This window comes from Micropterus salmoides, unplaced genomic scaffold (assembly GCF_014851395.1).
Source record: "Micropterus salmoides isolate LMB-PRFRI ecotype aquatic unplaced genomic scaffold, ASM1485139v1 Ms_hic_scaffold_15, whole genome shotgun sequence".
Lineage (NCBI taxonomy): Eukaryota > Metazoa > Chordata > Actinopteri > Centrarchiformes > Centrarchidae > Micropterus > Micropterus salmoides.
Genome location: NW_024040596.1, coordinates 316355 through 388143, shown reverse-complemented (window position 1 = coordinate 388143; position 71789 = coordinate 316355). Strand labels below are relative to the sequence as shown.

The following is a 71789-nucleotide window of genomic DNA, read 5'->3' as shown; positions in this document are numbered from 1 at the left end:
CTGTGTGTGTTATACTGTGTGTGTTATACTGTGTGTTATACTGTGTGTGTTATGTTGTGTGTTATAGTGTGTGTTATACTGTGTGTTATAGTGTGTGTGTTATAGTGTGTGTGTGTTATACTGTGTGTTATACTGTGTGTTATACTGTGTGTTATAGTGTGTGTTATAGTGTGTGTTATACTGTGTGTTATAGTGTGTGTTTTGCGGTGTGTGTTTTGCGGTGTGTGTTTTGCTGTGTGTTCTGCGGTGTGTATATTGCAGTGTGTATATTGCGGTGTGTGTTTTGCGAGATACCGCAGTAAAGTGAATTGCAGTAATCTACACGTGTGGTGATAAAAGCATGAACAGCCATCTCAAGAGTTTTAGGATAAAGAAAAGGTTTGACTTTCAGACGCAGTTGATAAAAACTAGAGCTTATTACGGAGGAGATTCTTTTATCAGAATTTAAAGACTCATCCAGTAGAACGCCCAGGTTCCGTACACTTGAAGATCTAAAAGCCGATAGTCTGCCTAGGTCGAAGGTGGCAGCCTGGGGATTAACAGTGGACCCGAAAACAATGATTTGGTCCAGCCAAAATTTTACTTCATCTAGACAACCTAATAATGATGAAAGGGCAGAGGGATCATTTCTCTTGAGTGGAACGTACATTTGAGTGTCGTCTGCATAACAGTGAAAAGATACCCCATGTCTTCTTAGAATGGTGCCCAGTGGTAACATGTATAGGGAGAAAAGAGAAGGCGCTAAGATAGATCCTAACTTTACTCTGAAATTACGACCCGGGAGATAAGACTGGAACCACTGGAGGACGATACCTTTTAGCCCCACATCGTGTGTGTTCTGCGGTGTGTGTTTTGCAGTGTGTGTTCTGCAGTGTGTATATTGCGGTGTGTGTTCTGCGGTGTGTGTTCTGCGGTGTGTGTTTTGCAGTGTGTATATTGAGGTGTGTGTTCTGCAGTGTGTGTTTTGCAGTGTGTGTTCTGCAGTGTGTATATTGCAGTGTGTGTTCTGCGATGTGTGTTTTGCAGTGTGTATATTGCAGTGTGTGTTCTGTGGTGTGTGTTTTGCAGTGTGTATATTGCAGTGTGTGTTTAGCAGTGTGTGTTCTGCGGTGTGTGTTTTGTAGCGTGTGTTCTGCAGTGTGTATATTACAGTGTGTATATTGCAGTGTGTGTTCTGCGGTGTGTGTTTTGCGGTGTGTATATTGCAGTGTGTATATTGCAGTGTGTGTTCTGCGGTGTGTGTTCTGGGGTGTGTGTTCTGCAGTGTGTGTTCTGCGGCGTGTGTTTTTCGGTGTGTGTTCTGCAGTGTGTGTTTTGTGGTGTGTTTTTTGTGGCGTGTATATTGCAGTGTGTATATTGCTGTGTGTTCTGCGGTGTGTGTTTTGCGGTGTGTATATTGCGGTGTGTGTTCTGCGGTGTGTGTTCTGTGGTGTGTGTTCTGCGGTGTGTGTTCTGCAGTGTGTGTTTTGCAGTGTGTATATTGCAGTGTGTGTTCTGCAGTGTGTGTTCTGTGGTGTGTGTTCTGCGGTGTGTGTTCTGCAGTGTGTTCTGCAGTGTGTATATTGCGGTGTGTTCTGTGTTGTGTGTTCTGCGGTGTGTGTTCTGCGGTGTGTGTTTTGCAGTGTGTGTTCTGCAGTGTGTATATTGCGGTGTGTGTTCTGTGGTGTGTGTTCTGCAGTGTGTGTTCTGTGGTGTGTGTTCTGCGGTGTGTGTTCTGCAGTGTGTGTTTTGCAGTGTGTATATTGCGGTGTGTGTTCTGTGGTGTGTGTTCTGCAGTGTGTGTTCTGTGGTGTGTGTTCTGCGGTGTGTGTTCTGCAGTGTGTGTTTTGCAGTGTGTATATTGCAGTGTGTGTTCTGCGGTGTGTGTTCTGCGGTGTGTATATTGCGGCGTGTGTTTTGCAGTCTGTGTTCTGCGGTGTGTGTTCTGCAGAGTGTATATTGCGGTGTGTGTTCTGCAGTGTGTGTTTTGTGGTGTGTATATTGCGGTGTGTGTTCTGCGGTGTGTGTTCTGCAGTGTGTATATTGCGGTGTGTGTTCTGTGGTGTGTGTTCTGCAGTGTGTGTTCTGTGGTGTGTTCTGCAGTGTGTGTTTTGCAGTGTGTATATTGCAGTGTGTGTTCTGCGGTGTGTGTTCTGCGGTGTGTGTTTTGCAGTGTGTATATTGCAGTGTGTGTTCTGCGGTGTGTGTTTTGCAGTGTGTATATTGCAGTGTGTGTTCTGCGGTGTGTTTTGCAGTGTGTATATTGCAGTGTGTGTTTTGCAGTGTGTTTCTGCGGGGGGTGTTTTGTAGCGTGTGTTCTGCAGTGTGTATATTACAGTGTGTATATTGCAGTGTGTGTCTGCGGTGTGTGTTTTGCGGTGTGTATATTGCAGTGTGTATATTGCAGTGTGTGTTCTGCGGTGTGTGTTCTGGGGTGTGTGTTCTGCAGTGTGTGTTCTGCGGCGTGTGTTTTTCGGTGTGTGTTCTGCAGTGTGTGTTTTGTGGTGTGTTTTTTGTGGCGTGTATATTGCAGTGTGTATATTGCTGTGTGTTCTGCGGTGTGTGTTCTGCAGTGTGTGTTCTGCGGCGTGTGTTTTCGGTGTGTGTTCTGCAGTGTGTGTTTTGTGGTGTGTTTTTGTGGCGTGTATATTGCAGTGTGTATATTGCTGTGTGTTCTGCGGTGTGTGTTTTGCGGTGTGTATATTGCGGTGTGTGTTCTGCGGTGTGTGTTCTGCAGTGTGTGTTCTGTGGTGTGTGTTCTGCGGTGTGTGTTCTGCAGTGTGTGTTTTGCAGTGTGTATATTGCAGTGTGTGTTCTGCAGTGTGTGTTCTGTGTGTGTGTTCTGCGGTGTGTGTTCTGCGGTGTGTGTTCTGCAGTGTGTATATTGCGGTGTGTTCTGTGTTGTGTGTTCTGCGGTGTGTGTTCTGCGGTGTGTGTTTTGCAGTGTGTGTTCTGCAGTGTGTATATTGCGGTGTGTGTTCTGTGGTGTGTGTTCTGTGGTGTGTGTTCTGCAGTGTGTGTTCTGTGGTGTGTGTTCTGCGGTGTGTGTTCTGCAGTGTGTGTTTTGCAGTGTGTATATTGCAGTGTGTGTTCTGCAGTGTGTGTTCTGCGGTGTGTGTTCTGCGGTGTGTATATTGCGGCGTGTGTTTTGCAGTCTGTGTTCTGCGGTGTGTGTTCTGCAGAGTGTATATTGCGGTGTGTGTTCTGCAGTGTGTGTTTTGTGGTGTGTATATTGCGGTGTGTGTTCTGCGGTGTGTGTTCTGCAGTGTGTATATTGCGGTGTGTGTTCTGTGGTGTGTGTTCTGCAGTGTGTGTTCTGTGGTGTGTGTTCTGCGGTGTGTGTTCTGCAGTGTGTGTTTTGCAGTGTGTATATTGCAGTGTGTGTTCTGCGGTGTGTGTTCTGCGGTGTGTGTTTTGCAGTGTGTATATTGCAGTGTGTGTTCTGCGGTGTATGTTTTGCAGTGTGTGTTTTGTAGCGTGTGTTCTGCGGTGTGTGTTTTGCAGTGTGTATATTGCAGTGTGTGTTTTGCAGTGTGTGTTCTGCGGTGTGTGTTTTGTAGCGTGTGTTCTGCAGTGTGTATATTACAGTGTGTATATTGCAGTGTGTGTTCTGCGGTGTGTGTTTTGCGGTGTGTATATTGCAGTGTGTATATTGCAGTGTGTGTTCTGCGGTGTGTGTTCTGGGGTGTGTGTTCTGCAGTGTGTGTTCTGCGGCGTGTGTTTTTCGGTGTGTTCTGCAGTGTGTGTTTTGTGGTGTGTGTTCTGCGGTGTGTGTTTTGCGGTGTGTATATTGCGGTGTGTGTGTTCTGCGGTGTGTGTTCTGCGGTGTGTATATTGCGGTGTGTGTCTGCAGCGTGTATATTGCGGTGTGTGTTCTGCGGTGTGTGTTCTGTGGTGTGTATATTGCGGTGTGTGTGTTCTGCGGTGTGTGTTTTGCAGTGTGTATAATGCAATGTGTGTTCAGCGGTGTATGTTTTGCAGTGTGTATATTGCAGTGTGTGTTTTGCGGTGTGTGTTTTGCAGTGTGTATATTGCAGTGTGTGTTCTGCGGCGTGTGTTTTGCAGTGTGTATATTGCGGTGTGTGTGTTGCGGTGTGTGTTCTGCAGTGTGTGTTTTGCAGTGTGTATATTGCAGTGTGTGTTCTGCGGTGTGTGTTTTGCGGTGTGTGTTTTGCGGTGTGTATATTGCAGTGTGTGTTCTGCGGTGTGTGTTCTGCGGTGTGTGTTTTGCGGTGTGTATATTGCAGTGTGTGTTCTGCGGTGTGTGTTTTGCAGTGTGTGTATTGCGGTGTGTGTTCTGCGGTGTGTGTTCTGCAGTGTGTGTTTTGCAATGTGTATATTGCAGTGTATGTTCTGCAGTGTGTGTTCTGCGGTGTGTGTTTTGCAGTGTGTATATTGCGGTGTATGTTCTGCGGTGTGTGTTTTGCAGTGTGTATATTGCGGTGTGTGTTCTGCAGCGTGTATATTGCAGTGTGTATATTGCGGTGTGTTTTCTGCGGTGTGTGTTTTGCGGTGTGTGTTCTGCGGTGTGTGTTCTGCAGTGTGTGTTTTGCAGTGTGTATATTGCAGTGTGTGTTCTGCGGTGTGTGTTCTGCGGTGTGTGTTTTGCAGTGTGTATATTGCAGTGTGTGTTCTGCGGTGTGTGTTTTGCAGTGTGTATATTGCAGTGTGTGTTCTGCGGTGTGTGTTCTGCAGTGTGTATATTGCGGTGTGTGTTTTGCAGTGTGTGTTCTGCAGTGTGTATGTTGCAGTGTGTGTTCTGCAGTGTGTATATTGCGGTGTGTGTTCTGTGGTGTGTGTTCTGCAGTGTGTGTTCTGCGGTGTGTGTTCTGCGGTGTGTGTTCTGCAGTGTGTGTTTTGCAGTGTGTATATTGCAGTGTTTGTTCTGCGGTGTGTGTTCTGCGGTGTGTGTTTTGCAGTGTGTATATTGCGGTGTGTGTTCTGCGGTGTGTGTTCTGCAGTGTGTGTTTTGCAATGTGTATATTGCAGTGTATGTTCTGCAGTGTGTGTTCTGCGGTGTGTGTTTTGCAGTGTGTATATTGCGGTGTATGTTCTGCGGTGTGTGTTTTGCAGTGTGTATATTGCGGTGTGTGTTCTGCAGCGTGTATATTGCAGTGTGTATATTGCGGTGTGTTTTCTGCGGTGTGTGTTTGCGGTGTGTGTTCTGCGGTGTGTGTTCTGCAGTGTGTGTTTTGCAGTGTGTATATTGCAGTGTGTGTTCTGCGGTGTGTGTTCTGCGGTGTGTGTTTTGCAGTGTGTATATTGCAGTGTGTGTTCTGCGGTGTGTGTTTTGCAGTGTGTATATTGCAGTGTGTGTTCTGCGGTGTGTGTTCTGCAGTGTGTATATTGCGGTGTGTGTTTTGCAGTGTGTGTTCTGCAGTGTGTATGTTGCAGTGTGTGTTCTGCAGTGTGTATATTGCGGTGTGTGTTCTGTGGTGTGTGTTCTGCAGTGTGTGTTCTGCGGTGTGTGTTCTGCGGTGTGTGTTCTGCAGTGTGTGTTTTGCAGTGTGTATATTGCAGTGTGTGTTCTGCGGTGTGTGTTCTGCGGTGTGTGTTTTGCAGTGTGTATATTGCAGTGTGTGTTCTGCGGTGTGTGTTTTGCAGTGTGTGTTTTGTAGCGTGTGTTCTGCGGTGTGTGTTTTGCAGTGTGTATATTGCAGTGTGTGTTTTGCAGTGTGTGTTCTGCGGTGTGTGTTTTGCGGTGTGTATATTGCAGTGTGTGTTTTGTAGTGTGTATATTGCGGCGTGTATATTGCAGTGTGTGTTCTGCGGTGTGTGTTCTGCGGTGTGTGTTCTGCGGTGTGTATATTGCAGTGTGTGTTTTGTAGTGTGTATATTGCGGCGTGTATATTGCGGCGTGTATATTGCGGTGTGTGTTCTGCGGTGTGTGTTTTGTGGCGTGTGTTCTGTGGTGTGTGTTCTGCAGTGTGTGTTTTGTAGTGTGTATATTGCGGTGTGTGTTCTGCAGTGTGTATATTGCGGTGTGTGTTCTGTGGTGTGTGTTCTGCAGTGTGTGTTCTGTGGTGTGTGTTCTGCGGTGTGTGTTCTGCAGTGTGTATATTGCAGTGTGTGTTTTGTAGTGTGTATATTGCGGCGTGTATATTGCGGTGTGTATATTGCGGCGTGTGTTCTGCAGTGTGTTTTGTGGCGTGTGTTCTGTGGTGTGTGTTCTGCTGTGTGTATATTGTGGTGTGTATATTGCGGCGTGTGTTCTGCAGTGTGTATATTGTGGTGTGTATATTGCGGTGTGTGTTCTGCGGTGTGTGTTCTGCAGTGTGTATATTGCGGTGTGTGTTTTGCGGTGTGTGTTTTGCGGTGTTTGTTTTGCAGTGTGTATATTGCAGTGTGTGTTCTGCAGTGTGTATATTGCGGTGTGTGTTCTGTGGTGTGTGTTCTGCAGTGTGTGTTCTGTGGTGTGTGTTCTGCGGTGTGTGTTCTGCAGTGTGTGTTTTGCAGTGTGTATATTGCAGTGTGTGTTCTGCGGTGTGTGTTTTGCAGTGTGTATATTGCAGTGTGTGTTTTGCAGTGTGTGTTCTGCGGTGTGTGTTTTGTAGCGTGTGTTCTGCAGTGTGTATATTGCGGTGTGTGTTCTGCAGTGTGTATATTGCAGTGTGTGTTCTGCGGTGTGTGTTTTGCGGTGTGTATATTGCAGTGTGTATATTGCAGTGTGTGTTCTGCGGTGTGTGTTCTGGGGTGTGTGTTCTGCAGTGTGTGTTCTGCGGCGTGTGTTTTGTGGTGTGTTTTTTGTGGCGTGTATATTGCAGTGTGTATATTGCTGTGTGTTCTGCGGTGTGTGTTTTGCGGTGTGTATATTGCGGTGTGTGTTCTGCGGTGTGTGTTTTGCGGTGTGTGTTTTGCAGTGTGTATATTGCGGTGTGTGTTCTGCGGTGTGTGTTTTGCGGTGTGTGTTTTGCAGTGTGTATATTGCGGCGTGTATATTGCGGTGTGTGTTCTGCGGTGTGTGTTCTGCGGTGTGTGTTCTGCGGTGTGTATATTGCAGTGTGTGTTTTGTAGTGTGTATATTGCGGCGTGTATATTGCGGCGTGTATATTGCGGTGTGTGTTCTGTGGTGTGTGTTCTGTGGTGTGTGTTCTGTGGTGTGTGTTCTGTGGTGTGTGTTCTGTGGTGTGTGTTCTGTGGTGTGTGTTCTGTGGTGTGTGTTCTGCGGTGTGTGTTCTGTGGTGTGTGTTCTGCGGTGTGTATATTGCAGTGTGTGTTTTGTAGTGTGTATATTGCGGTGTGTGTTCTGCGGCGTGTGTTCTGCGGTGTGTGTTTTGTGGTGTGTGTGCTGGTAGTACTCCAGCGAGTGGGTGTTCAGGCCGGTCTGCTGCTCTGGTGGCATTTCTGCACCGGCAGCGTGTGGGAGGCTGAGAATCAGACACATTCACACGTTCAGCTTCACACAACCACTCTGTCTGTCTGACATTCACAGGAAACCAGACTCTCACTGGTCAGACTGGCGTTCTTCACCATTATCGTTAAGCCTGCCGCCTGGAGCACCGTCCTCCTCAGCACCATGTTTTGCTTGTGTTTTTTAGCCCTGTTGCAAATCAAATTTCCCCTTTAGGAACAATGAAGGCAGAACTGAACCGGGGAAACATTAATAATGAACACATGTGGGAAGTGTCGACGTGCTGATGCTGACAGCTTGTTTGGTTGTTCTGCGTGTTCGAACAGTGAGTGTCAGAACCTCTGCTGTTAACGATGAATCAGCTGACTGAAGTGTCTCCATCTCTGCAGCTCTGAGCAGCTTTTAGCCTCTTTAGCTCCTCACCGTCAGGTTTCAGATTCAGGGCTGTAAAAGGTTTGAAAGGTCCGGCTCACAACAGATGCTTCCCCAGAGGGTCGGTCCTGTAGGAGGTTCAGGTGGTTCTTTAAGATTTTAGTGGAGCGATCTGACAGCGTGCAGTTTTTCTAGTTGTTTTCTAGAGGCAGGACGCGTTTCGCTCAACACATACTTTCTCCCAAGTCGTAACATGGTCAAACTCCGTTGGAGTCAGTGTGGAACGCACTGGGGGAAGTCCAGTAGCGTCGTTTATGAATGCTAAAGCGAGGTGTAGGATATGTGTGGAGGTGGCTCGGGCGGACGGGGGACGATGAACACTGAATGAACACTGAATGTTTTCATTTAGTTTACATAGTAAGTAACGTAGTTATTATAACCCAGACCGTGATCTTTTCCTAAACCTAACCAAACTGCGACGTTTGACAACATTAACAAGTACTTAACAGTACTGAACTTAACAGTGGGGCCACAAACATTGAAAACTGCCCAGGGCGTTAAAGAGCAACGCCAAGCGTCCGTCTGTGAGGAGCTGGAGTGAGAATGTGTTGTTTTTCTGGCTGCTAATGCGCCGTGCACACGTCGTGTTTCAGAGCCCGAACTGGGAGAGTCCAGAGTCAAGAAACAACATGAGAGGTCTGTCCAGAAGAGAGCAGTGCTAAGATACTGACATCAGACTCCCAGGCCTCTGGGAGAGGAAAATCAAAAATATTTCATTGTGATTAATCACACAGTTATGAGTGTTTCTAAACACAAAAGTGCAATAACTTTAAACAACAGCAGTGTTCCCTTTACACAGCAGCAATAAAATATTTCTTGTAAATCTCAACTTAAACATTAATGTAATCAAATCAATACCTTTTATCTAGAGTCCAGAGCCACGATCAGCAGGAGGCTGATCAACATCCCCCCTCCTGTGATCCAGTGAGCAGACTTTCAAACTAATAATCATAAAATAAAAACTAAAATAACCGTTAATTAATTATTGTGTTAACGTGCCCAGACCTAAAATAATTGTCTGTGACAATAAAGTACCTTTACAGATAAACACATTATATATATATATATATATATATATATATGTGTGTGTGTGTGTGTGTTTGTGTGTGTGTGTATATACACAAGGAACTACTACATAGGAAAATAACAGGGAGGTTGTTTGATCCTTTACGAGGTTGTAAAAGAAGTTTGAAAAGTTCGTCTGGGGCAGGATGTGAGTCAGAAGTTGGTGACCTGCTTCCTTTAGAGGGTTGCAGTTGAACCTGACAGACCGGATGTTTTACCTGTAAAGAAACAGCTGAAGTGATTTCTGACCGCGTCGCTGTCAGTCCTGCTGAGAGTCACTGACAGATCTGCAGGAAGCCTCCGGCAGGAAACTGAGTCAGGGCGTGTTAATCTGTAGGTAAAGCTGATCACAGCCCGTCTTCATGCTGCACAGACTCAGTGCTGAGTGAAATAAAGTGGCTTTTTAATTACTGGAGAGAGGCCATTAGCAGCTCGCCCACTCTGCAGCGCTTGGCAGCTTCTCAGTGGAAAGACGAGCAGCAGGGAGCCCGTCAGAAAATTCAATTAACAAGCAGCTGAAAGAGACTTCGAACGCATTCCTCTGCTACACGGCGGCCTTTATTTAACCTTTGTGTTGTGGCAGCTGATGGTTTCGTGTTTCGGGTGGAGGCTGCTGAGCAGCCGGTCCAGGTTTGGATCTGGAGGCTCAGAGGAAGGTAAAGAGACGGACAGGAAAACCAGGACCCGGAAGAGGCCGTGCAGCCCTGTAGAGCTCTGAGGCTTCATCAGCTGGCTCGGTTGTTGCAGCCTGAAGCGGAGGTGGAGTGATAAGTGAAGCGCATCCAGAGTTACATAAAGAAGCAGCAGAACACGCTGGGCTGGAGCTGTTCTGTGATCGGCCTGAAGTCGTCCCTCGGGTCCTCTCCGTGCGTTTCTGCGGTTACATAACGCCCAACATCACGGAGCTAATCATAGAGCCGGGCTGTCTCCGGCGTTCCTGTTCCTGATGTTCTCACCTTCAGATCATTTTAGTTATTTACACTTCCTCACAGCAGCAGCAGCACTTCACCTCAGAGGCATCTAAACCTTTTCTCCCCACAGCTCACGTGACTTTAACTCATTACCTCATAATTGTTTTAATAAATTCTAACTTTATCTCATTATATAATGATCTCTAATTAAATTAAATATTAAATTATATTAGTAAAATGTCGTTTATTATTTGATTATAATCACAATATGTAAGAGATTCTGACTTTACTCATAACTATATACATATACGTGTGTGTGTGTGTGTGTAGATGGTTATGTGTGGACACGTAATGTCCCGCCGGCGGCTGAAGGTCGGTGGTCTGACGGAGGTGACGGGCTGGAACAGATGCAGCAGCAGGATAATCTCCACCCCTCCGTCACATTTAGATCTTCGATTAAAAGTTAACGAGCTGAGCGGCAGAGGCGTGTCGAGCAGCCGACGTATTTCCAGCCTGCGGGAACACAAAGGCTGCACGTTCCACCGCAGCACAATGAGGAGGAGCAGGAGGAGGAGGAGGAGGAGGAGGAGGAGGAGGTGGTCAGGGAGATAAGAGCTGCTTTAATCCTCCGTTAACCAACAACACATCCCACAGGTGGACTTTTAGTTTAGTGTTTCTCTTTCCAGAAATAAAAACATTTCCACCAGAAGCCGGAGCGGTTATGAATCCTGGGGGGCCCCTCATACGACCGGCCCTCGGGATCTGTGTGTTGGGATGATGCTTTAATGCAGGTAAACTCGGTCAGACAGAAGCATAAAGGCATTACCACAGATTAGTGTGGATTATAGAGCGGGGATTATATATGATGGGGGCAGAATTGATCTGGAAGTGGGACAGCCATCAGTAATCGAATCGAGGTCAGCCTCGTGTCATGTGACTCCGATCAATCTGATGATTACATGTCGGCAGCTAACATGCTGGACCGGCAGCTGGATTAGAGACCGTTTAAACAGCCTCACTGGCTGCAGGAGGAGGAGACCGGATCCACCTGAACCTCCTTCTGGCGAACAGACTCTGGTGGTGGCGCTCTGCAGGGCTGCTCCCCCACTAAAGATCCTCCTGGTGGACTAGTAGTTTTCATTATTTATTTATTGACTTTATCATTTTTTACTTTTCATTTATAGAGATTTTGTAAAGTATATATTTGATCATACTTTTTGGAGTATTTATTAAATTATTGAGTTTTTATTTAATTATTTATTTTCTTTCTTTCTTTTAATTTATTTATTGATTTTTTTAAAATATTTTTTGAATTTTTAGTTATTTTTTTGGTTTTATTTATTTATTTATTGAATTTTATTATTATTATTATTATTTAATTTATTAAAGAAACAGAGTTTTTATATAGTTTAGAGTTTTTATTTATTTATTCATTAAGTTTTTTTTTTAATTTGTTAGTTTTTATTTATATATTTATTAAGTTTTTTTTTTAATTTGTTAGTTTTTATTTATATATTTATTAAATTTTCACATATGTTGTCCTCCTGGTTCCTCCTCCTGGTTTCTCCTCCTGGTTCCTCCTGGTTCCCCCTCCTGGTTCCTCCTTGTGTCCTCCTCCTTGTGTTCTCCTACTGGTTCCTCCTGGTTCCCCCTCCTGGTTCCTCCTTGTGTCCTCCTCCTTGTGTTCTCCTACTGGTTCCTCCTGGTTCCTCCTTGTGTCCTCCTCCTTGTGTTCCTCCTCCTTGTGTCCTTCTCCTTGTGTCCGCCTCCTTGTGTTCCTCCTCCTGGTTCCTCCTTGTTCCTCCTTGTGTCCTCCTCCTGGTTTCTCCTGGTTCCTCCTTGTGTCCTTCTCCTGGTTCCTCCTCCTGGTTCCTCCTTGTTTCTCCTGGTTCCTCCTCCTGGTTCCTCCTGGTGTCCTCCTCCTGGTTCCTCCTGGTTCCTCCTTGTGTCCTCCTCCTGGTTCCTCCTCCTGGTTCCTCCTGCTGGTGTCCTCCTCCTTGTGTCCTCCTCCTGGTTCCTCCTGGTTCCTCCTGGTGTCATCCTCCTGGTTCCTCCTTGTGTCCTCCTCCTGGTTCCTCATCCTGGTTCCTCCTGTTGGTGTCCTCCTGCTGGTGTCCTCCTCCTTGTGTCCTCCTGGTTCCTCCTACTTGTTCCTCCTTGTTCCTCCTTGTGTCCTCCTCCTTGTGTTCCTCCTCCTGGTGTCCTCCTCCTGGTGTCCTCCTACTGGTTCCTCCTGGTTCCTCCTTGTGTCCTCCTCCTTGTGTTCCTCCTCCTGGTGTCCTCCTCCTGGTTCCTCCTTGTGTCCTCCTCCTTGTGTCTTCCTCCTTGTGTTCCTCCTCCTGGTTCCTCCTACTGGTTCCTCCTGGTTCCTCCTGGTGTCCTCCTCCTGGTTCCTCCTGGTTCCTCCTTGTGTCCTCCTCCTGGTTCCTCATCCTGGTTCCTCCTGTTGGTGTCCTCCTGCTGGTGTCCTCCTCCTTGTGTCCTCCTGGTTCCTCCTACTTGTTCCTCCTTGTATCCTCCTGGTTCCTCCTACTTGTTCCTCCTTGTTCCTCCTTGTGTCCTCCTCCTTGTGTTCCTCCTCCTGGTGTCCTCCTCCTGGTGTCCTCCTACTGTCTTCCTCCTGGTTCCTCCTTGTGTTCCTCCTCCTGGTTCCTCCTACTGGTTCCTCCTTGTTCCTCCTTGTGTCCTCCTCCTGGTTCCTCCTTGTGTCCTCCTCCTTGTGTTCCTCCTCCTGGTTCCTCCTACTGGTTCCTCCTTGTGTTCCTCCTCCTGGTGTCCTCCTCCTTGTGTCCTCCTCCTGGTTCCTCCTTGTTCCTCCTTGTGTCCTCCTCCTTGTGTCCTCCTCCTGGTTCCTCCTTGTTCCTCCTTGTGTCCTCCTCCTTGTGTCCTCCTCCTGGTTCCTCCTACTGGTTCCTCCTACTGGTTCCTCCTTGTTCCTCCTTGTGTCCTCCTCCTTGTGTTCCTCCTCCTTGTGTCCTCATCCTGGTTCCTCCTTGTTCCTCCTCCTGGTGTCCTCCTCTTTGTGTTCCTCCTCCTGGTTCCTCCTACTGGTTCCTCCTTGTTCCTCCTTGTGTCCTCCTCCTGGTTCCTCCTTGTGTCCTCCTCCTTGTGTTCCTCCTCCTGGTTCCTCCTACTGGTTCCTCCTTGTGTTCCTCCTGCTGGTGTCCTCCTCCTTGTGTCCTCCTCCTGGTTCCTCCTTGTTCCTCCTTGTGTCCTCCTCCTTGTGTCCTCCTCCTGGTTCCTCCTTGTTCCTCCTTGTGTCCTCCTCCTTGTGTCCTCCTCCTGGTTCCTCCTCCTGGTTCCTCCTACTGGTTCCTCCTTGTTCCTCCTTGTGTCCTCCTCCTTGTGTTCCTTCTCCTGGTTCCTCCTACTGGTTCCTCCTTGTTCCTCCTTGTGTCCTCCTCCTTGTGTCCTCCTCCTTGTGTTCCTTCTCCTGGTTCCTCCTCCTGGTTCCTCCTTGTGTTCCTTCTCCTTGTGTCCTCCTCCTTGTGTTCCTTCTCCTGGTTCCTCCTCCTGGTTCCTCCTTGTGTTCCTTCTCCTGGTGTCCTCCTCCTTGTGTCCTCCTCCTTGTGTCCTCCTCCTTGTGTTCCTTCTCCTGGTTCCTCCTACTGGTTCCTCCTTGTTCCTCCTTGTGTCCTCCTCCTTGTGTCCTCCTCCTGGTTCCTCCTTGTTCCTCCTGGTGTCCTCCTCCTGGTTCCTCCTGGTCCATCAGCTTCCACAGGCTCCATATTTTAGCCTGTGGTCTGCAGGCGGAGCGGCTCTCTGGCGGGAGGCGGTCCTTATTCAGCATTCCAGCCGTCCTGCGTCAGGACGCCTCACGGGATTGGCCCATAGCACTGGCTGACCCCCTTCTCCGCTTCCTATTGGCCTGGGCAGGTGTCAGTCTCACAGTCCTCGGCGCTGTGACAGCTGACAGTGGAAGAAGGAGGAAAACAAACCTAATCCAAGCCGGGCGGCCATCTTTCCTGAGCTCGCTGAGGCAGGCGGAGAGCGGGAGTGAGGACGGAGGAACCTCGGCTGTCGACTTTCATTCAGTCCGGGATCACTAACGCGACCGGTCCACCCCCCTCACACAGGAGCACCTCTCCGCGGCTCGTGCTTTCCCTCCTCGGGATCCTTTAGGAGACCCGATCCCATCGAACCAGTCGGACTGCTAGCTGCGGAGCTAAGCTAACGGCTAGCCGGGGCAGCTAGCTGTTCGGTGACCGAGCTGGGTGCGTCAGAAGCGGATCAAAGACTGCAGTTTCGCTCGGTGATATTCCGGCTGATGGTGGACTCCGATCCCCGCGGACACCACCTCCTCGACGGGGACATGCTGTGAACACGGAGCCTGGAGGAAAGGTGGAGGTTTCAGGGATCCGGAGAGACTTTAACACCGATCCTGCAGTTGGACTTAATCCCCTTTGGAAATTCTCTAAATCAGCTCCACCGGGGAAAATGTCCTCCGTGACGCCCGACAAGAAGAATCCGCCCCGGACAGTATCCGAGAGGCCGCGGTGAACCGGCTGCTGTGGTCCCGCTGGAGAGACCCGAGACCCGGGATGTTCCACGGTTGATCGGCGGTGCCTCCGCCTCGTTCACCGGGCCTGTGCACAGATTAACGGGCTGGGACCGCCTCGGTGACCCTGCCCGGATCAGATTAAAGGGCTCACGTTAGACGGGAAAGACCGGGACGTGTTGCCGGATCTCGGTGTCCACCATAAGAATCAGCTCTGGTTTAAAGGGACGCTAATCCCGGTCCTGGTTTCGGGATTATAACTGACATTAAGCATTGTAGTCTTTGGATCCACAATGGGATCAGCGACCAAACTGGCCTTCAGCGTGTTCCTCATCTCCTGCTCCTCAGGTGAGCCCGCGCCTACCTGGCGGTACACACAGTACATACAGAGTACACACAGTACATACAGAGTACACACAGTACACACAGAGTACACACACACAGTACATACAGAGTACACACAGTACATACAGAGTACACACAGTACATACAGAGTACACACAGTACATACAGAGTACACACACACAGTACACACAGAGTACACACAGTACATACAGAGTACACACACACAGTACACACAGAGTACACACAGAGTACACACAGTACACACAGAGTACACACAGTACACACAGTACATACAGAGTACACACACACAGTACATACAGAGTACATACAGTATATAGAGTACATACAGTACACACAGTACATATAGAGTACATACAGTATATAGAGTACATACAGTACACACAGTACATACAGAGTACATACAGTACATACAGAGTACATACAGTACATACAGAGTACATACAGTACACACAGTACATATAGAGTACATACAGTACATACAGAGTACATACAGTACACACAGTACATATAGAGTACATACAGTACACACAGAGTACACACAGTACATACAGAGTACACACAGTACATACAGAGTACACACAGTACATACAGAGTACACACACACAGTACATACAGTACACACAGAGTGTACACACAGAGCATAGACACACAGTACATACAGTACATACAGAGAGTACACACAGAGTACATACAGAGTACACACACACTGTACATACAGAGTACACACAGTACATACAGAGTACACACACACAGTACATACAGAGTACACACTGTACATACAGAGTACATACAGAGTACACACACACTGTACATACAGAGTACACACACACTGTACATACAGAGTACATACAGTACATACAGTACACACAGTACATACAGAGTACACACACACTGTACATACAGAGTACACACACACAGTACATACAGAGTACATACAGTATATAGAGTACATACAGTACACACTGTACATACAGAGTACACACACACAGTACATACAGAGTACACACACACTGTACATACAGAGTACACACACACTGTACATACAGAGTACATACAGTATATAGAGTACATACAGTACACACAGTACATATAGAGTACATACAGTATATAGAGTACATACAGTACACACAGTACATATAGAGTACATACAGTATATAGAGTACATACAGTACACACAGTACATACAGAGTACATACAGTACACACAGTACATACAGAGTACATACAGTACACACAGTACATACAGAGTACATACAGTACATACAGAGTACATACAGTACATACAGTACATACAGAGTACATACAGTACACACAGTACATACAGAGTACATACAGTACACACAGTACATACAGAGTACACACAGTACATACAGAGTACACACAGTACATACAGAGTACACACAGAGAGTACACACAGAGCATAGACACACAGTACATACAGTACATACAGAGAGTACACACAGAGTACATACAGAGTACACACAGAGTACACACACACAGTACATACAGAGTACATACAGAGTACACACACACAGTACATACAGAGTACATACAGAGTACACACACAGTACATACAGAGTACACACACACAGTACATACAGAGTACACACACACAGTACATACAGTACATACAGAGAGTACACACAGAGTACACACACACAGTACATACAGAGTACACACAGAGTACACACACACAGTACATACAGAGTACACACACACAGTACATACAGAGTACACACACACAGTACATACAGAGTACACACACACAGTACACACAGAGTACATACAGTACACACAGAGTACATACAGTACACACAGAGTACATACAGTACACACAGAGTACACACAGAGTACATACAGTACACACAGAGTACACACACTACATACAGAGAGTACACGGAGAGTACACACACAGTACACACAGTACACACACAGTACATACAGAGTACACACAGTACATACAGAGTACACACAGTACATACAGAGTACACACAGTACATACAGAGAGTACACAGTACATACAGAGAGTACACACACAGTACATACAGAGTACACACAGTACATACAGAGGGTACACGGAGAGTACACACACAGTACACACAGTACACACACAGTACATACAGAGTACACACAGTACATACAGAGTACACACAGTACATACAGAGAGTACACACACAGTACATACAGAGTACACACAGTACATACAGAGAGTACACGGAGAGTACACACACAGTACACACAGTACATACAGTACACACAGAGTACATACAGTACACACAGAGTACACACACAGTACATACAGTACACACAGAGTACACACAGAGTACACACACAGTACATACAGTACACACAGAGTACACACACAGTACACACACAGTACATACAGAGATTACATACAGAGAGTACACACACAGTACACACAGTACATACAGAGAGTACACACACAGTACATACAGAGAGTACATACAGAGAGTACAAACACAGTACATACAGTACATACAGAGAGTACACACACAGTACATACAGAGAGTACATACAGAGAGTACACACACAGTACATACAGAGAGTACATACAGAAAGTACACACACAGTACACACAGTACATACAGAGAGTACATACACAGTACATACAGAGATTACATACAGAGAGTACACACAGTACATACAGAGAGTACACACAGTACATACAGAGAGTACACACAGTACATACACAGTACATACAGAGATTACATACAGAGTACACACAGTACATACACAGTACATACAGAGAGTACATACACAGTACACACACAGTACATACAGAGAGTACATACACAGTACACACACAGTACATACAGAGAGTACATACAGTACATACACAGTACATACAGAGAGTACATACAGTACATACACAGTACATACAGAGAGTACACACAGAGCATAGACACACAGTACACACACAGTACATACAGAGAGTACATACAGTACATACACAGTACATACAGTACATACAGAGAGTACACACAGAGCATAGACACACAGTACATACAGAGATTACATACAGAGTACACACAGTACATACAGAGAGTACACGGAGAGTACACACACAGTACACACAGTACATACAGTACACACAGAGTACACACACAGTACATACAGTACACACAGAGTACACACAGAGTACACACACAGTACATACAGTACACACAGAGTACACACAGAGTACACACACAGTACATACAGAGATTACATACAGAGAGTACACACACAGTACACACAGTACATACAGAGAGTACACACACAGTACATACAGAGAGTACACACACAGTACATACAGAGAGTACATACAGAGAGTACAAACACAGTACATACAGTACATACAGAGAGTACACACACAGTACATACAGAGAGTACATACAGAGAGTACACACACAGTACATACAGAGAGTACATACAGAAAGTACACACACAGTACACACAGTACATACAGAGAGTACATACACAGTACATACAGAGATTACATACAGAGAGTACACACAGTACATACAGAGAGTACACACAGTACATACAGAGAGTACACACAGTACATACACAGTACATACAGAGATTACATACAGAGTACACACAGTACATACAGAGAGTACACACAGTACATACACAGTACATACAGAGAGTACATACACAGTACACACACAGTACATACAGAGAGTACATACAGTACATACACAGTACATACAGAGAGTACATACAGTACATACACAGTACATACAGTACATACAGAGAGTACACACAGAGCATAGACACACAGTACACACAGTACATACAGAGAGTACACACAGAGCATAGACACACAGTACACACACAGTACATACAGTACATACAGAGAGTACACACAGAGCATAGACACACAGTACATACAGAGATTACATACAGAGTACACACAGTACATACAGAGAGTACACACAGTACATACAGAGAGTACATACACAGTACACACAGTACATACAGAGAGTACACACAGTACATACACAGTACATACAGAGAGTACACACAGTACACACACAGTACATACAGAGAGTACATACACAGTACACACAGTACATACAGAGAGTACATACACAGTACACACAGTACATACAGAGAGTACACACAGTACACACACAGTACATACAGAGAGTACATACACAGTACACACAGTACATACAGAGAGTACATACACAGTACACACAGTACATACAGAGAGTACATACACAGTACACACAGTACATACAGAGAGTACATATAGAGAGTACACACACAGTACATACAGAGAGTACATACACAGTACACACAGTACATACACAGTACACACAGTACATACAGAGAGTACACACAGTACATACAGAGAGTACACACAGAGTACATACAGAGAGTACACACAGTACAGAGTACACACAGAGAGTACACACAGAGAGTACATATAGAGAGTACACACACAGTACATACAGTACACACAGTACATACAGAGAGTACACACAGAGAGTACACACAGAGTACATACAGAGAGTACACACAGAGTACATACAGAGAGTACATACAGAGAGTACACACAGAGAGTACACACAGAGAGTACACACACAGTACATACAGTACTCACAGTACATACAGAGAGTACACACAGAGAGTACACACAGAGAGTACACACAGAGAGTACACACAGTACATACAGAGAGTACACACAGTACATACAGAGAGTACACACAGTGCATACAGAGATTACAAACAGAGTACACACAGAGAGTACACACAGAGAGTACACACAGAGAGTACACACAGAGAGTACACACACAGAGTACACACAGTCTACACACAGAGTACACACAGAGAGTACACACAGTACAAACAGAGTACACACAGAGTACATACAGAGAGTACACACAGAGTACACACACAGAGTACACACAGTACACACAGAGTACACACAGAGTACACAGAGAGAGTACACACAGAGTACACACACAGAGTACACACACAGAGTACACACACAGAGTACACACACAGAGTACACACACAGAGTACACACAGAGTACATACAGAGAGTACACACAGAGTACATACAGAGAGTACACACAGAGTACACACAGAGAGTACACACAGTACAAACAGAGTACACACAGAGTACATACAGAGAGTACACACAGAGTACACACAGAGAGTACACACAGTACAAACAGAGTACACACAGAGTACATACAGAGAGTACACACAGAGTACATACAGAGAGTACACACAGAGTACACACAGAGTACATACAGAGAGTACACACACAGAGTACACACAGAGAGTACACACACAGAGTACACACAGAGAGTACACACAGTACAAACAGAGTACACACAGAGTACACAGAGAGAGTACACACAGAGTACACACACAGAGTACACAGAGAGAGTACACACAGTCTACACACAGTCTACACACAGTCTACACACAGAGTACACACAGAGTACACACAGAGTACATACAGAGAGTACACACAGAGTACATACAGAGAGTACATACAGAGAGTACATACAGAGAGTACACACACAGAGTACACACACAGAGTACACACACAGAGTACACACACAGAGTACACACACAGAGTACACACACAGAGTACATACAGAGAGTACATACAGAGAGTACATACAGAGAGTACACACAGAGTACATACAGAGAGTACACACAGAGTACACACAGAGTACATACAGAGAGTACACACAGAGTACATACAGAGAGTACATACAGAGAGTACACACACAGAGTACACACACAGAGTACACACAGAGTACACACAGAGTACACACAGAGTACACACAGAGTACATACAGAGAGTACACACAGAGTACATACAGAGAGTACACACAGAGTACACACAGAGTACATACAGAGAGTACACACAGAGTACATACAGAGAGTACACACACAGAGTACACACAGAGTACACACACAGAGTACACACACAGAGTACACACACAGAGTACACACAGAGTACACACAGAGTACACACAGAGTACAAACAGAGTACACACAGAGTACACAGAGAGAGTACACACAGAGTACACAGAGAGAGTACATACAGAGAGTACATACAGAGAGTACATACAGTACACAGAGTACACACAGAGAGTACACACAGAGTACATACAGAGAGTACACACACAGAGTACACACAGAGTACACACAGAGAGTACACACAGAGTACACACACAGAGTACACACAGTACATACAGAGTACACACAGAGTACACAGAGAGAGTACACAGAGAGAGTACACACAGAGAACACACACAGAGTACACAGAGAGAGTACACACAGAGTACACAGAGAGAGTACACAGAGAGAGTACACACAGAGTACACAGAGAGAGTACACAGAGAGAGTACACAGAGAGAGTACACAGAGAGAGTACACACACAGAGTACACACAGAGTACACACACAGAGTACACACAGTACAAACAGAGTACACACAGAGTACACACAGAGAGTACACACAGAGAGTACACAGAGAGAGTACACACACAGAGTACACACAGAGAGTACACACAGAGAGTACACACAGAGTACACACAGAGAGTACACACAGAGTACACACAGAGTACACACAGTACAAACAGAGTACACACAGAGTACACAGAGAGAGTACACACAGAGAACACACACAGAGTACACAGAGAGAGTACACACAGAGTACACAGAGAGAGTACACACAGAGTACACAGAGGGGGGTACTGTGTGTATCAGTGCAGTCTGTCAGGTACTCCTGTTATCTGTTGATCAGCTGTTTAGCAGATGTTGAAATCTCCAGCGTTTCCTCCACAAGCTTTAAATCCAAAACAACACACGTCATATTCAGCCAATCACAGCAGATCAGAGGACGACCATCAGATACATCGATACGTTAGAGCTGCAGCTAATGACGATCGATTGATTGATAATTATTCTGAATAATTCAGCTCTCAGCATTTACATGTAGCTTCTCTGCTAATTAAGAATAAAGACCATAAAGTTTCTATAGCAACAGAAAGTCCCACTGGACACAGTCCTGCTGGAGCGACAGGTAAACATCTCAACATGCTGTGTCCGTGTCCATCAGACATAAGGTTAGCTCAGTGCTAACATAAAATGGGAATCTGCATTAACCTGCTAATGGACATTAGCATCGTGAGAATATAACTTTACCATAAACTACACATTCTGCTTCACATGCTGATGGACACAGTGTGCAGAAACTAAACGTGCACATGTTTCCTGAGCAAGCTGCTTCAGCACTGACCAGCTACAGCAGCCCCGCGGGGTCAATACTCAAATTCAAATTCCCAGTGAACATGCAGCACAACATTGTCCCCGAACACTGGTCAATATAATGTGATGCAGCACTTTGTATTTTCAGTGAATGTGCTTTTTTATGTGTTTTATAAAGAAAAGTTTTAAATAATTTACCAGTTTTCAGTGAATAAAGTTGGAGCGTTTGTCCTCATAGTTAGACAGACGTCCTCATGGATTGTCCCAGAAGTGCTGTGACTCGCGGCCCTCAGCGTCTCACTAAATATGTGATTTCTTTAAGGGAGTCTGGTGTGATTACTCAGCCGCAGGTTTGGAGGACAGATGAACAGGGTGGTTGTGGATAATCATGATTTGCTGCTCTCAGCAGGTCACCGATCAGGAAACGTTCCAGCTCATAGTGTGAAGTATCTGTAACATTAAGCTAACAGAGTCCTCTTCAGCAGGAAAGCTCAGATTTTCCCCGAGTGAGACGCTGAGACCCTCTGCAGGTTTCAGGCGGTGAGAACCTTACTTAGTTTGTACTTTCCTATTGTTTCATGTCCTGAACCGATAAATCAGCTGCTGATGAATCAGAACAGCTGATTAATGATGAGAGCCGGATCCTATAAGTGTTGTTGTCGGGCAGTTTGTCCACCGGACGGCGCTCTGCTGCTCTGACAACACTGATCCTCCACGAACAGCCGTCAGCTGATCAGCCGGACTTCAGTTCCAAGTAGGATTCACGACAATAAAACAGTTCGTCTTAAACTGTACGAGGTCTCCTGACGTTAGGGACCAGCTGTGAAAAAGAATTTATCAGACGGGCTCTAACCCACGGGGGGTTTGGTGCCGTTAGTTTGTCCTCGGGACTGAAAAGCTTCTGGCTCCTTATGAAACATGGTGCAGGTTCCAGCCCGGGAAGGAGCGGACGCTTTATTTACACTCTGGTTGACGCTGTGAGATCCTGATGGTCTCTGTGGGGTTGATGGATCAGTGGATTGGACACAAGCCTCTGAGCCGCCGGGACGGGGCGAGAGGTGAATATTAGGATAAATATAACAGCCGGGAGTCGCTGTGGATAAAAGCAGCAGCTAAATGTGATCTCTCTGCTCCTGGTCCTGGTCTCAGGTGTGGCTGAGCGCTTCACCTGTCCTCAGGTGTATGGATGGACCTTGTGATGTCAGATTATTACAGACTCACCTGTGTGTTAGTTTAGAGGTGTGATGGACGCTGACAGGTGGAGTTACACCTGGAGTCTGTCCTCGGATACAGAACATTATATAAACCTGCCCCTCCTCAGGTGTGTTGTTCACCTGTCCTCCTGTCCCTCCTCAGATGTGTTGTTCACCTGTCCTCCTGTCCCCTCCTCACCTGTCCTCCTGTCCCCTCCTCACCTGTCCTCCTGTCCCTCCTCGGATGTGTTGTTCACCTGTCCTCCTGTCCCCTCCTCACCTGTCCTCCATTCCCCTCCTCACCTGTCCTCCTGTCCCCTCCTCAGGTGTGTTGTTCACCTGTCCTCCTGTCCCCTCCTCACCTGTCCTCCTGTCCCCTCCTCAGTGTGTTGTTCACCTGTCCTCCTGTCCCCTCCTCACCTGTCCTCCTGTCCCCTCCTCAGGTGTGGTGTTCACCTGTCCTCCTGTCTCCTCCTCACCTGTCCTCCTGTCTCCTCCTCACCTGTCCTCCTGTCCCTCCTCACCTGTCCTCCTGTCCCCTCCTCAGGTGTGTTGTTCACCTGTCCTCCTGTCCCCTCCTCACCTGTCCTCCTGTCCCCTCCTCAGGTGTGTTGTTCACCTGTCCTCCTGTCCCCTCCTCAGGTGTGTTGTTCACCTGTCCTCCTGTCTCCTCCTCACCTATCCTCCTGTCCCCTCCTCCTGTCTCCTCCTCACCTGTCCTCCTGTCCCCTCCTCACCTGTCCTCCTGTCCCCTCCTCAGGTGTGTTGTTCACCTGTCCTCCTGTCCCCTCCTCACCTGTCCTCCTGTCCCCCCTCACCTGTCCTCCTGTCCCCTCCTCAGGTGTGTTGTTCACCTGTCCTCCTGTTTCCTCACCTGTCCTCCTGTCTCCACACCTGTCCTCCTGTCTCCTCCTCACCTGTCCTCCTGTCTCCTCCTCACCTGTCCTCCTGTCCCCTCCTCAGGTGTGTTGTTCACCTGTCCTCCTGTCTCCTCCTCACCTGTCCTCCTGTCCCCTCCTCACCTGTCCTCCTGTCCCCTCCTCAGGTGTGTTGTTCACCTGTCCTCCTGTCTCCTCCTCACCTGTCCTCCTGTCCCCTCCTCACCTGTCCTCCTGTCCCCTCCTCAGGTGTGTTTTTCACCTGTCCTCCTGTCCCCTCCTCAGGTGTGTTGTTCACCTGTCCTCCTGTTTCCTCACCTGTCCTCCTGTCTCCTCACCTGTCCTCCTGTCTCCACACCTGTCCTCCTGTCTCCTCCTCACCTGTCCTCCTGTCCCCTCCTCACCTGTCCTCCTGTCCCCTCCTCAGGTGTGTTGTTCACCTGTCCTCCTGTCTCCTCCTCACCTGTCCTCCTGTCCCCTCCTCACCTGTCCTCCTGTCCCCTCCTCAGGTGTGTTGTTCACCTGTCCTCCTGTCCCCTCCTCAGGTGTGTTGTTCACCTGTCCTCCTGTCTCCTCACCTGTCCTCCTGTCCCCTCCTCACCTGTCCTCCTGTCCCCTCCTCACCTGTCCTCCTGTCCCCTCCTCAGGTGTGTTGTTCACCTGTCCTCCTGTCCCCTCCTCACCTGTCCTCCTGTCCCCTCCTCAGGTGTGTTGTTCACCTGTCCTCCTGTCCCCTCCTCACCTGTCCTCCTGTCCCCTCCTCACCTGTCCTCCTGTCCCCTCCTCACCTGTCCTCCTGTCTCCTCCTCAGGTGTTGTTCACCTGTCCTCCTGTCCCCTCCTCACCTGTCCTCCTGTCCCCAGGTGTGTTGTTCACCTGTCCCTCCTCAGGTGTGTTGTTCACCTGTCCTCCTGTCTCCCTCTCACCTATCCTCCTGTCCCTCTCCTGTCTCCTCCTCACCTGTCCTCCTGTCCCTCCTCACCTGTCCTCCTGTCCCCTCCTCAGGTGTGTTGTTCACCTGTCCTCCTGTCCCCTCCTCACCAGTCCTCCTGTCCCCTCCTCACCTGTCCTCCTGTCCCCTCCTCAGGTGTGTTTTTCACCTGTCCTCCTGTCCCCTCCTCAGTGTGTTGTTCACCTGTCCTCCTGTCCCCTCCTCACCTGTCCTCCTGTCTCCTCCTCACCTGTCCTCCTGTCTCCTCCTCACCTGTCCTCCTGTCTCCTCACCTGTCCTCCTGTCTCCACACCTGTCCTCCTGTCCCCTCCTCACCTGTCCTCCTGTCCCCTCCTCAGGTGTGTTGTTCACCTGTCCTCCTGTCCCCTCTTCACCTATCCTCCTGTCCCCTCCTCCTGTCTCCTCCTCACCTGTCCTCCTGTCTCCTCACCTGTCCTCCTGTCCCCTCCTCACCTGTCCTCCTGTCCCCTCCTCAGGTGTGTTGTTCACCTGTCCTCCTGTCTCCTCACCTGTCCTCCTGTCCCCTCCTCACCTGTCCTCCTGTCCCCTCCTCAGTGTGTTGTTCACCTGTCCTCCTGTCCCCTCCTCACCTGTCCTCCTGTCCCCTCCTCAGGTGTGTTGTTCACCTGTCCTCCTGTCCCCTCCTCACCTGTCCTCCTGTCTCCTCCTCAGGTGTGGTGTTCACCTGTCCTCCTGTCCCCTCCTCACCTGTCCTCCTGTCTCCTCCTCACCTGTTCTCCTGTCAACTCCTCACCTGTCCTCCATTCCCCTCCTCACCTGTCCTCCTGTCTCCTCCTCAGGTGTGTTGTTCACCTGTCCTCCTGTCCCCTCCTCACCTGTCCTCCTGTCCCCTCAGGTGTGTTGTTCACCTGTCCTCCTGTCCCCTCCTCAGGTGTGTTGTTCACCTGTCCTCCTGTCTCCTCCTCACCTATCCTCCTGTCCCCTCCTCCTGTCTCCTCCTCACCTATCCTCCTGTCCCCTCCTCCTGTCTCCTCCTCACCTGTCCTCCTGTCCCCTCCTCACCTGTCCTCCTGTCCCCTCCTCACCTGTCCTCCTGTCCCCTCCTCAGGTGTGTTGTTCACCTGTCCTCCTGTCCCCTCCTCAGGTGTTTGTTCACCTGTCCTCCTGTCTCCTCCTCACCCTGTCCTCCTGTCTCCTCCTCACCTGTCCTCCTGTCCCCTCCTCACCTGTCCTCCTGTCCCCTCCTCAGTGTGTTTTCACCTGTCCTCCTGCCCCTCCTCAGGTGTGTTGTTCACCTGTCCTCCTGTCTCCTCACCGTCCTCCTGTCCCCTCCTCACCTGTCCTCCTGTCCCCTCCTCACCTTCCTCCTGTCCCCTCCTAGGTGTGTTGTTCACCTGTCCTCCTGTCCCCTCCTCACCTGTCCTCCTGTTCCCTCCTCAGGTGTGTTGTTCACCTGTCCTCCTGTCCCCTCCTCACCTGTCCTCCTGTCCCCTCCTCAGGTGTGTTGTTCACCTGTCCTCCTGTCCCCTCCTCACCTGTCCTCCTGTCCCCTCCTCAGGTGTGTTGTTCACCTGTCCTCCTGTCCCCTCCTCACCTGTCCTCCTGTCTCCTCCTCAGGTGTGGTGTTCACCTGTCCTCCTGTCCCCTCCTCACCTGTCCTCCTGTCCCCTCCTCACCTGTCCTCCTGTCCCCTCCTCACCTGTCCTCCTGTCCCCTCCTCAGGTGTGTTGTTCACCTGTCCTCCTGTCTCCTCCTCACCTATCCTCCTGTCCCCTCCTCCTGTCTCCTCCTCACCTGTCCTCCTGTCCCCTCCTCACCTGTCCTCCTGTCCCCTCCTCAGGTGTGTTGTTCACCTGTCCTCCTGTCTCCTCCTCACCTGTCCTCCTGTCCCTCCTCACCTGTCCTCCTGTCCCCTCCTCAGGTGTGTTTTCACCTGTCCTCCTGTCCCCTCCTCAGGTGTGTTGTTCACCTGTCCTCCTGTCTCCTCACCTGTCCTCCTGTCTCCTCCTCACCTGTCCTCCTGTCTCCTCACCTGTCCTCCTGTCTCCACACCTGTCCTCCTGTCCCCTCCTCACCTGTCCTCCTGTCCCCTCCTCAGGTGTGTTGTTCACCTGTCCTCCTGTCCCCTCCTCAGGTGTGTTGTTCACCTGTCCTCCGTCCCTCCTCCTGTCCCCTCCTCACCTGTCCTCCTGTCCCCTCCTCAGGTGTGTTGTTCACTGTCCTCCTGTCCCCTCCTCACCTGTCCTCCTGTCCCCTCCTCAGGTGTGTTGTTCACCTGTCCTCCTGTCCCCTCCTCACCTGTCCTCCTGTCCCCTCCTCAGGTGTGTTGTTCACCTGTCCTCCTGTCCCCTCCTCACCTGTCTTCCTGTCCCCTCCTCAGGTGTGGTGTTCACCTGTCCTCCTGTCCCCTCCTCACCTGTCCTCCTGTCTCCTCCTCACCTGTCCTCCTGTCCCCTCCTCACCTGTCCTCCTGTCTCCTCCTCAGGTGTGTTGTTCACCTGTCCTCCTGTCCCCTCCTCACCTGTCCTCCTGTCCCCTCAGGTGTGTTGTTCACCTGTCCTCCTGTCCCCTCCTCAGGTGTGTTGTTCACCTGTCCTCCTGTCCCCTCCTCACCTGTCCTCCTGTCCCCTCCTCAGGTGTGTTGTTCACCTGTCCTCCTGTCCCCTCCTCCTGTCTCCTCCTCACCTGTCCTCCTGTCCCTCCTCACCTGTCCTCCTGTCCCCTCCTCACCTGTCCTCCTGTCCCTTCCTCAGGTGTGTTGTTCACCTGTCCTCCTGTCCCCTCCTCAGGTGTGTTGTTCACCTGTCCTCCTGTCCCCTCCTCACCTGTCCTCCTGTCTCCTCCTCACCTGTCCTCCTGTCCCCTCCTCACCTGTCCTCCTGTCCCCTCCTCAGGTGTGTTTTCACCTGTCCTCCTGCCCCCTCCTCAGGTGTGTTGTTCACCTGTCCTCCTGTCTCCTCACCTGTCCTCCTGTCCCCTCCTCACCTGTCCTCCTGTCCCCTCCTCACCTGTCCTCCTGTCCCCTCCTCAGGTGTGTTGTTCACCTGTCCTCCTGTCCCCTCCTCACCTGTCCTCCTGTCCCCTCCTCACCTGTCCTCCTGTCCCCTCCTCACCTGTCCTCCTGTCTCCTCCTCACCTGTCCTCCTGTCCCCTCCTCACCTGTCCTCCTGTCTCCTCCTCAGGTGTGTTGTTCACCTGTCCTCCTGTCTCCTCCTCACCTATCCTCCTGTCCCCTCCTCCTGTCTCCTCCTCACCTGTCCTCCTGTCCCCTCCTCACCTGTCCTCCTGTCCCCTCCTCAGGTGTGTTGTTCACCTGTCCTCCTGTCTCCTCCTCACCTGTCCTCCTGTCCCCTCCTCACCTGTCCTCCTGTCCCCTCCTCAGGTGTGTTTTTCACCTGTCCTCCTGTCCCCTCCTCAGGTGTGTTGTTCACCTGTCCTCCTGTCTCCTCCTCACCTGTCCTCCTGTCTCCTCACCTGTCCTCCTGTCTCCACACCTGTCCTCCTGTCCCCTCCTCACCTGTCCTCCTGTCCCCTCCTCAGGTGTGTTGTTCACCTGTCCTCCTGTCCCCTCTTCACCTATCCTCCTGTCCCCTCCTCCTGTCCCCTCCTCACCTGTCCTCCTGTCCCTCCTCAGGTGTGTTGTTCACCTGTCCTCCTGTCCCCTCCTCAGGTGTGTTGTTCACCTGTCCTCCTGTCTCCTCACCTGTCCTCCTGTCCCCTCCTCACCTGTCCTCCTGTCCCCTCCTCACCTGTCCTCCTGTCCCCTCCTCAGGTGTGTTGTTCACCTGTCCTCCTGTCCCCTCCTCACCTGTCCTCCTGTCTCCTCCTCACCTGTCCTCCTGTCCCTCCTCACCTGTCCTCCTGTCTCCTCCTCACCTGTCCTCCTGTCCCCTCCTCACCTGTCCTCCTGTCTCCTCCTCAGGTGTGTTGTTCACCTGTCCTCCTGTCTCCTCCTCACCTATCCTCCTGTCCCCTCCTCCTGTCTCCTCCTCACCTGTCCTCCTGTCCCCTCCTCACCTGTCCTCCTGTCCCCTCCTCAGGTGTGTTGTTCACCTGTCCTCCTGTCTCCTCCTCACCTGTCCTCCTGTCCCCTCCTCACCTGTCCTCCTGTCCCCTCCTCAGGTGTGTTTTCACCTGTCCTCCTGTCCCCTCCTCAGGTGTGTTGTTCACCTGTCCTCCTGTCTCCTCACCTGTCCTCCTGTCTCCTCCTCACCTGTCCTCCTGTCTCCTCACCTGTCCTCCTGTCTCCACACCTGTCCTCCTGTCCCCTCCTCACCTGTCCTCCTGTCCCCTCCTCAGGTGTGTTGTTCACCTGTCCTCCTGTCCCCTCTTCACCTATCCTCCTGTCCCCTCCTCCTGTCCCCTCCTCACCTGTCCTCCTGTCCCCTCCTCAGGTGTGTTGTTCACCTGTCCTCCTGTCCCCTCCTCAGGTGTGTTGTTCACCTGTCCTCCTGTCTCCTCACCTGTCCTCCTGTCTCCACACCTGTCCTCCTGTCCCCTCCTCACCTGTCCTCCTGTTCCCTCCTCAGGTGTGTTGTTCACCTGTCCTCCTGTCCCCTCTTCACCTATCCTCCTGTCCCCTCCTCCTGTCTCCTCCTCACCTGTCCTCCTGTCTCCTCCTCACCTGTCCTCCTGTCCCCTCCTCACCTGTCCTCCTGTCCCCTCCTCAGGTGTGTTGTTCACCTGTCCTCCTGTCCCCTCCTCAGGTGTGTTGTTCACCTGTCCTCCTGTCCCCTCCTCACCTGTCCTCCTGTCCTCCTCACCTGTCCTCCTGTCCCCTCCTCACCTGTCCTCCTGTCCCCTCCTCAGGTGTGTTTTTCACCTGTCCTCCTGCCCCTCCTCAGGTGTGTTGTTCACCTGTCCTCCTGTCTCCTCACCTGTCCTCCTGTCCCCTCCTCACCTGTCCTCCTGTCCCCTCCTCACCTGTCCTCCTGTCCCCTCCTCAGGTGTGTTGTTCACCTGTCCTCCTGTCCCCTCCTCACCTGTCCTCCTGTCCCCTCCTCAGGTGTGTTGTTCACCTGTCCTCCTGTCCCCTCCTCACCTGTCCTCCTGTCTCCTCCTCAGGTGCGATCCTGGGCCGCTCAGACATTCAGAAGTGTGTCCACTACAACTACAACCCTTCGTCTTCCTCGTCTTCCTCGTTGGCGTCTGAGAGTCAGGGTAACATGAGCGGGGTGGTCACCTGCTCCGGAGACAAGGACAAGAGGCTCCACTGCTTCGCCACCTGGAAGAACGTGTCCGGAGCCGTCCAGGTGGTCAAACAGGGCTGCTGGCTGGACGACGTCAACTGTTACGACAGGTGAGTACTTCCTGTCAGACTCTGGCGGGTCCCACAGGTGAGTACTTCCTGTGTCTGACGACCTTCTTCCTCCTCCTCTGCAGGCGCGAGTGCGTGGAGAGGAAGGACGCTCCTGAAGTCTTCTTCTGCTGCTGTGAAGGATCTTTGTGTAACAGCAGGTTCTTCTACAGTCCTGACAGCAGACAGACGCAGATACCAAGTAAGACCTCCTGATTACTGATGGGGTCCAGAATGATCTGGACCTGGAGGAGCCGTGTTGTTCTTGACTTTATAAACTGAATTAAGAATAACAACATTTTGTCCCTTTGTGTTGCCGTAGCCACAAACAAACCGGTGACGGCCAAGCCCCCGGTGCTGACCACTCTGATGTACTCGCTGGTTCCCATCATGGCCGTCACCGCCATCGTCCTCTTCTCCTTCTGGATGTACCGGCACCACAAACTGGCCTACCCTCCTGTCCTGGTGCCCACACAGGTGAGAGACTCGCACTGATTAGAAAGACCGGGACCAGGAGCGGCACTGGGTTAAAGTCAGCATGTGAGCTGGAGCTCCTCAGGGATCCGTCCTCGGTCTCCTGCTGGTTGACCTTTACACGCTCGCACACGTCACACAAACGCTCACCAGCGTCATACTCAGAACACACCTGCACGTTCCAACGACCTCCGCTCTCTCTATTCAGGATCAGGTGAGCTGATGGTAACCGTGACGATGAATCTCTGATCCTTGATTGGCCACTTCCCTTCCAAACGAATCAGGTCCTGCCCCAGGTCGTCGTGGCGGGACCAGGTCTGGTATCTGGTTTCAGATGGATTTAATCCTCTGGTGTCGACTTTACGTCCTGACTTACTCTGAGCTGGTACAAAGCGCTGCTGTAAAGACGCGTACACAGGGTCGGGTACAGAACCCGGTACCAATACAGGGTGTCTGCGGGGTCTTAAAGGGTCTTAAAGGGTCTTAAAGGGTCTTAAATCATTAAAAAGTCTTGATCGCCATTTAACAGGGTATTAAATTTTGTAGATATTGTGCGAAGCGGAAAACTGATTTACTAGCACAACCGACTGTAACTTTCCACCACGCCGGATCCCCAATGCTAATTGTTGAAAACATGGTCGGACTGAGCTCTGTGGCCGCTTGAACACCCCCGTTATTCAAAGACGAGAGCGAGATGCGCCGTCAGCAGGTGAAGCGCTGAGACAGCAGACAACAGGGAGAATATAAGCAGCATATTGGTTTGGCTAACGTTGGCCGGCTGTTCAGCTACATCTGTGCCTTTTTATTGAAACACCTTCAACTTTTCAGAAATGCGCTCGTCATCGTCACTTTTCGTGAGCAGATTAATCGCAGCCTGGACGGAGCGAGTTTCCAAATGTTGGACTAATCGTTCTGCCTAAATAGTTTGATTATTGACGAGTTAGTCGCCCACTGAAAATTAAAGTTAGAGACTAACTGTAGAATATTTTCCTGTCACAAAGTTAATGAATAAAAAACAACCCAAAATGAAACAGCTGTAAGTGGAATTAATATTATAATAGTGGTAAGTTTTATATAGTAAACTATTATAGAATATAGATTATAATTCAAATGAATATAGTAACAGCATATAATTAACATTAATATAAAAGCCAGGATGCCTTTGTGCCAACATGTGCTGCTCTCTGACAGCGACACGTTCCCCTTGTTCTCTTTTACATCTGTCTTACTAAAGTTTACACAAATCAGCTTTAGGATGCAGACAGCAGCTGTTGATCGCAAATGTCTGTGCTGCACTGCCAACGTTGTTTTTACGTTGTATTGATACAATGTTCGATGAAAGTTATCACACAGAGTGTTTACTTTTACAGTCTCAGTCTATTTATAGTAAATGTAAGTTAAAGGTGGGCTGTGTGGTCTTTAGTGGCTTCTAGCAGGAAGGTTTCAGATTGCAACCAACAGCATACGCTTCACATACCTGTGACTGAAAATAAGTTACAGCGACGTCAGCTAGGTATCAACTGGTCGGCGTTTGCAGGCAGGCTAACGTTATCTAGTTTGAACCGACTAACACAAAATCGCACTGTTTCACATGTTTGGCAGTAATGTTGCGCACATAAACATCTCAGCCTGTGTGAGACGATGGATTTTCGCAGGACATCCGACGAGTCCTTCACAAAGAAAAAACAGGCGACTGAGAAAGTTGGTGAAGTTACAACCTGGTCACGTACAGGTAATAAAATGCTATAAATATATTTAAATTCCTTTTGAAAACTCCACAGTTCCCCTTTTAAAGGTGTGAGGCTGACTTACAGCTCAAAGTTGTGCGGCAGTCTTGAAAAGGTCTTGAAAGGTTTTGAATTTCACTTCTGGATTCCTGTATGTACCCCGCAGTAGAACCGGAACCTACCAAACTGAATAAGAACACAAAGTTTGGTCGAACTTTAGTGTGTCGACGGAACCGTTTTGGCTCTGGTGCTCTGAAACATCCGAGGCGTCGGTACCGTTCACCGCAGTCCCAGATGGAGCGTCCCTCAGTGAGAGGCGCCGAGCCGAGCCGGGTCTGCTCGGTCTGTGTTAATGCTGACGTGGGCCAGAGGAAGTGACCCGGCTCAGCAGCAGCGCATAGTCAGTAATGATGGAAATTAACAGCCGCTAAATGAGGGTGGACTTTCCGTTTGGCGGCCAAATGTTGGAAGGCTACGCGCCACGTCGGCGGGTACATATATTCAGCGTATGGGGGTGTAACGGTCCAGGGCTTTGGGAACCGTGCACATGTGCACCGATGCAGTCTTTAACGTTAAATACTAGGCTTGTTTTGAGTGGAACAAATGTAAAGTCTGGAAGTTTCCACACGGACCATATCTCCGCCTGACAGCGCTACACAAGCAGCAGCTTTAGCCCCGCCTCTCGCTAACTAGTGACTTGAGCATCACGGCCAGTGAAGAGAAGCCAGAGCTTTAAGACCCCCCCTCATTGTTCAGGTCTCCTGTTTGGGACACTTCGGTTTCCAGTGAAATACAACAGCGGGCCGACATTTCTCAGCAGTGATCGATGTTACTAATGTCACTAATACTCACTAACGGTGTCGCAGGAAGGAGAACGTCTCCAACAAAACGAGCACAATGCAAACGCCTTTCAGCTTCTAAACAGACTTCAGACTTTTTTTATCTGAGCAGGCCTTCAGGCTGGGACTGATGATGCTGCAGTCTTACCGGCGGACAAAGGAAGATGCACGGTAGTCCTTAACACAGCGGACTACCAGGACAAAGTCAACTCACTACTAATGGACACAAACACATATGAGACACTGAGACGAGACCCAACCAGCGGATACAAGAAGAAGGCCATAGAATGTCTACAACAGCTACAGAAGGACAACATCATCACCCGGGAACAATATTACCGTTTGTATCCTGGAGAAGCCATTCCATGCATTTATGTACTACCCAAGATACACAAAGAAGGAGCCCCACTCAGGCCGATTATCAGCAGCATTAACTCGGTCACCTACAACATTGCCAAACACATTTCCACCATCTTAGCTCCATTGGTGGGAAACACGCCTCACCACGTCCAAAACTCTATTGACTTTGTAAACAAAGTTCGAGGACTAAAACTGGATCCAGATGAAACCATGGTATCCTATGACGTGACTTCTTTGTTCACCTGCATCCCCACCATAGAGGCAGTAGAAACCGTCAGGAAACGGCTAACACAAGACAACACCCTGGACAACAGAACTAGACTCAGCCCCGACCAGATCTGTAAATTACTCGACCTCTGTCTAAACACCGGTGGATTCTACAGACAGAAGCATGGCTGTGCCACGGGCTCACCGATTGTGGCAAACATCTACATGGAAGAAGTGGAGAATAAAGCCCTCAACTCCTTCAGAGGAACAGCACCGAGCCACTGGTACAGATATGTGGACGACACCTGGGTCAAAATTAAAAGCCTTCACAGAAGTAACAGTAACATCAAGTTCACACCAGAAGATGTTCACAACAACAGTTTGGCCTTCCTGGACTGCGCTGTACACATTGAAGAGGACACAGAAAACCCACACACACAGACCAATACCTACTGTTCGATTCCCACCACCCACTGGAGCACAAGCTAGGGGTCATGAGAACACTGCACCACAGAGCGGAAAACATACCAACAAGCGCCCAAGCCAGAGAGAAGGAACAGAAGCACCTGAAGGGGGCACTTACAGCCTGTGGAGACCCTAAATGGACCTTTGTGAAAACAGCCACAAGATCCAAGAAGAACAAAACTACAGGGGAGGAAAAGAAGGTCAATTAGAGCCGTTCGTTGGTTGTTGCTTGTGCTTGTTTGATGTTGCTTGTGTTTGATTGGTGTAGCTGTGTAAGGGGCGGAGCGTGTAGCCACTTTCAGACGAAAACAATATCCACACGTCTCACTCGCTTCTTCAGACTGAACAACAGTTTGCAGCTCTATCCCGTATGAAAAAGACCTTTATCCTGCAACCATGTGTGCTTTCACACCGCGGCCCGGCTACACAGGAAGCTGCGGCGTGCTGCGGCGTGGCTTTTCACAAACACATCGTCCCGTCTTTCTGTAGTGATGAGGTTGAATGATTAATCAGCTTCTTGTAAGTTTATAAAATAATAGTTGTGTTTTAAGAACGTTTAACAGCAGTAACATCGTGTAGCTTCAGATTTGACTCCGGCCTCCTTGTTAAGTTGGTATTTGACATAATTCCTCATTATCTCGATGAACAGAAACAGGCCATTTATTACTTTGGCCGGTGGGTGTTTTTACCCAGCAGCCACCTGGGCAGCTGATTTCCAGCCCTGCTGAGGATAGAAAGTGTTTGAGTGTGTGGATGAAGGAAACTGTTTCTTCTTCTTCTTCCTGTCTGACTGAATGTTTCTCCTCTCAGCACGCCTTTCACATAATGATCGAGGTAAGAGGTCGGACTGCTGCTGCTCGTCCACTTTGCATCTTCATCCTCCTTTTCTTTCTCTTTCTTTGTGTTTCTGCTCTGTGTTGCTCGCTGAGGTTGTTTTACATTCACTCGTGCATGAGCTCACTGCATTTAATGCGATGTGTTTCCATCAGGTGTTGGCTGTTGTTACTTTAGTGTTTCTGGATCTAAACGTTCATTTTATTTCTGTTTTTAATGTGAACTTGGTGAAATGTTTCAACTCTGTGATCTTTCTGTAGTGCTGAAGAGTTCACACCTGATCACTGTACAGAGGAGGGATTCACCCTCAGTGCTCCATGAAACAGCCGCAGACTCTCTACAGTCTCTCACATGTGTCCATGTGGTCTCTTCCAGGACCCCGGGCCCCTGCCCCCCTCCCCCATCCTGGGCCAGAAGCCCCTGCAGCTGCTGGAGATCAAAGCCAGGGGGCGCTTCGGCTGCGTGTGGAAGGCCCAGCTGCTCAGTGAATACGTCGCCGTCAAGATCTTCCCCATCCAGGTCTGTCGGAGCCGCCCTGAACGCACCGCCGCTCGTCCAGCGTTACAGTTAAAGACACCCTGAACTCACCGCCGCTCGTCCAGCGTTACAGTTAAAGACACCCTGAACGCACCGCCGCATGTCCAGCGTTAAAGACACCCTGAACGCACCGCCGCATGTCCAGCATTAGAGTTAAAGACACCCTGAACGCACCGCCGCTCGTCCAGCGTTAAAGACACCCTGAACGCACCGCCGCTCGTCCAGCATTAGAGTTAAAGACACCCTGAACGCACCGCCGCTCGTCCAGCGTTAGAGTTAAAGACACCCTGAACGCACCGCCGCTCGTCCAGCGTTAAAGACACCCTGAACGCACCGCCGCTCATCCAGCATTAGAGTTAAAGACACCCTGAACGCACCGCCGCTCGTCCAGCGTTAAAGACACCCTGAACGCACCGCCGCTCGTCCAGCATTAGAGTTAAAGACACCCTGAACGCACCGCCGCATGTCCAGCGTTAAAGACACCCTGAACGCACCGCCGCTCGTCCAGCGTTAGAGTTAAAGACACCCTGAACGCACCGCCGCTCGTCCAGAGTTAAAGACACCCTGAACGCACCGCCGCTCGTCCAGCGTTAAAGACACCCTGAACGCACCGCCGCTCGTCCAGCGTTAGAGTTAAAGACACCCTGAACGCACCGCCGCTCGTCCAGCGTTAAAGACACCCTGAACGCACCGCCGCTCGTCCAGCGTTAAAGACACCCTGAACGCACCGCCGCTCGTCCAGCGTTAGAGTTAAAGACACCCTGAACGCACCGCCGCTTGTCCAGCGTTAGAGTTAAAGACACCCTGAACGCACCGCCGCTCGTCCAGAGTTAAAGACACCCTGAACGCACCGCCGCTCGTCCAGCGTTAGAGTTAAAGACACCCTGAACGCACCGCCGCTCGTCCAGCGTTAAAGACACCCTGAACGCACCGCCGCTCGTCCAGCATTAGAGTTAAAGACACCCTGAACGCACCGCCGCTCGTCCAGCGTTAAAGACACCCTGAACGCACCGCCGCTCGTCCAGCGTTAGAGTTAAAGACACCCTGAACGCACCGCCGCTCGTCCAGCATTAGAGTTAAAGACACCCTGAACGCACCGCCGCTCGTCCAGAGTTAAAGACACCCTGAACGCACCGCCGCTCGTCCAGCGTTAGAGTTAGACACCCTGAACGCACCGCCGCTCGTCCAGCATTAGAGTTAAAGACACCCTGAACGCACCGCCGCTCGTCCAGCGTTAAAGACACCCTGAACGCACCGCCGCTCGTCCAGCATTAGAGTTAAAGACACCCTGAACGCACCGCCGCTCGTCCAGCGTTAAAGACACCCTGAACGCACCGCCGCTCGTCCAGCGTTAAAGACACCCTGAACGCACCGCCGCTCGTCCAGCGTTAGAGTTAAAGACACCCTGAACGCACCGCCGCTCGTCCAGCGTTAAAGACACCCTGAACGCACCGCCGCTCGTCCAGCGTTAGAGTTAAAGACACCCTGAATGCACCGCCGCTCGTCCAGCGTTAAAGACACCCTGAACGCACCGCCGCTCGTCCAGTGTTACAGTTAAAGACACCCTGAATGCACCGCCGCTCGTCCAGCGTTACAGTTGTGGTGATTTCTCTGGTTGCAGCTGGGAGGTTTCAGTTTTAAAGCTCAGAGCTTTAATCCTCCTGAGGCTGACCGGGTCCTTGGCCAATCAGCATCCAGTAAACCCATCATGACCTCAATTAACCCCCCCCCCCCACACACACACACACACGTCAGCCTTCAGTCATCACGCTGTGAAACATTTCCATCTGAAGTCATTCAGTGAAAATCAGCTGGACCCGACTCTGTGCTCAGATGGGTTGTAGGTCACACAGGCCTGACCCCTGACCCCTGACCTCTGACCCCTCTCTGTATTCAGGACAAGCAGTCGTGGCAGAACGAGTACGAGATCTTCACCCTGAGCGGGATGAGACACGAGAACCTGCTGCAGTTCATCGGAGCCGAGAAGAGAGGCAGCAACCTGGACATGGAGCTGTGGCTCATCACCGCCTACCATGAGAAGGTGCTGCCCCCTGCTGGAGCCCTGCAGCCCTGCAGAGTCCACATTAGTCTGTTAGCTGAGGCTTTTATCCAAAACCTCTTCCAGCTGCTGAATATGTCAGAGGTCTCCCTGCTCTGGAGCAGCTGGGAGTCACACTGGGGGATGTTTAATCCACTGCACCACCACCGCCCCTATTACATAAAATCTAATGAAACTAGACCTGCAGGCAGGGACTAACGGGGTCCAGGCCTCCCCTGGCGGCCTGAGGAGGCACTGCAAGGCGGACCTGCGGTCCCACCTGTAAGCCTGTAGAGACGAAACCAGTGACTCAAGAGGAGTTTAGTTCATGTTATAGTTCTGATCGTGTCAGACTTCACATCACAGGCAGAGCTGTGTGGAGATGATGTCACTTCCTTTGTATGAGGGTTGTTTTCTTCTTCTAAGGTTAATTTTCCTCGTGCAGATTTGTTGAAAACAGATTATATCAGAATAGTTCTGGATGTTCTGCCTCAGATTAATGATCTTCTGTTTGGCATCAAGTGTTTGTTCTGAGCACAAAGAAAAGTTTACACCACATTAACTTTCTCTCAGCAGAACTCAGCCTTTAAACTGAAAGATTAGTGATCTGATTTATCCTGATAATTATTGATATCAGATGATGTTCTGTGTTCTGATGTTCTGTGTTCTGTCCTCAGGGTTCTCTGACAGACTACCTGAAGGCAAACGTCCTCTCCTGGTCTGAACTGTGTCTCATCGCTCAGTCGATGTCTCGAGGTCTCGCCTACCTGCACGAGGACATACCTGGACACAAGGACGGACACAAGCCTGCCATCGCACACAGGTACACACACACACACACACACACACACACACAGATAGATACGTCCATACAGGTAAACACAGCTACACACACAGGTACTCACACACACACAGGTACACACACACTGTGAGGGGAGGAGTCTCACTCTGTGTGTGTTTCAGGGACTTGAAGAGTAAGAACGTGCTGCTGAAGTCCAACCTGACCGCCTGCATCGCTGACTTCGGCCTCGCTCTCAGGTTTGAGGCGGGAAAATCTCCTGGAGACACGCACGGACAGGTGAGTCCACCTGAGACACCTGACCTTTAACCTTGAATCCTTTTACAGTGATGGTGGAGGACATCAGTGTCTGTCAGTCCATCACACATCAGTCCGGTGGAGGCAGATGGCCGCCCACCCTGAGTCATGGTTCTGCTCGAGGTTTCTGCCTCTTAAAGGAAGTTTTTCCTTGCCTCTGTCTCCTAGTGCTGCTCTTGGTGGGAACTGTTGGGCTTCTGTAAATATCATCACAGAGTACGGTCTAGACCTGCTCTTTATGAAAAGCGCTGTGAGATAACTGTTGTTGTGATTTGGTGCTATATAAATAAAACTGAATTGAATTGAAAGTTAGCAGCTCTGAGGCATCTTTAAATCTCATGAAGAAGAAGAACTGATTGATCTGAACTCCTCCTCACACACCTGCTCGTCTGTAGTTCAGTCTGATCGATCTGTTTTAGAAGCAGCAGAGGACGAATTTGACAGGTGGAGGGTCTCAGTTCTTTCCACTTGTACCTTTTATTCTGTTTAATTATATAAAAATTATGTATAAAATTTATTTTACCGGACCACATGGCAGACAGGTTGGGAACTAGGATCTGGTCTGTGTTTGATGGTCCAGACCTTTAAAGTGTCCCTGTTAATGTGTCAGGTGGGGACCAGGAGGTACATGGCCCCGGAGGTACTAGAGGGGGCCATTAACTTCCAGAGAGACGCCTTCCTGAGGATAGACATGTACGCTCTGGGTCTGGTGCTATGGGAGCTCGCCTCACGCTGCAAAGCTGCTGACGGTAAGAAACCCTCAGACAGACGGACTTCAGACCTGTTCCAGGAAGACCAGCTGGAAACTGAATCTGATGAAGAATAGTATTATATGTGGCGTGGGCCAGCAGTTTGCTCAGAGCACCACATGGTGGTGGGGGAGAGTCCTGCACCGGACTGAGTTTAAACCTCCTGCTCCCCCACAGCAAAGTTTTAACACATTTCTGAAAAACATTTTGTGTTCTTCTTCTGTGCTCATGTGAACCTGATGGTTTACATGAGCGAGTTGTTGAAGAAGCCAGTGAGACGCAATCTTAATTTAGTAACTTAAGATCTGGGTCTAGTGGTCTCTGTGTGTCTGTTCTGGACTCTGATGGTCCCCCTTCTCTCTGATCTAGGTCCTGTGGACGAGTACATGGTGCCGTTTGAGGAGGAGGTGGGCCAGCATCCGTCTCTGGAGGACATGCAGGAGGTGGTGGTCCACAAGAAGATGAGACCGACGCTCAGAGAGTGCTGGCAGAAACACGCTGTGAGTCAGACTGCGTTACCCATAATGCACCACTCGTCTCTTACCCACAATGCATGTGAAAATTTTAACTGACAATTTTGACTGATATGAGTGACGGTGTTGTGGATGTTTGAGTGACTGTGTTGTGGATGTTTGAGTGACGGACGGTGTTGTGGATGTTTGAGTGACGGTGTTGTTGATATTGTAGTGTTGTGGATGTATGAGTGACGGTGTTGTTGATGTTTTAGTGACGGTGTTGTTGATGTTTCATTGACATTGTAGTGTTGTTGATGTAGTGTTGTTGATGTATGAGTGACTGTGTTGTTGATGTATGAGTGACGGTGTTGTTGATGTATGAGTGACGGTGTTGTTGATGTATGAGTGACGGTGTTGTTGATGTATGAGTGACGGTGTTGATATTGTAGTGTTGTGGATGTATGAGTGACGGTGTTGTTGATGTATGAGTGACGTTGTTTGAGTGACGTTGTTGATATTGTAGTGTTGTGGATGTATGAGTGATGGTGTTGTTGATTTATGAGTGACGGTGTTGTGTTGTTGATATTGTGGTGTTGTGGATGTATGAGTGACGGTGTTGTGGATGTATGAGTGACGGTGTTGATATTGTAGTGTTGTGGATGTATGAGTGACGGTGTTGTGGATGTATGAGTGACGGTGTTGTGGATGTATGAGTGACGGTGTTGTGGATGTTTGAGTGTTGTGGATGTATGAGTGACGGTGTTGATATTGTGGTGTTGTGGATGTATGAGTGACGGTGTTGTGGATGTATGAGTGACGGTGTTGATATTGTAGTGTTGTGGATGTATGAGTGACGGTGTTGTGGATGTATGAGTGACGGTGTTGTGGATGTTTGAGTGACGGTGTTGTGGATGTTTGAGTGACGGTGTTGTGGATGTTTGAGTGACGGTGTTGTTGATATTTTAGTGTTGTGGATGTTTTAGTGACAGTCTTTAGATCTTGTACTGACGGTGTTATGAATGTCCAGTGGGACGGTGTTGTTGATGTATGAGTGACGGTGTTGTTGATGTATGAGTGACGGTGTTGATATTGTAGTGTTGTGGATGTTTTAGTGTTGTAGATGTTTGAGTGACGGTGTTGTGGATGTATGAGTGACGGTGTTGTGGATGTATGAGTGACGGTGTTGTGGATGTATGAGTGACGGTGTTGTGGATGTATGAGTGACGGTGTTGTTGATGTTTGAGTGACGGTGTTGTGGATGTTTGAGTGACGGTGTTGTGGATGTTTGAGTGACGGTGTTGTGGATGTTTGAGTGACGGTGTTGATATTGTAGTGTTGTGGATGTATGAGTGACGGTGTTGTTGATGTATGAGTGACGGTGTTGTTGATGTATGAGTGACGGTGTTGTTATTGTAGTGTTGTGGATGTTTTAGTGTTGTAGATGTTTGAGTGACGGTGTTGTGGATGTATGAGTGACGGTGTTGTGGATGTATGAGTGACGGTGTTGTGGATGTATGAGTGACGGTGTTGTGGATGTATGAGTGACGGTGTTGTGGATGTATGAGTGACGGTGTTGTGGATGTATGAGTGACGGTGTTGTGGATGTATGAGTGACGGTGTTGTTGATATGTGGTGTTGTGGATGTTTGAGTGACGGTGTTGTGGATGTTTGAGTGACGGTGTTGTGGATGTATGAGTGACGGTGTTGTGGATGTTTGAGTGACGTTGTTGATATTGTAGTGTTGTGGATGTTTGAGTGATGGTGTTGATATTGTAGTGTTGTGGATGTATGAGTGACGGTGTTGTGGATGTATGAGTGATGGTGTTGTTGATGTATGAGTGACGGTGTTGATATTGTAGTGTTGTGGATGTTTTAGTGTTGTGGATGTATGAGTGACGGTGTTGTGGATGTATGAGTGACGGTGTTGTGGATGTATGAGTGACGGTGTTGTGGATGTATGAGTGACGGTGTTGTTGATATTGTAGTGTTGTGGATGTTGGAATGACGGTGTTGTTGATATTGTGGTGTTGTGGATGTTTGAGTGACGGTGTTGTGGATGTATGAGTGACGGTGTTGTATGAGTGACGGTGTTGTGGATGTATGAGTGACGGTGTTGTGGATGTATGAGTGACGGTGTTGTGGATGTATGAGTGACGGTGTTGTGGATATTGTAGTGTTGTGGATGTATGAGTGACGGTGTTGTGGATGTATGAGTGACGGTGTTGTGGATGTTTGAGTGACGGTGTTGTTGATATTGTGGTGTTGTGGATGTATGAGTGACGGTGTTGTGGATGTATGAGTGACGGTGTTGTGGATGTATGAGTGACGGTGTTGTTGATATTGTAGTGTTGTGGATGTTTGAATGACGGTGTTGTTGATATTGTGGTGTTGTGGATGTATGAGTGACGGTGTTGATATTGTAGTGTTGTGGATGTTTGAGTGACGGTGTTGTGGATGTATGAGTGACGGTGTTGTTGATATTGTAGTGTTGTGGATGTTTGAATGACGGTGTTGTTGATATTGTAGTGTTGTGGATGTATGAGTGACGGTGTTGTTGATATTGTAGTGTTGTGGATGTTTTAGTGTTGTGGATGTTTGAGTGACGGTGTTGTTGATATTGTGGTGTTGTGGATGTATGAGTGACGGTGTTGTGGATGTATGAGTGTTGTGGATGTTTGAGTGACGGTGTTGTGGATGTATGAGTGACGGTGTTGTGGATGTATGAGTGACGGTGTTGTGGATGTATGAGTGACGGTGTTGTTGATATTGTGGTGTTGTGGATGTATGAGTGACGGTGTTGTGGATGTATGAGTGACGGTGTTGTGGATGTATGAGTGACGGTGTTGTGGATGTATGAGTGACGGTGTTGTGGATGTATGAGTGACGGTGTTGTTGATATTGTAGTGTTGTGGATGTATGAGTGACGGTGTTGTGGATGTATGAGTGACGGTGTTGTTGATATTGTAGTGTTGTGGATGTGTTAGTGTTGTGGATGTTTGAGTGACGGTGTTGTTGATATTGTGGTGTTGTGGATGTATGAGTGACGGTGTTGTGGATGTATGAGTGTTGTGGATGTTTGAGTGACGGTGTTGTGGATGTATGAGTGACGGTGTTGTGGATGTATGAGTGACGGTGTTGTGGATGTATGAGTGACGGTGTTGTTGATGTTTGAGTGACGGTGTTGATGATGTATGAGTGACGGTGTTGATATTGTAGTGCTGTGGATGTTTGAGTGACGGTGTTGATGATGTTTGAGTGACGGTGTTGATGATGTTTGAGTGACGGTGTTGATATTGTAGTGCTGTGGATGTATGAGTGACGGTGTTGTTGATGTATGAGTGACGGTGTTGTGGATGTATGAGTGACGGTGTTGATATTGTAGTGCTGTGGATGTTTGAGTTACGGTGTTGTTGATGTATGAGTGACAGTGTTGTGGATGTTTTAGTGTTGTGGATGTTGATGATGTTTGAGTGACGGTGTTGTGTTGTTGATATTGTAGTGCTGTGGATGTTTGAGTGACGGTGTTGTGGATGTTTGAGTGACGGTGTTGATATTGTAGAGTTGTGGATGTTTTAGTGTTGTTGATGTTTGAGTGACGGTGTTGATATTGTAGTGCTGTGGATGTTTGAGTGACGGTGTTGTTGATGTTTTAGTGACGTTGATATTGTAGAGTTGTGGATGTTTTAGTGTTGTTGATGTTTGAGTGACGTTGTTGATATTGTAGTGCTGTGGATGTTTGCGTTACGGTGTTGTTGATGTTTGAGTGACGTTGATATTGTAGTGTTGTGGATGTTTTAGTGTTGTTGATGTATGAGTGACAGTGTTGTGGATGTTTGAGTGACGTTGATATTGTAGTGTTGTGGATGTTTTAGTGTTGTTGATGTATGAGTGACGGTGTTGTGGATGTATGAGTGACGGTGTTGTGGATGTATGAGTGACGGTGTTGTGGATGTATGAGTGACGGTGTTGTAGATATTGTGGTGTTGTGGATGTATGAGTGACGGTGTTGATATTGTAGTGTTGTGGATGTATGAGTGACGGTGTTGTGGATGTATGAGTGACGGTGTTGTTGATATTGTAGTGTTGTGGATGTTTGAATGACGGTGTTGTTGATATTGTGGTGTTGTGGATGTATGAGTGACGGTGTTGTGGATGTATGTGTGACGGTGTTGATATTGTAGTGTTGTGGATGTATGAGTGACGGTGTTGTTGATATTGTAGTGTTGTGGCTGTGTTAGTGTTGTGGATGTTTGAGTGACCTTGTTGTTGATATTGTGGTGTTTTGGATGTATGAGTGACGGTGTTGTTGATATTGTGGTGTTGTGGATGTATGAGTGACGGTGTTGTGGATGTATGAGTGACGGTGTTGATATTGTGGTGTTGTGGATGTATGAGTGACGGTGTTGATATTGTAGTGTTGTGGCTGTGTTAGTGTTGTTGATGTATGAGTGACAGTGTTGTGGATGTTTGAGTGATGGTGTTGATGATGTTTGAGTTACGGTGTTGTTGATGTATGAGTGACGTTGATATTGTAGTGTTGTGGATGTTTTAGTGTTGTGGATGTATGAGTGACGGTGTTGTGGATGTATGAGTGACGGTGTTGTTGATATTGTGGTGTTGTGGATGTTTGAGTGACGGTGTTGTGGATGTTTGAGTGACAGTGTTGTGGATGTATGAGTGACGGTGTTGTGGATGTATGAGTGACGGTGTTGTGGATGTATGAGTGACGGTGTTGTGGATGTATGAGTGACGGTGTTGTGGATGTATGAGTGACGGTGTTGTTGATATTGTAGTGTTGTGGATGTTTGAATGACGGTGTTGTTGATATTGTGGTGTTGTGGATGTATGAGTGACGGTGTTGTGGATGTATGAGTGACGGTGTTGTTGATATTGTAGTGTTGTGGATGTTTGAATGACGGTGTTGTTGATATTGTGGTGTTGTGGATGTATGAGTGACGGTGTTGTGGATGTATGAGTGACGGTGTTGATATTGTAGTGTTGTGGATGTATGAGTGACGGTGTTGTGGATGTATGAGTGACGGTGTTGTTGATATTGTAGTGTTGTGGATGTTTGAATGACGGTGTTGTTGATATTGTGGTGTTGTGGATGTATGAGTGACGGTGTTGTGGATGTATGAGTGACGGTGTTGATATTGTAGTGTTGTGGATGTATGAGTGACGGTGTTGTTGATATTGTAGTGTTGTGGCTGTGTTAGTGTTGTGGATGTTTGAGTGACGGTGTTGTTGATGTTTTAGTGACGTTGTTTGAGTGACGGTGTTGTTGATATTGTGGTGTTGTGGATGTATGAGTGACGGTGTTGTGGATGTATGAGTGACGGTGTTGTTGATATTGTAGTGTTGTGGCTGTGTTAGTGTTGTGGATGTTTGAGTGACGGTGTTGTTGATATTGTGGTGTTTTGGATGTATGAGTGACGGTGTTGTGGATGTATGAGTGACGGTGTTGTGTTGTTGATATTGTAGTTTTGTGGATGTATGAGTGTCGGTTTTGTGGATGTATGAGTGTCGGTGTTGTTGATATTGTAGTGTTGTGGATGTATGAGTGACGGTGTTGTGGATGTATGAGTGACGGTGTTGTTGATATTGTAGTGTTGTGGCTGTGTTAGTGTTGTGGATGTTTGAGTGACGGTGTTGTTGATATTGTGGTGTTGTGGATGTATGAGTGACGGTGTTGTGGATGTATGAGTGACGGTGTTGTGTTGTTGATATTGTAGTTTTGTGGATGTATGAGTGACGGTGTTGTTGATGTATGAGTGACGGTGTTGATATTGTAGTGTTGTGGATGTATGAGTGATGGTGTTGTGGATGTTTTAGTGACGGTGTTGATATTGTAGAGTTGTGGATGTTTTAGTGTTGTGGATGTTTGAGTGACGGTGTTGTGGATGTATGAGTGACGGTGTTGTTGATGTATGAGTGACGGTGTTGATGTATGAGTGATGGTGTTAATGATGTTTTAGTGACGTTGTTGATATTGTAGAGTTGTGGATGTTTTAGTGTTGTGGATGTATGAGTGACGGTGTTGTGGATGTATGAGTGACGGTGTTGTTGATGTTTTAGTGACGTTGATATTTTAGAGTTGTGGATGTTTTAGTGTTGTTGATGTTTGAGTGACGGTGTTGATATTGTAGTGCTGTGGATGTTTGAGTTACGGTGTTGTTGATGTATGAGTGACGGTGTTGATGATGTTTGAGTGACGGTGTTGATGATGTTTGAGTGACGGTGTTGTGTTGTTGATATTGTAGTGCTGTGGATGTTTGAGTGACGGTGTTGTTGATGTATGAGTGATGGTGTTGTGGATGTTTTAGTGACGTTGTTGATATTGTAGTGTTGTGGATGTTTTAGTGCTGTGGATGTTTGAGTGACGGTGTTGTTGATGTATGAGTGACGGTGTTGATGATCTTTGATTGACGGTGTTGATGATGTTTGAGTGACGGTGTTGATGATGTTTGAGTGACGGTGTTGTGTTGTTGATATTGTAGTGCTGTGGATGTTTGAGTGACGGTGTTGTTGATGTATGAGTGACGGTGTTGTTGATGTATGAGTGACGGTGTTGATGATGTTTGAGTGACGGTGTTGTGTTGTTGATATTGTAGTGCTGTGGATGTTTGAGTTACGGTGTTGTGGATGTTTGAGTGACGTTGATATTGTAGTGTTGTGGATGTTTTAGTGTTGTGGATGTTTGAGTGACGGTGTTGTGGATGTTTGAGTGACGGTGTTGTTGATGTTTTAGTGACGTTGTTGATATTGTAGAGTTGTGGATGTTTTAGTGTTGTTGATGTTTGAGTGACGGTGTTGTTGATGTATGAGTGACGGTGTTGATGATGTATGAGTGACGGTGTTGATGATGTATGAGTGACGGTGTTGATGATGTATGAGTGACGGTGTTGATGATGTTTGAGTGACGGTGTTGATGATGTTTGAGTGACGGTGTTGATGATGTTTGAGTGACGGTGTTGATATTGTGGTGTTGTGGATGTATGAGTGACGGTGTTGATATTGTAGTGCTGTGGATGTTTGAGTTACGGTGTTGTTGATGTTTGAGTGACGTTGATATTGTAGTGTTGTGGATGTTTTAGTGTTGTGGATGTTGATGATGTTTGAGTGACGGTGTTGATATTGTAGTGCTGTGGATGTTTGAGTGACGTTGATATTGTAGTGTTGTGGATGTTTTAGTGTTGTGGATGTTGATGATGTTTGAGTGACGGTGTTGTGTTGTTGATATTGTAGTGCTGTGGATGTTTGAGTGACGGTGTTGTGGATGTTTGAGTGACGGTGTTGTGGATGTTTGAGTGACGGTGTTGTGGATGTTTGAGTGACGGTGTTGTTGATGTTTTAGTGACGTTGTTGATATTGTAGAGTTGTGGATGTTTTAGTGTTGTTGATTTTTGAGTGACGGTGTTGATATTGTAGTGCTGTGGATGTTTGAGTGACGGTGTTGTTGATGTTTTAGTGACGTTGTTGATATTGTAGAGTTGTGGATGTTTTAGTGTTGTTGATTTTTGAGTGACGGTGTTGATATTGTAGTGCTGTGGATGTTTGAGTGATGTTGATATTGTAGTGTTGTGGATGTTTTAGTGTTGTTGATGTATGAGTGACAGTGTTGTGGATGTTTGAGTGACGTTGATATTGTAGTGTTGTGGATGTTTTAGTGTTGTTGATGTTTGAGTGATGGTGTTGATATTGTAGTGCTGTGGATGTATGAGTGACGGTGTTGTTGATGTATGAGTGATGGTGTTGATATTGTAGTGCTGTGGATGTTTGAGTGACGGTGTTGTTGATGTTTTAGTGACGTTGTTGATATTGTAGAGTTGTGGATGTTTTAGTGTTGTTGATGTTTGAGTGATGGTGTTGATGATGTTTGAGTTACGGTGTTGATGTATGAGTTACGTTGATATTGTAGAGTTGTGGATGTTTTAGTGTTGTGGATGTTTGAGTGATGGTGTTGATGATGTTTGAGTTACGGTGTTGTTGATGTATGAGTTACGTTGATATTGTAGAGTTGTGGATGTTTTAGTGTTGTTGATGTATGAGTGACAGTGTTGTGGATGTTTGAGTGATGGTGTTGATGATGTTTGAGTTACGGTGTTGTTGATGTATGAGTGACGTTGATATTGTAGTGTTGTGGATGTTTTAGTGTTGTTGATGTTTGAGTGACGGTGTTGTGGATGTTTGAGTGACGTTGATATTGTAGTGTTGTGGATGTTTTAGTGTTGTGGATGTATGAGTGATGGTGTTAATGATGTTTTAGTGACGTTGTTGATATTGTAGAGTTGTGGATGTTTTAGTGTTGTTGATGTTTGAGTGACGGTGTTGTGGATGTTTGAGTGACGTTGATATTGTAGTGTTGTGGATGTTTTAGTGTTGTGGATGTATGAGTGATGGTGTTAATGATGTTTTAGTGACGTTGTTGATATTGTAGAGTTGTGGATGTTTTAGTGTTGTTGATGTTTGAGTGACAGTGTTGTGGATGTTTGAGTGACGTTGATATTGTAGTGTTGTGGATGTTTAGTGTTGTGGATGTTTGAGTGATGGTGTTGATGATGTTTGAGTTACGGTGTTGTTGATGTATGAGTGACGTTGATATTGTAGTGTTGTGGATGTTTGAGTGATGGTGTTGATGATGTTTGAGTGACGGTGTTGATGATGTTTGAGTGACGGTGTTGATATTGTAGTGCTGTGGATGTTTGAGTGACAGTGTTGATGATGTATGAGTGACGGTGTTGTTGATGTATGAGTGACGGTGTTGATATTGTAGTGTTGTGGATGTTTGAGTTACGGTGTTGTTGATGTATGAGTGACGGTGTTGATATTGTAGTGTTGTGGATGTATGAGTGACGTTGATATTGTAGTGTTGTGGATGTTTTAGTGTTGTGGATGTTGATGATGTTTGAGTGACGGTGTTGTGTTGTTGATATTGTAGTGCTGTGGATGTTTGAGTGACGGTGTTGTGGATGTTTGAGTGACGGTGTTGTTGATGTTTTAGTGACGTTGTTGATATTGTAGAGTTGTGGATGTTTAGTGTTGTTGATTTTTGAGTGACGGTGTTGATATTGTAGTGCTGTGGATGTTTGAGTGACTGTGTTGTGGATGTTTGAGTGACGTTGATATTGTAGTGTTGTGGATGTTTTAGTGTTGTGGATGTATGAGTGATGGTGTTAATGATGTTTTAGTGACGTTGTTGATATTGTAGAGTTGTGGATGTTTTAGTGTTGTTGATGTTTGAGTGACAGTGTTGTGGATGTTTGAGTGACGTTGATATTGTAGTGTTGTGGATGTTTTAGTGTTGTGGATGTTTGAGTGATGGTGTTGATGATGTTTGAGTTACGGTGTTGTTGATATGAGTGACGTTGATATTGTAGTGTTGTGGATGTTTGAGTGATGGTGTTGATGATGTTTGAGTGACGGTGTTGATGATGTTTGAGTGACGGTGTTGATATTGTAGTGCTGTGGATGTTTGAGTGACAGTGTTGATGATGTATGAGTGACGGTGTTGTTGATGTATGAGTGACGGTGTTGATATTGTAGTGTTGTGGATGTTTGAGTTACGGTGTTGTTGATGTATGAGTGACGGTGTTGATATTGTAGTGTTGTGGATGTATGAGTGACGTTGATATTGTAGTGTTGTGGATGTTTTAGTGTTGTGGATGTTGATGATGTTTGAGTGACGGTGTTGTGTTGTTGATATTGTAGTGTTGTGGATGTATGAGTGACGGTGTTGTGGATGTTTGAGTGACGGTGTTGTGGATGTTTGAGTGACGTTGTTGATATTGTAGAGTTGTGGATGTTTTAGTGTTGTTGATGTTTGAGTGACGGTGTTGATATTGTAGTGCTGTGGATGTTTGAGTGACGTTGTTGATATTGTAGAGTTGTGGATGTTTTAGTGTTGTTGATGTTTGAGTGACGGTGTTGATATTGTAGTGCTGTGGATGTTTGAGTTACGGTGTTGTTGATGTTTGAGTGACGTTGATATTGTAGTGTTGTGGATGTTTTAGTGTTGTTGATGTTTGAGTGACGTTGATATTGTAGTGTTGTGGATGTTTTAGTGTTGTTGATGTTTGAGTGACGGTGTTGATATTGTAGTGCTGTGGATGTTTGAGTGACGGTGTTGTTGATGTATGAGTGATGGTGTTGATATTGTAGTGTTGTGGATGTTTGAGTGACGGTGTTGTTGATGTTTGAGTGACGTTGATATTGTAGTGTTGTGGATGTTTTAGTGTTGTTGATGTTTGAGTGACGGTGTTGTTGATATTGTAGTGTTGTTGATGTTTGAGTGACGTTGATATTGTAGTGTTGTGGATGTTTTAGTGTTGTGGATGTTTGAGTGACAGTCTTTAGATCTTGTACTGACGGTGTTATGAATGTCTCGGTGTCCCTGCAGGGTCTGGCCCTGCTCTGTGAGACCATTGAGGAGTGCTGGGATCACGAGGCTGAAGCTCGGCTGTCGGCGGGCTGCGTGGAGGAACGAGTCGTGCAGATGCAGCGGCAGACGAGCGTCACGCCGCCGGAGGACATTGTCACGGTTGTCACCATGGTAACCAACGTGGACTACCCGCCTAAAGAGTCGAGCCTATGACAAGGCCCGAGGACCAATCAGGACAGAGCAGGGACTCCCTCAGTGAGCGTTTTCTGTCTCTGATCTAAGACTCAGGTGGGCGCTCAGATGACTGTAAGGGCACTCAGGTGACCTTGATGACGCTCAGATGACTTTAAGAGCGATCAGGTGACCTTGATGACGCTCAGGTGACCTTGATGACGCTCAGATGACTTTAAGAGCGATCAGGTGACCTTGATGACGCTCAGGTGACCTTGATGACGCTCAGGTGACGTTGATGACGCTCAGATGACTTTAAGAGCGATCAGGTGACCTTGATGACGCTCAGGTGACCTTGATGACGCTCAGATGACTTTAAGAGCGATCAGGTGACCTTGATGACGCTCAGATGACTTTAAGAGCGATCAGGCGACCTTGATGTCGCTCAGGTGACCTTGATGATGCTCAGATGACTTTAAGAGCGATCAGGTGACCTTGATGACGCTCAGGTGACCTTGATGATGCTCAGATGACTTTAAGAGCGATCAGGTGACCTTGATGACGCTCAGGTGACCTTGATGACGCTCAGATGACTTTAAGAGCGATCAGGTGACCTTGATGACGCTCAGGTGACCTTGATGACGCTCAGATGACTTTAAGAGCGATCAGGTGACCTTGATGACGCTCAGGTGACCTTGATGATGCTCAGATGACTTTAAGAACGTTCAGGCGACCTTGATGTCGCTCAGGTGACCTTGATGATGCTCAGATGACTTTAAGAGCGATCAGGTGACCTTGATGACGCTCAGGTGACATTGATGATGCTCAGATGACTTTAAGAGCGATCAGGTGACCTTGATGATGCTCAGATGACTTTAAGAGTGATCAGGTGACCTTGCGTGCACTCAGGAGACGTGGAGGACAACATGGCGGACAGTCTCTCCCTCAGCAGCCTGAGCCGCACTGATCTCCACCCTCTGACATCACTTCCTCTTGTCACTTCAAAATAAGAGACTTCCTGGACGTTTTGTAGGCTAACTGTAGTTTTTAGTTTGTGTTTCTCTGAATGATGTGATGCCAACGAGAAGCAGCTTCTGAATGTCTGTGTGTGTAAATACAGAAGATTTATATATTCTACTGAGAGGTAATAATCAGGTTATTGATCCAGACGGAGGTAATAATCAGGTTATTGATCCAGACAGAGGTAATAATCAGGTTATTGATCCAGACAGAGGTAATAATCAGGTTATTGATCCAGACAGAGGAGAGGTAATAATCAGGTTATTGATCCAGACGGAGGAGAGGTAATAATCAGGTTATTGATCCAGACAGAGGTAATAATCAGGTTATTGATCCAGACAGAGGTAATAATCAGGTTATTGATCCAGACAGAGGAGAGGTAATAATCAGGTTATTGATCCAGACAGAGGAGAGGTAATAATCAGGTTATTGATCCAGACGGAGGTAATAATCAGGTTATTGATCCAGACAGAGGTAATAATCAGGTTATTGATCCAGACAGAGGTAATAATCAGGTTATTGATCCAGACAGAGGTAATAATCAGGTTATTGATCCAGACAGAGGTAATAATCAGGTTATTGATCCAGACGGAGGAGAGGTAATAATCAGGTTATTGATCCAGACGGAGGAGAGGTAATAATCAGGTTATTGATCCAGACAGAGGTAATAATCAGGTTATTGATCCAGACGGAGGAGAGGTAATAATCAGGTTATTGATCCAGACAGAGGAGAGGTAATAATCAGGTTATTGATCCAGACGGAGGTAATAATCAGGTTATTGATCCAGACGGAGGTAATAATCAGGTTATTGATCCAGACGGAGGTAATAATCAGGTTATTGATCCAGACAGAGGTAATAATCAGGTTATTGATCCAGACAGAGGTAATAATCAGGTTATTGATCCAGACAGAGGTAATAATCAGGTTATTGATCCAGACAGAGGTAATAATCAGGTTATTGATCCAGACGGAGGAGAGGTAATAATCAGGTTATTGATCCAGACGGAGGAGAGGTAATAATCAGGTTATTGATCCAGACAGAGGTAATAATCAGGTTATTGATCCAGACAGAGGAGAGGTAATAATCAGGTTATTGATCCAGACAGAGGAGAGGTAATAATCAGGTTATTGATCCAGACGGAGGTAATAATCAGGTTATTGATCCAGACAGAGGAGAGGTAATAATCAGGTTATTGATCCAGACAGAGGAGAGGTAATAATCAGGTTATTGATCCAGACAGAGGAGAGGTAATAATCAGGTTATTGATCCAGACAGAGGTAATAATCAGGTTATTGATCCAGACAGAGGAGAGGTAATAATCAGGTTATTGATCCAGACAGAGGAGAGGTAATAATCAGGTTATTGATCCAGACAGAGGAGAGGTAATAATCAGGTTATTGATCCAGACGGAGGTAATAATCAGGTTATTGATCCAGACGGAGGAAATAATCAGGTTATTGATCCAGACGGAGGTAATAATCAGGTTATTGATCCAGACGGAGGAGAGGTAATAATCAGGTTATTGATCCAGACAGACACAAACATACGGCAATCTTTCTTATCTTTCTTCAGACTTTTGATCCTCTGAGACACGAGGAGATTCAAACATTTCATGAATGAAATCGGAGAAATAAAGTGAAATTGAACTGATCGATCGATACGGGTGCAAGTTATCGGTTGTTTTTATCTAATATATTAATTGTTTAAAACAGAAGCTCATGGCTGTAAGTCTGACTATTGATTATCCTTCAGTGGGACAATATGTATCTTATCTAAAACCCGTCTCTCAGAGTCCAAAGTGACGACTTCATCCTTTGCTCCACAGCGTTGACCTATTGATCTGTTGCAGCATTACTCAATAAGTTTGATTGATTGATCAGAGGAAGGTCTGTCTCGTGCTGCATTATTTCCTCTACCAGCAGTGTCAAATAACAATTAATTTAAAGAAAGGCGCGTTCCCGCTGACTCTTTTAACTGTTTTTTTTTAGTGTTTTATTTACTTATTGATTAATTAAGAAACTAATTAGGGTATTAATCAGTAATAATTGTACTGATTAGTTCTGTTGTTTCACTTTATTTCTTTGACTCTGAATCAGAGACAATCCAAGCCACATTTTAGATGTTAATCAGCCTGCTGATCAGCTGCCTGCAAACTAAACAGGAAAGAAAGATCTTATGAGATTGAGCTGAAGGTGAAATGTGTTTAAACTCGTCTTCACTGCTGGTTTCCTGTCTGCCTCTGTAGAGCCTGAAACTGATCATCAATAACTCTGTTTTATCCATTTATTGATCTGCTCAGCGACTCACAGTTCGTCTGAAACAATGTCTCGTCAGTGAAGAAAGAAAAATAAAACGGATAAGATGTTGGTCAGAATGTAAAGAAATAAACTGTGAAGTCAGAAGAATGATTCAATCTGAGGAAATAAAGTGTTGTATGATCAAACAAGTTCAGGGTCAATAAAGCTTTGTATAGATCTGTTGAACATGATCATTTATTTACTCATCTGATTACATTTACTCATTTAGCTGTCAAACCCAGGTCTCTTAAACCAAATGCATGTGTCTTATCCACTGCACCATCACTGTCCCGCACTAAATGTGGACTTCCACTGGTTTCCATTCTACACTGGTTTCCAGTGCAGACTGGTTTCCAGTGCAGACTGGTTTCCACTGGTTTCCATTCCACACTGGTTTCCACTGTTTTTCATTCCACACTGGGTTCCACTGGTTTCCAGGGCAGACTGGGTTCCACTGGTTTTCTGTGTAGACTGGTGTCCAGTGCAGACTGTCCAGTTTGGAGCGGGTTCCATTGGTTTCCATTCCACACTGGTTTCCAGTGCAGACTGGTTTCCACTGGTTTCCAGTGCAGACTATCCAGTTTGGAGCGGGTTCTATTAGTTTCCATTCCACACTGGTTTCCAGTGTAGACTGGTTCTCACTGGTTTCTAGTGCAGACTGTCCAGTTTGGAGCGGGTTCCATTGGTTTCCAGTGTAGACTGGTTTCCAGTGCAGACTATCCAGTTTGGAGCGGGTTCCATTGGTTTCCATTCCACACTGGTTTCCACTGTTTTCCATTCCACACTGGATTCCACTGGTTTCCGTTCCACACTGGTTTCCAGTGTAGACTGGTTTCCACTGGTTTCCAGTGCAGACTGTCCAGTTTGGAGTGGGTTCCACTGGTTTCCAGTGTAGACTGGTTTCCAGTGCAGACTGTCCAGTTTGGAGTGGGTTCCACTGGTTTCCATTCCACACTGGTTTCCAGTGCAGACTGGTTTCTACTGGTTTCCATTCCACACTGGTTTCCAGTGTAGACTGGTTTCCACTGGTTTACATTCCACACTGGTTTCCAGTGCAGACTGGTTTCCACTGTTTTCCATTCCACACTGGTTTCCAGTGCAGACTGGTTTCCACTGTTTTCCATTCCACACTGGTTTCCAGTGCAGACTGGTTTCCATTTAACACTGGTTTCCAGTGTAGATTGGTTTCCACTGGTTTCCAGTGCAGACTGTCCAGTTTGGAGTGGGTTCCACTGGTTTCCATTCCACACTGGTTTCCAGTGCAGACTGGTTTCTACTGGTTTCCATTCCACACTGGTTTCCAGTGTAGATTGGTTTCCACTGGTTTCCAGTGCAGACCGTCCATTTTGGAGGGGGTTCCATTGGTTTCCATTCCACACTGGTTTCCAGTGTAGACTGGTTTCCACTGGTTTCCAGTGCAGACTGTCCAGTTTGGAGTGGGTTCCACTGGTTTCCATTCCTCACTGGTTTCCAGTGTAGACTGGTTCTCACTGGTTTCTAGTGCAGACTGTCCAGTTTGGAGCGGGTTCCATTGGTTTCCAGTGTAGACTGGTTTCCAGTGCAGACTGTCCAGTTTGGAGTGGGTTCCACTGGTTTCCATTCCACACTGGTTTCCAGTGCAGACTGGTTTCTACTGGTTTCCATTCCACACTGGTTTCCAGTGTAGACTGGTTTCCACTGGTTTCCATTCCACACTGGTTTCCACTGTTTTCCATTCCACATTGGTTTCCATTCCACACTGGTTTCCAGTGCACACTGGTTTCCACTGTTTTCCATTCCACACTGGTTTCCAGTGCAGACTGGTTTCCACTGTTTTCCATTCCACACTGGTTTCCAGTGCAGACTGGTTTCCATTCAACACTGGTTTCCAGTGTTGATTGGTTTCCACTGGTTTCCAGTGCAGACTGTCCAGTTTGGAGCGGGTTCCATTGGTTTCCATTCTATAGTGGTTTAGTGGTTTCCAGTGTAGACTGGTTTCCAGTGCAGACTGTCCAGTTTGGAGTGGGTTCCACTGGTTTCCATTCCACACTGGTTTCCAGTGCAGACTGGTTTCTACTGGTTTCCATTCCACACTGGTTTCCAGTGTAGACTGGTTTCCACTGTTTTCCATTCCACACTGGTTTCCAGTGCAGACTGGTTTCCACTGTTTTCCATTCCACACTGGTTTCCAGTGCAGACTGGTTTCCACTGTTTTCCATTCCACACTGGTTTCCAGTGCAGACTGGTTTCCATTCAACACTGGTTTCCAGTGTTTTCCATTCCACACTGGTTTCCACTGTTTTCCATTCCACACTGGTTTCCAGTGCAGACTGGTTTCCACTGTTTTCCATTCCACACTGGTTTCCAGTGCAGACTGGTTTCCATTTAACACTGGTTTCCAGTGTAGATTGGTTTCCACTGGTTTCCAGTGCAGACTGTCCAGTTTGGAGCGGGTTCCATTGGTTTCCATTCTATAGTGGTTTAGTGGTTTCCAGTGTAGACTGGTTTCCATTCCACACTGGTTTCCAGTGTAGATTGGTTTCCACTGGTTTCCAGTGCAGACCGTCCATTTTGGAGGGGTTTCCATTGGTTTCCATTCCACACTGGTTTCCAGTGTAGACTGGTTTCCACTGGTTTCCAGTGCAGACTGTCCAGTTTGGAGTGGGTTCCACTGGTTTCCATTCCTCACTGGTTTCCAGTGTAGACTGGTTCTCACTGGTTTCTAGTGCAGACTGTCCAGTTTGGAGCGGGTTCCATTGGTTTCCAGTGTAGACTGGTTTCCAGTGCAGACTGTCCAGTTTGGAGCGGGTTCCATTGGTTTCCATTCCACACTGGTTTCCAGTGCAGACTGGTTTCCACTGGTTTCCATTCCACACTGGTTTCAACTGGTTTCCATTCCACACTGGTTTCCATTCCACACTGGTTTCCAGTGCAGACTGGTTTCCACTGGTTTCCATTCCAAACTGGTTTCCAGTGCAGACTGGTTTCCACTGTTTTCCATTCCACACTGGTTTCCAGTGCAGACTGGTTTCCATTCAACACTGGTTTCCAGTGTAGATTGGTTTCCACTGGTTTCCAGTGCAGACTGTCCAGTTTGGAGCGGGTTCCATTGGTTTCCATTCTATAGTGGTTTAGTGGTTTCCAGTGTAGACTGGTTTCCAGTGCAGACTGTCCAGTTTGGAGTGGGTTCCACTGGTTTCCATTCCACACTGGTTTCCAGTGTAGACTGGTTTCTACTGGTTTCCATTCCACACTGGTTTCCAGTGTAGACTGGTTTCCACTGTTTTCCATTCCACATTGGTTTCCATTCCACACTGGTTTCCAGTGCAGACTGGTTTCCACTGTTTTCCATTCCACACTGGTTTCCAGTGCAGACTGGTTTCCACTGTTTTCCATTCCACACTGGTTTCCAGTGCAGACTGGTTTCCATTCCACACTGGTTTCCAGTGTAGATTGGTTTCCACTGGTTTCCAGTGCAGACCGTCCAGTTTGGAGGGGGGTCCATTGGTTTCCATTCCACACTGGTTTCCAGTGTAGATTGGTTTCCATCCCACACTGGTTTCCAGTGTAGATTGGTTTCCACTGGTTTCCAGTGCAGACCGTCCAGTTTGGAGAGGGTTCCATTGGTTTCCATTCCACACTGGTTTCCAGTGTAGATTGGTTTCCACTCCACACTGGTTTCCACTGGTTTCCAGTGCAGACTGGTTTCCACTGTTTTCCATTCCACACTGGTTTCCAGTTTGGAGGGGGTTCCATTGGTTTCCATTCCACACTGGTTTCCAGTGTAGATTGGTTTCCACTCCACACTGGTTTCCACTGGTTTCCAGTGCAGACTGGTTTCCACTGTTTTCCATTCCACACTGGATTCCACTGTTTTCCATTCCACACTGGATTCCACTGTTTTCCATTCCACACTGGTTTCCAGTTTGGAGGGGGTTCCATTGGTTTCCATTCCACACTGGTTTCCAGTGTAGATTGGTTTCCACTGGTTTCCAGTGCAGACTGTCCAGTTTGGAGTGGGTTCCACTGGTTTCCATTCCTCACTGGTTTCCAGTGTAGACTGGTTCTCACTGGTTTCCAGTGTAGACTGGTTCTCACTGGTTTCTAGTGCAGACTGTCCAGTTTGGAGCGGGTTCCATTGGTTTCCATTCTATAGTGGTTTAGTGGTTTCCAGTGTAGACTGGTTTCCATTCAACACTGGTTTCCAGTGTAGATTGGTTTCCATTCAACACTGGTTTCCAGTGTAGATTGGTTTCCACTGGTTTCCAGTGCAGACTGTCCAGTTTGGAGCGGGTTCCACTGGTTTCCATTCCTCACTGGTTTCCAGTGTAGACTGGTTCTCACTGGTTTCCAGTGCAGACTGTCCAGTTTGGAGCGGGTTCCATTGGTTTCCAGTGTAGACTGGTTTCCAGTGCAGACTGTCCAGTTTGGAGCGGGTTCCATTGGTTTCCATTCTACAGTGGTTTCCAGTGTAGACTGGTTTCCACTGGTTTCCATTCCACACTGGTTTCCAGTGTAGACTGGTTTCCACTGGTTTCCATTCCACACTGGTTTCCACTGGTTTCCATTCCACATTGGTTTCCATTCCACACTGGTTTCCAGTGCAGACTGGTTTCCACTGGTTTCCATTCCACACTGGTTTCCAGTGCAGACTGGTTTCCACTGTTTTCCATTCCACACTGGTTTCCAGTGTAGATTGGTTTCCACTGGTTTCCAGTGCAGACCGTCCAGTTTGGAGAGGGTTCCATTGGTTTCCATTCCACACTGGTTTCCAGTGTAGATTGGTTTCCACTCCACACTGGTTTCCACTGGTTTCCAGTGCAGACTGGTTTCCACTGTTTTCCATTCCACACTGGTTTCCAGTTTGGAGGGGGTTCCATTGGTTTCCATTCCACACAATATACAGAGGCAGCCTACACAATATACACACAGAGGTACACACAGTGAAGGTAATGCTGCTATAGACCAAATGAAAAATGGTACAGATATTTATAATAGTGTTAATGGTAACCATCATACTGTTAATGATTATAATAACAATAATAACAATAAGACTAGCAACAATAGTTGTTGCAGCAGAGGGTGTCGAGCAGGAACACGGGGGCAGCAGGTGACCCGCAACCACAGATCCAGACTCCACAGCTCCAGAGCCAGAAACACCTGCAGGAAGTGACAGGAGGAGAGAGGAGAGAGACGAGAAAGCACAAGACTACCAGAAAGGGGAGAAGTTGTGTTAGTAACATGCAATAATGGGATGAGGTTGCATACAGAGGGAGAGAAAGTAGAGGAGAGAGGAGCTCAGTGCATCATGGGAAATCCCCCGGCAGTCTAGGCCTATAGCAGCATAACTAAGGGATGGTTCAGGACTACCTGAGCCAGCCCTAACTATAAGCTTTATCAAAGAGGAAAGTCTTAAGCCTACTCTTAAATGTGGAGATGGTGTCTGCCTCCTGAACCCAAACTGGAACCTGGTTCCACAGGAGAGGAGCTTGATAGCTGAACGCTCTGGCTCCTAGTCTACTTTTGGAGACTCTAGGAACCACAAGTAACCCTGCATTCTGGGAGCGCAGTGCTCTGGTGGGGTAGTAAGGTACTATGAGCTCTTTAAGATAAGATGGTGCCTGACCATTAAGAGCTTTGTAGGTAAGAAGAATGATTTTAAATTCTATTCTGGATTTTACTGGAAGCCAATGCAAAGAAGCTAAAACAGGAGAAATGTGATCTCTTTTCCTGGTTCCTGTCAGAACACGTGCTGCAGCATTCTGGATCAGCTGAAGAGTCTTAATGGACTTTTTCGAGCAGCCTGATAATAAGGAATTGCAGTAATCCAGCCTAGAAGTAACAAATGCATGGACTAGTTTTTCTGCATCATTTTTAGACAGGATGTTCCTGATTTTCGCAATATTACGTAGGTGAAAAAAGGCGGTCCTTGAAATTTGCTTAATGTGAGACTTAAACGACATGTCCTGATCAAAGATAACTCCAAGATTCCTCACAGTGGTGCTGGAGGCCAAGGCGATGCCATCCAGGGAAACTATATCTTTAGATAATGCGTCACGAAGGTGCTTAGGCCCCAGAGCAATAACTTCAGTTTTATCTGAGTTTAACATGAGAAAATTACAGGTCATCCAGGTTTTAACATCCTGAAGGCACGTTTGAAGTTTAGCTAGCTGATGAGTTTCATCTGGCTTGATCGATAGATATAACTGAGTATCATCTGCATAACAATGAAAGCTTATGGAATGTTTCCTATAATATTGCCTAAAGGAAGCATATATAAAGTGAAGAGGATTGGTCCAAGGACAGATCCTTGAGGGACTCCATGAGTAACTTTGGCGTGCATGGAGGACTCATCGTTAACATGTACAAACTGAAATCGATCTGATAAATAGGACTTAAACCAGCTTAGAGCGGTTCCTTTAATGCCAATGAAATATTCCAGTCTCTGCAATAGGATCTGATGGTCAATGGTATCAAATGCAGCACTAAGATCTAATAAAACCAGTACAGAGACAAGTCCTTTGTCTGATGCAATAAGGAGGTCATTAGTAATTTTCACCAGTGCTGTCTCTGTGCTATGATGAGCTCTAAACCCTGACTGAAAATCCTCAAATAAACTATTGCTCTGTAGAAAGTCACACAGCTGTTTAGCAACTGCTTTCTCCAGAACCTTAGAGAGAAATGGAAGGTTAGATATAGGTCTATAGTTGGCTAAAACATCCAGATCAAGTTTGGGCTTTTTCAGAAGAGGTTTAATTACAGCTACTTTAAAGTACTGTGGTACATAGCCTGTTGATAAAGATAGATTGATCATATCTAGTATAGAGGTGCTGACTAAGGGTAGAACATCTTTAAGCAGCCTAGTCGGGATGGGGTCTAAGAGGCAGGTTGATGGTTTAGATGAAGAAATTATTGAAGTTAGTTGGTATAGATTGAGGGAAGCAAAACAGTCTAAACATGTATCTGGTTCTACAGCTGTTTCTAAGGTTCCTGAGTTAAGAGATAAGTTGGTGCCAGTTGAGGGCAGGTCTTGGTGAATTTTGTCTCTAATAGCTAGAATTTTATCATTAAAGAAGCTCATGAAGTCGTAACTACTGAGAGCTATGGGAATACTTGGCTCAATAGAGCTGTGACTCTCTGTCAGCCTGGCTACAGTGCTGAAAAGAAACCTGGGGTTGTTCCTATTTTCCTCTATTAATGACGAGTAGTACGCTGCTCTGGCATTACGGAGGGCCTTCCTATAAGTTTTAAGACTATCTTGCCAAATTAAACGAGATTTTTCCACTTTGGTAGAACGCCAATTCCTCTCAAGTTTCCGTGATATTTGCTTTAATTTGCGAGTTTCAGTATTATACCATGGAGCTAACCGTCTTTGTTTTAGTATTTTCTTTTTTAGAGGGGCTACAGAGTCGAGTGTCATTCGCAGCGAGCCTGCAGCACTATCAACAAGATGATCGATTTGGGAGGGACTGAAATTAGCATAGGAGTCCTCCGTTACTTTGTGACTAGATAATGTATTTAGAGCTGATGGAATCGCATCCTTAAATTTAGCTATGGCACTATCAGACAGACATCTTGTATAGAAAGTTTTGCCCAATGGCGAGTAGTTCAGCAATACAAACTCAAAAGTTATCAAACAGTGGTCGGATAAAGAGGGATTCTGTGGGAACACCACTAAATGTTCAATATCAATGCCATACACCAAAACAAGGTCGAGGGTGTGGTTAAAACAGTGAGTCGGTTCATGAACACTCTGAGAGAAGCCGATGGAATCTAACAGAGAGATAAACACAGTACTGAAGCTGTCATTCTCAACATCCACATGAATATTAAAATCCCCTACAATAATAACTTTGTCTGTTTTAAGGACTAAAGTTGACAAAAACTCTGCAAATTCAGATAAGAATTCAGAGTACGGGCCAGGTGCTCGGTACACTATAACGAAGAGAATTGGTTGCAGTGATTTCCAACTTGGGTGTGAAAGACTAAGAACAAGACTTTCAAATGAGTTATAGTTTAGTTTAGGTTTAGAGCTGATTAGTAGGCTAGAGTCGAAGATAGCTGCAACTCCACCTCCTCGGCCTGTGCCTCGAGGAATGTGAGTATTAATATGACTGGGAGGGGTGGATTCATTTAGGCTAACATATTCTCCATCACCCAGCCAGGTTTCAGTAAGACCAAATAAATCAATATCATAATCTGATATTAGTTCATTTACTAGTACACCTTTAGAAGAGAGAGATCTGATGTTCATGAGTCCACATTTAACTCTCCTATTCATTTGCACTATTGCTCTTGTGGTTTTAATTTTTATGAGGTTTTTATGCACAGCTCCTCTTCTGTTTACCTTTTTAAATAATTTCGATGGTCGGGGGGCAGACACCGTCACTATAGGATTTTCACAAAGTAACTCCTGAAATGGAGGAGCAGAGAAGTGTGTTAGACTGCGACTCTGCGTAGGGTTTTGGGTGGGTAACTGCTGAAAAAGAAGGGCAGAGAAGTGTGTTAGACTGCGACTCTGCCTCCTGGTCTCAACTCTGGGTTGTCATGGATTTGGTCCACTAATAAACTTGGCCAGATTTCTAGAAATGAGAGCTGCTCCTTCCCAAGTGGGATGGATGCCGTCTCTCCGGATCAGACCAGGTCTTCCCCAGAAAGTCTGCCAATGATCAACAACGCCCACATCGTTTGCTGGACACCACCTCGACAACCAGCGGCGGAATGACGACATGCGGCTATACATGTCATCACTGGTCAGATTTGGCAGGGGTCCAGAGAAAACTACGGCGTCCGACATTGTTTTTGCATATGTACACACCGACTCAACATTAATCTTAGTGACCTCCGATTGGCGTAACCGGGAGTCATTACCGCCGACGTGAATAACAATCTTACTGTATTTACGTTTATCCTTAGCCAGCAGTTTCAAATAAGACTCAATGTCGCCCGCTCTGGCCCCAGGGATGCACTTAACTATGGCCGCTGGCTTCGCTAACTTCACGTTTCTCAAAATGGAGCTGCCAATGATCAGAGTTGGTTTCTCAGCGGGTGTGTCGCTGAGTGGGGAAAATCTGTTAGAAACGTGAACAGGTTGATGATGCCCCGTGGACTTTGAATGCTTACGACTATTCCTCCTTCGGACAGTCACCCAGCCCCCCCCTTTCCTGGCTGCACAGGAGATGCCGGGGGACGGCTACCAGAGGCTAACTCAGGCCGTTCCGCACCGACTACCGGGGACTGGCTAGCTACAGTAGCTAAAGACTGATCTACCAAGGTGCGGAGCCGGACTTCTAAATCACTGAGCCTCGCCTCCATGTCTATAAATAAACTACACTTATTACACCATTACCGCTAAAGGAGGCAGAGGAGTAACTGAACATCTGACACACCGTGCAGGAGAAAGTAGGAGAGAGAGAGAAGGAGAAGCCATCGCTAGCTGCTAAGCTACAGTCGCTAACGGCTAAGCTAAAGTACTGTAGCGTCAGCTACCAAAACTTTAGAACAACTATGAGATTGAACAGCAGTCACTAAAAGATGGAAAGAACTGTGAGTGCTTTGGCAAAATTACTGTAAAGAATAAGTGTTTAGCGAACAGTTGGCCGCTGTAATCAAACAAATGTAACTGTTATTTAGCGAGAGCAACAACACGGTACCAACACACAAGCACCGGAAACGGAAGTGAGTCGACACGCTTACCGCAGTACGTCCGTGGTAAGTCAGTGTAGACTGGTTCTCACTGGTTTCCAGTGCAGACTGTCCAGTTTGGAGCGGGTTCCATTGGTTTCCATTCTATAGTGGTTTAGTGGTTTCCAGTGTAGACTGGTTTCCATTCAACACTGGTTTCCAGTGTAGATTGGTTTCCATTCAACACTGGTTTCCAGTGTAGATTGGTTTCCACTGGTTTCCAGTGCAGACTGTCCAGTTTGTAGCGGGTTCCATTGGTTTCCATTCTATAGTGGTTTAGTGGTTTCCAGTGTAGACTGGTTTCCATTCCACACTGGTTTCCAGTGTAGATTGGTTTCCACTGGTTTCCAGTGCAGACCGTCCAGTTTGGAGAGGGTTCCATTGGTTTCCATTCCACACTGGTTTCCAGTGTAGATTGGTTTCCACTGGTTTCCATTCCACACTGGTTTCCAGTGCAGACTGGTTTCTACTGGTTTCCATTCCACACTGGTTTCCAGTGTAGACTTGTTTCCACTGGTTTACATTGCACACTGGTTTCCACTGGTTTCCATTCCACACTGGTTTCCAGTGCAGACTGGTTTCCATTCAACACTGGTTTCCAGTGTAGATTGGTTTCCACTGGTTTCCAAGTGCAGACTGTCCAGTTTGGAGCGGGTTCCATTGGTTTCCAGTGCAGACTGGTTTCCACTGGTTTCCATCCTCACTGGTTTCCAGTGTAGACTGGTTCTCACTGGTTTCCAGTACAGACTTTCCAGTTTGGAGCGGGTTCCACTGGTTTCCAGTGCAGACTGGTTTCCACTGGTTTCCAGTGCAGACTGGTTTCCACTGGTTTCCAGTGCAGACTGGTTTCCACTGGTTTCCAGTGCAGACTGGTTTCCACTGGTTTCCATCCCACACTGGTTTCAACTGGTTTCCATCCCACACTGGTTTCAACTGGTTTCCATCCCACACTGGTTTCCAGTGTTATCTGGTTTAAACTGGTTTCCATTCCACACTGGTTTCCACGGGTTTCCAGTGCAGACTGGTTTCCACGGGTTTCCAGTGCAGACTGGTTTCCACGGGTTTCCATCCCACACTGGTTTCCAGTGTTATCTGGTTTAAACTGGTTTCCATTCCACACTGGTTTCCAGTGTTATCTGGTTTAAACTGGTTTCCATTCCACACTGGTTTCCACTGGTTTCCAGTGTAGACTGGTTTCCATGGGTTTCCAGTGCAGACTGTCCAGTTTGGAGCGGGTTCCATTGGTTTCCATTCTACAGTGGTTTCCAGTGTAGATTGGTTTCCACTGGTTTCCATTCCACACTGGTTTCCAGTGCAGACTGGTTTCTACTGGTTTCCATTCCACACTGGTTTCCAGTGTAGACTTGTTTCCACTGGTTTACATTGCACACTGGTTTCCACTGTTTTCCAGTGCAGACTGGTTTCCATTCAACACTGGTTTCCAGTGTAGATTGGTTTCCACTGGTTTCCAAGTGCAGACTGTCCAGTTTGGAGAGGGTTCCATTGGTTTCCATTCCACACTGGTTTCCACTGTTTTCCATTCCACACTGGTTTCCAGTGCAGACTGGTTTCCACTGGTTTCCAGTACAGACTTTCCAGTTTGGAGCGGGTTCCACTGGTTTCCAGTGCAGACTGGTTTCCACTGGTTTCCAGTGCAGACTGGTTTCCACTGGTTTCCATCCCACACTGGTTTCAACTGGTTTCCATCCCACACTGGTTTCAACTGGTTTCCATCCCACACTGGTTTCCAGTGTTATCTGGTTTAAACTGGTTTCCATTCCACACTGGTTTCCACGGGTTTCCAGTGCAGACTGGTTTCCACGGGTTTCCAGTGCAGACTGGTTTCCACGGGTTTCCATCCCACACTGGTTTCCAGTGTTATCTGGTTTAAACTGGTTTCCATTCCACACTGGTTTCCAGTGTTATCTGGTTTAAACTGGTTTCCATTCCACACTGGTTTCCACTGGTTTCCAGTGTAGACTGGTTTCCATGGGTTTCCAGTGCAGACTGTCCAGTTTGGAGCGGGTTCCATTGGTTTCCATTCTATACTGGTTTAGTGGTTGTGAAGAATGGAAACCAGTCACACTGGTTTCTAGTATATTTCTGGTGAATCTTATTCTGGAGGCCCCGGGGAGCCAGTGGAGGTCACTGAGCAATGGAGGGACACAGAGTCCTTTTGGGCTGATCAGAAACCAGACGGGCTGCTGAGTCCTGAACCATCTGTAATGGTTTCAGTGCCCGATCTGGAAGAGCTGCTTGGAGGGCAGAGAAGTACCGGGACCAGGACCAGGAGCTGGGTGGCAGACTGAGGGAGGTAGGGCCGAAACACAAGGGCAGCTGGTCATCAGTCATGAAGTTTCTCTCCACCTGGTTGGCGTGACTGTTGAGGAGTCGACTCGGTGCCTCTCATCCCCTCAGTCTCCTTCCTCACCCCCACATCACTGCATGTGGACCCTTAATCCATTTCTCTACATCAGCGGCCCCCAGGGGGCGTTCAGAGGACGACGGGGGGGGCGCTGAGCTGCTTCTGGGGGGCGTTTGTTTAGTCCACTGCGATTCGCAGTGGTTACACATTTACAAGAGCGATATTCTGCTGTCGGACTTCGCCTGAAAGCAACTTGGTCCAGCGTCCAGCACTTGATGCGACACCAGCGAGAGACGTGGACCCGCCTCGCGCTGTGAGTCGCAGACGGTTTGTGCCAAAGCGGACACATACAGGAGTTTCAGAAGGTTATAAAAATGTAACGTTAAAAACTGAAGCCCTGTCTTGCTCTGTTGGGGATTGTAAGCAGCGCTTTGTCAGAGGTGCTGAAGTTAACGTGTGTGGATTTGTGGTGAGATTCCTGCCCGATCACACGTTTTCCCCCGGCATGAGCGCCTCCTCGTCTCATCCAGATCTGTGTCTGTCGAGGGGAAACTTCCAGTAACATCATGCAGTTTAGGGCATGTAGTGAAATATTATGAATTCTCTTAAATAAGCTACGTTAGTCTCCTAATATTAGTACCTTTTTTCTTTACAGAGAACTCAGATATGTGGGAGAGATTCTGAATGTGCAGAAAGTTTTGAACATGAGCAGATAAGTTATTAACAGATGAGCTAATAAAGTACTAATAACTGGATTTAAATGGATTAATTTATCACTGAGGTGAAAAGGGGCCACAAACACATTTAAAGAGGTCACTTCCCCACAAAAGACACAAAAGAGGAGGTAAGACTTAATGTGTTGACTCAGCAGGGATGAATTAAATAAGTTGATCTACAGGAGAAATATATTTAAAAGCAATACAGAATGCCTGAGAGCCTCACTACATTATATTCTATTATATTTATATGTTTTGAATTGTCACCTGCCATATGAATTTTGTGTTTCCCTTTATATAATAGGACATTTCCACCACAAATTGGAGCAGAAATTTTCACCAGAATGCAGGAAATTAATGCTCAAAATCTTCTGGGCGAGGACCCTAAGAGCCCCGCACTTATTAAGTGTCCCATCCAAGAAAACACAACGTGAGGCTTCACACACAGTTTAAATGTTTTAATAACAATAAAAACATAATATTACAACGATATTCAGGGCAAACTGGAGCGGCATTAGCTCAGTCTGTTAGGACTTGGCTTGGAAACCGGTGGGTTGCCGGACCGAGTCCAGCACGAACCAATGCCGAAGGTGTTCCCTGAGCAAGGCCCTGAACCCTGAACCTCTCCCCGGGCGCCATACGATGGCAGCCCACTGCTCCTAAATAGGCTGGGTTAAAAGCAGAGAACTAACGTCCCCTTCCTTTTCTTTTGCCGCAGAGAGTGGCAGCTCCCTCTCCCCTTTCCTGGTTCCTATACCTTTTTTATATTTTATATATTTCTATTTCACTTTTTTACTTACTTACTGATTGACACTTTATTTATCTGCACATCCCAGCCCTTTTCTTTTGTAAATAGCACTCTTGTGAAGGCTAATTCACCGACAACAGTTAATGTTACCTGTAATGTCGTGTAATAATTCAAGACTTGGGCCAGATAAGAAAGCTTGAACTTTTACCAACATTTTTATTATCAGCAAAAACAGACACCAATTAGAATACAAAAGTTCCACCGGAGTGAGTCAGAGATCGGTGCAAAATAGAGTCCCATTCTGTTACCAGAACAGAGACCCGAGTCCACATGAAAACCATGTAACGACTGACTTTCACCTCCTTTTATAGCTCTGTTTCTTGGCTTCACATCATTTCTTGGCTTTCACAAAGTCTGCTTCTATATTTTCCTTTGTAAGTGTTTTGATGCTCCCTCCCTTTTCTCCCAAAGCACACTTGCTCACACTCACACACATGTGCTACTGCTGAGCCTGGGCAGGAAGGAGCACACACACTCAGAGCTGCAGAGTTTTAACACTGTGATCCTAACTTACACTATAAAATAACACTTTAAATTATGACAGTGTAGATCACCATTGCTCTAGTAATTATTTAGGCTAAAATGCTCCAAAATGATGAAAACACCTGAAACGGGAACAATGGCCACCGCGACCACCAGACAACGAAACACCGGAGTCTACTCACGAGAGGAGCTCTTACAGTTTTGGGATCGACCTGTTGCATGTCAGAAGGAGATCCCGGTGAAGTTAAGGATAAGAAGGCGAGGATGTCGTGAAGACAGGGAGTCGGTGGAGATACAAGCCCCGTCTTCCCTCGGTCGTCGTGGGGAACGTCCGCTCACTGACGAACAAGATGGATGAACTCTCAGCGGGCAGCGAGAGTATCGGGACTGCAGCATGCTATGCCTGACTGAAACTTGGCTGAATGGGAAAACACCGGCCTGCTCAGTGGGACTAGCCGGCTTCTCGCTAGTTTGAGCCGATAGGAAGAAACAAAGCAGGAAGAAGTTGGGAGGAGGACTTGCTGTCTTTGTAAACTCCAAATGGTGTAACCCAGGATACACCATTTGGAGTTGTGCTGGCCGTCGGGATGAGATCTCACTACCTGCCTTGAGAGTTCTCGGCTGCCGTTGCGGTCACTGTTTACATTCCGCAGTGGCGGCGCGCGCTTGTGATGTCATCTACTCCACCGTAGCGGTATTCTCACATGTGCACCGTGTGATGGTATGCATTGTATTGAATCCTGTACAGTCAGTGTTCACAGAGTTGTTTCAGTTGCAACCATTGCTTTAAATATGTATTAAAACCTTGAGTTCTGTCCATGTTTTAATTTCGGATGGTAAAGCGTCCCACAGATGTACGCCTCTTACTGAAAACGATGTCTGACTCTGACTAAATGTTGTTCTACTTGTTTGGCTGCTTGCTATACAATTTCCACTTACTGTGCCTCTACTTCTTAATCTGCTATTTTGTTTCTCTACTAGTTGACAGAATATTTCTGGTGGAAAGTTGTTCACACACTTAAAAATTAGTTTTAGAAATGAAAAATTTACAAAACTGTCAAAACTCAATATATTATGCTTTCATTTAACCAATTTTCTACAATTTTTTGCAATATATTTAAAAGAATTTTGTGTTTCACAGTATCAAAGGCTTTTTTCAAGTCCAGAAATACTGTTCCAACTACATCCGCCTTCATCTAATGACTGTTTTATCATTTCAGTGAGGTAACAGTTTGCCTGTTGAGTACTGTGGTCTAAACCAAATTGTTTGGCATGTAGGAGATGATTACTTTCAAGATAATCAACAAGTTGTTTGGCAACTGTTTTTCAACAACCTTTGAGAGTGCAGGTAAAATTAAAATAGGTCTATAATTCTAGACCTGGTCAGACACTCCAGACTGAAGGACTGGAGTTATAACAGCCGTTTTCCATTGCTGAGGAAATTCACTTGCTCTAATGGATAAGTTTACAACATGTGTATCTGGCATTAAGAGGAGAGAACTGTGGGTTTTTTTATAAAAGTGGTATCCAAGCCAAAGTTGTCCTTGGCCTTAGATTGCCATAACTGCCTAAAAACTTCAGCAGTCTCACTTTGATCTACCTCTTTTATACAAAGAGATGTTGACTGGTCTCTCAGTGTGTGTTGTAATTGTACTGGTTGGAAATTGGCAGCCAATTCCTCAGCTGATTGGATAAAGAATCTATTAAATTGGATTGCAATTTCAGACTTTTCATTACTGATGATTCCATTTATATTCAATTCCACTATTCATTTTTGTTGTTTAGGCACTCGGTTAGTTAAAATATGTAGGTGTTCTCTGGTTTAAACTGGTTTCCATTCCACACTGGTTTCCAGTGTTATCTGGTTTAAACTGGTTTCCATCCCACACTGGTTTCCACTGGTTTCCAGTGTAGACTGGTTTCCATGGGTTTCCAGTGCAGACTGTCCAGTTTGGAGCGGGTTCCATTGGTTTCCATCCCACACTGGTTTCCAGTGTTATCTGGTTTAAACTGGTTTCCATTCCACACTGGTTTCCATGGGTTTCCAGTGCAGACTGTCCAGTTTGGAGCGGGTTCCATTGGTTTCCATTCTATACTGGTTTAGTGGTTGTGAATTTCTGAACTTCTCGCTCCTGATTCAGCCATCAGTTTCATACATAAAGTAGATTCTTTTGCTTTGCATAACTCCCTGACTACTTTACTTCTTAATCCTTTAAAAACAAGTATATCTGTGTTAGTTTTTGTTAATAATGAATGTTTGAGTACAAGGTCTCTTTTTTTCATCAGATGGAGAAGATCCTTATTCAGCCGTGGTAAAGCCCTTCTACATCGTGGATACTTCAGTAACTGAGTATATTTCTGAATCACATCTGTGAGTGTTTTCATCATTTTAGTACAGCAGGTATGTAAATCATGAGTTTGCTTAATATTATCCCAATTAATATTCTGCATTTCATCTTCAAGTTAAGTTATTTTATCCTTGGGAATGCCTGTAAGTTCTACTTTATATATATTGCAGAAGGATTGTAGGCGGTTTTTGGGTCGCTTTCTAACAATTAAAATCATGTTGTGATCAGAAAGACCCGTCATTAAGTCTTAGTCACTCACTCAGTTCTATTTGTGAAGATCAAGTCACCAAGGGTTTTACTGCTTTTTGTTAATCTTGTCGGTTCTTTAAGTATTTGGTGGAAATTGTGTTTTGAGTAGATCATTTTTTACTTTTGCTTTTTACTGTTGCTTAACCACTTTATGTTAAAATCTCCTTGGAAGAGAACTGTTTAAGTAAATCATCTAAATCCTTGTAAAATGAAACACCATGTGAAGGGGGAGATTATATAAAGTGACAATATTAAACTACATTTTTGTTGACAACACTACAGTGATTCTAAAGGTGTGTCCAGATTAATTTGGACACATTTAAATGTTTCTTTGGTATAGATCAACACACCACCACCCCGGCCAGTTAGTCTGTCTTTTCTAAAACCGTTATAACCAGGTACATCAATCATGTGTGTTGGAGCATTGCTGTTTTGCCTGGATTCACTTAGACAAAGGTAATCCAAACTGGAGTCTGTCAGTAAATGTTGAATCTGATCTATTTTTGATGAAATACTTTGAATATTCAAATGGGCTCCGACAGTGCCCTTTGGTTTAGTCTTTGGATCCCATATAATCTTAGCATGATTCACAGTCTGAAAGAGTCTAAATGGTCTTTGTTTACCTACACACACACACACACACACACACACACACACTAATCGGAAGGTCGGCGGTTCAATCCCTGGCTCCCCCTGGTTGCGTGTCGAAGTGTCCTTGGGCAAGATACTGAACCCCGAATGTGTGTGACTGGTGAATGCAGATGTAGTGTAAAAGCGCTTTGAGTGGTCGAAAAGACTAGAAAGGCGCTATACAAGTACGGAGCATTTACATTTACATGAAGGGGGGGGGTCCTCCCTTTATACAGCAGCTACAGGATGGATCCACAGGAAGCTGCTGGTAAGGATGCTTCTCCTCCCTTTTTTCACTAAAGTGGTGATTCAGCAACATTAGCATGTTAGCAGCAGATGCTAACTGTGTTTCTGTCAGAACGAAGCGTCCTCACAGGAACAAAGTGGACGCTGGTGCTGCAGCATCATGATGAGAGGGAACGGTCCCCTGCAGTCTGACTGGGTTTCTAATGTTTATTCTGCAGACAGCAGCAGCAGGTCTCTGAGATCAGAAAGCATTACAGAAGAGTTTACTAACAGACTACTGTACGGTAAACTAGGACTCAGCAGCCTATAGTGCAGTTAAAACATGGCTTTATACTTTCTTTTTCTCAAGTTTGCTTTGAACATAGCAGTCAGGCTACTGCTCTTTATTCACCAGAGGCTCATCAACCCAGCCTCGTATTTCAGAAAGAAATAAAAGGTAAGACTTCTTTGCTTTGAGCCAGTTACTCAAACAGACATTTTCAGACAACAGGGAAGCTCGCTTCT

General features: G+C 46.8%; 1 protein-coding gene across 50 annotated transcripts; it reads left to right on the top strand.

Annotated features, from left to right (window-relative positions):
* The first annotated feature begins 13630 nt into the window (after positions 1-13630).
* Positions 13631-53960, top strand: acvr2aa (activin A receptor type 2Aa). Of its 50 annotated transcripts, none has more exons than XR_005444601.1 (13): positions 14530-14584; positions 29897-30131; positions 30215-30330; positions 30451-30605; positions 35410-35553; positions 37469-37612; positions 38287-38432; positions 38573-38687; positions 39316-39454; positions 39824-39954; positions 50306-51727; positions 51793-51922; positions 52073-53960. XR_005444601.1 is itself a non-coding variant. In XM_038719958.1 (11 exons), the coding sequence occupies exons 1-11, from the start codon at positions 14530-14532 to the stop codon at positions 50498-50500; spliced, it is 1575 nt and encodes a 524-aa protein (XP_038575886.1). In that variant the 5' UTR covers positions 13631-14529; the 3' UTR covers positions 50501-53960. The 50 variants fall into 50 exon arrangements, 1 of the variants encoding a protein (XP_038575886.1); XR_005444606.1 differs by lacking the exon at positions 51793-51922 and having other exon boundaries at positions 50306-51762; positions 52143-52242; positions 52453-53960; XR_005444600.1 differs by having other exon boundaries at positions 50306-51762.
* The last annotated feature ends 17829 nt before the right edge of the window (positions 53961-71789 follow it).

What these genes read in the sequence shown, in the direction of transcription:
- acvr2aa (XM_038719958.1), top strand. Translation starts at nt 14,530, where the DNA reads ATGGGATCAGCGACCAAACTGGCCTTCAGCGTGTTCCTCATCTCCTGC. An exon ending in GACGTCAACTGTTACGACAG is followed by an intron (nt 30,132 to 30,214) that starts GTGAGTACTTCC and finishes CCTCCTCTGCAG; the next exon opens with GCGCGAGTGCGTGGAGAGGA. An exon ending in AGTGCTGGCAGAAACACGCT is followed by an intron (nt 39,955 to 50,305) that starts GTGAGTCAGACT and finishes GTGTCCCTGCAG; the next exon opens with GGTCTGGCCCTGCTCTGTGA.